Genomic DNA, 54,042 nt, shown 5'->3' on the forward strand with positions numbered 1-54,042 from the left:
TTAACACGGTCTGACTAAAAGCAAGCTAATGAGATATTCATTACAGGAGATGCCAGATTATTTGTTCTAGTATAAAGATAAAAGACCAGACCCCAATGGGTGAAGAAAGTGCTTTTTAGTGTTTGTGACTAAATGGTGTTGTGTTTGTGCTTCAGGTCACTGGTTGCAACTAATGAGCATTTGCTGAGTGAATTGGAGAGGACTGGGAGACGGCTCTGAGTAGGAGAGGGAGGGGCAGCTACACGTCACAACTACAACAACTAGAGAGAACTGGAGGAGACTAGGAGACGGCTCTGAGGAGCTACACGTCACAACTACAACAACTAGAGAACTGGAGGAGACTAGGAGACGGCTCTGAGGAGGTACACGTCACAACTACAACAACTAGAGAACTGGAGGAGACTAGGAGACGGCTCTGAGGAGCTACACGTCACAACTACAACAACTAGAGAGAACTGGAGGAGACTAGGAGACGGCTCTGAGGAGCTACACGTCACAACTACAACAACTAGAGAACTGGAGGAGACTAGGAGACGACTCTGAGGAGCTACACATCACAACAACTAGAGAACTGGAGGAGACTAGGAGACGGCTCTGAGGAGCTACACGTCACAACTACAACAACTAGAGAACTGGAGGAGACTAGGAGACGACTCTGAGGAGCTACACATCACAACAACTAGAGAACTGGAGGAGACTAGGAGACGGCTCTGAGGAGCTACACGTCACAACTACAACAACTAGAGAACTGGAGGAGACTAGGAGACAGCTCTGAGGAGCTACACATCACAACAACTAGAGAACTGGAGGAGACTAGGAGACGGCTCTGAGGAGCTACACGTCACAACTACAACAACTAGAGAACTGGAGGAGACTAGGAGACAGCTCTGAGGAGCTACACATCACAACAACTAGAGAACTGGAGGAGACTAGGAGACGGCTCTGAGGAGCTACACGTCACAACTACAACAACTAGAGAACTGGAGGAGACTAGGAGACGGCTCTGAGGAGCTACACGTCACAACTACAACAACTAGCAGGCCCACAACTACAACACCAGGGCCACATTCCGCAGGTAAACGTTATGGAACATTGCAAATAGAAATGTCATGAATAGAGCCAATTCCTTACTCTACATGATGTCAGAGAGGAATGTTTGTTCTACATTTCTATCTGAACGTTCCAGAACGTTGTCCTGCTGAACGAGCACCAGCACCAGATTCTCTTATTTTAGCTCTATATACACTGCTGCCAACATTTACACTGTTCTTATGATGCTCCGGGATGAATGTTGAGCATGTAAACTGGTCTCTAACTCTGATCTCATTTTTTACTTCTGTGGTTTTACTGTGTCCACTATCCACACCTTTACACTGTTCCTTACTGACTGTATCCACACCTTTACACTGTTCCTTACTGACTGTATCCACACCTTTACACTGTTCCTTACTGACTGTATCCACACCTTTACACTGTTCCTTACTGACTGTATCCACACCTTTACACTGTTCCTGACTGACTGTATCCACACCTTTACACTGTTCCTTACTGACCGTATCCACACCTTTACACTGTTCCTTACTGACTGTATCCACACCTTTACACTGTTCCTTACTGACTGTATCCACACCTTTACACTGTTCCTGACTGACTGTATCCACACCTTTACACTGTTCCTGACTGACTGTATCCACACCTTTACACTGTTCCTGACTGACTGTATCCACACCTTTATACTGTTCCTTACTGACTGTATCCACACCTTTACACTGTTCCTTACTGACTGTATCCACACCTTCACACTGTTCCTGACTGACTGTATCAACACCTTTACACTGTTCCTTACTGACTGTATCCACACCTTTACACTGTTCCTGACTGACTGTATCCACACCTTTACACTGTTCCTTACTGACTGTATCCACACCTTTACACTGTTCCTTACTGACTGCATCCACACCTTTACACTGTTCCTTACTGACTGTATCCACACCTTTACACTGTTCCTTACTTACTGTATCCACACCGTTACACTGTTCCTTACTGACTGTATCCACACCTTTACACTGTTCCTTACTGACTGTATCCACACCTTTACACTGTTCCTTACTGACTGTATCCACACCTTTACACTGTTCCTGACTGACTGTATCCACACCTTTACACTGTTCCTTACTGACTGTATCCACACCTTTACACTGTTCCTGACTGACTGTATCCACACCTTTACACTGTTCCTTACTGACTGTATCCAGACCTTTACACTGTTCCTGACTGACTGTATCCACACCGTTACACTGTTCTTTACTGACTGTATCCACACCTTTACACTGTTCCTTACTGACTGTATCCACACCTTTACACTGTTCCTTACTGACTGTATCCACACCTTTACACTGTTCCTGACTGACTGTATCCACACCTTTACACTGTTCCTTACTGACTGTATCCACACCTTTACACTGTTCCTGACTGACTGTATCCACACCTTTACACTGTTCCTTACTGACTGTATCCACACCTTTACACTGTTCCTTACTGACTGTATCCACACCTTCACACTGTTCCTGACTGACTGTATCCACACCTTTATACTGTTCCTTACTGACTGTATCCACACCTTTACACTGTTCCTGACAGACTGTATCCACACCTTTACACTGTTCCTGACTGACTATCCACACCTTTACACTGTTCCTTACTGACTGTATCCACACCTTTACACTGTTCCTGACTGACTGTATCCACACCTTTACACTGTTCCTTACTGACTGTATCCACACCTTTACACTGTTCCTGACTGACTGTATCCACACCTTTACACTGTTCCTTACTGACTGTATCCACACCTTTACACTGTTCCTTACTGACTGTATCCACACCTTCACACTGTTCCTGACTGACTGTATCCACACCTTTATACTGTTCCTTACTGACTGTATCCACACCTTTACACTGTTCCTTACTGACTGTATCCACACCTTTACACTGCACATTGAATCTCAATATTTATGACTCTAGACATGTTTAAATGATAAAGTATTTATTGTGTTCACGCTGTTTCTGCCTCTGTGTTTATGGAAACTGAAGTGGGGAAATGGCTTCTTCACTAAACACAATGCTGCTTGAGGTCAGTTCTAGCAAGTAAAGCCTGTCTTGGTAGAACATATTGTGGGGATAATATATTATTTTAACATATTAATGAGGAGAGAACAGGCATGGTGTTCATCACAAATGGCACCCTATTCCCTATAAAATTGTATGGAAGGATTCCGTCCAGACGGGATGTAATAACATACAACTGATCCTCTCAATAAGTCATCAGATCAGTAGAGGAGACAACTGATCCTCTCAGTAAGTAATCAGATCAGTAGAGGAGACAACTGATCCTCTCAATAAGTAATCAGATCAGTAGAGGAGACAACTGATCCTCTCAATAAGTAATCAGATCAGTAGAGGAGACAGATCAGTAGAGGAGACAACTGATCCTCTCAATAAGTGATCAGATCAGTAGAGGAGACAACTGATCCTCTCAATAAGTAATCAGATCAGTAGAGGAGACAACTGATCCTCTCAGTAAGTAATCAGATCAGTAGAGGAGACAACTGATCCTCTCAATAAGTAATCAGATCAGTAGAGGAGACAACTGATCCTCTCAATAAGTAATCAGATCAGTAGAGGAGTCAGATCAGTAGAGGAGACAACTGATCCTCTCAATAAGTAATCAGATCAGTAGAGGAGACAACTGATCCTCTCAATAAGTAATCAGATCAGTAGAGGAGAAAACTGATCCTCTCAATAAGTAATCAGATCAGTAGAGGAGACAACTGATCCTCTCAATAAGTAATCAGATCAGTAGAGGAGACAACTGATCCTCTCAATAAGTAATCAGATCAGTAGAGGAGACAACTGATCCTCTCAATAAGTAATCAGATCAGTAGAGGAGACAACTGATCCTCTCAATAAGTAATCAGATCAGTAGAGGAGACAACTGATCCTCTCAATACGTAATCAGATCAGTAGAGGAGACAACTGATCCTCTCAATAAGTAATCAGATCAGTAGAGGAGACAACTGATCCTCTCAATAAGTAATCAGATCAGTAGAGGAGACAACTGATCCTCTCAATAAGTAATCAGATCAGTAGAGGAGACAACTGATCCTCTCAATAAGTAATCAGATCAGTAGAGGAGACAACTGATCCTCTCAATAAGTAATCAGATCAGTAGAGGAGACAACTGATCCTCTCAATACGTAATCAGATCAGTAGAGGAGACAACTGATCCTCTCAATAAGTAATCAGATCAGTAGAGGAGACAGCTGATCCTCAATAAGTCATCAGATCAGTAGAGGAGACAACTGATCCTCTCAATAAGTCATCAGATCAGTAGAGGAGACAACTGATCCTCTCAATAAGTCATCAGATCAGTAGAGGAGACAACTGATCCTCTCAATAAGTCATCAGATCAGTAGAGGAGACAGCTGATCCTCTCAGTAAGTAATCAGATCAGTAGAGGAGACAACTGATCCTCTCAGTAAGTAATCAGATCAGTAGAGGAGACAGCTGATCCTCTCAGTAAGTAATCAGATCAGTAGAGGAGACAACTGATCCTCTCAGTAAGTAATCAGATCAGTAGAGGAGACAATTGATCCTCAGTAAGTCATCAGATCAGTAGAGGAGACAACATCCTCTCAATAAGTCATCAGATCAGTAGAGGAGACAACTGATCCTCTCAATAAGTCATCAGATCAGTAGAGGAGACAGCTGATCCTCTCAGTAAGTCATCAGATCAGTAGAGGAGACAGCTGATCCTCTCAGTAAGTCATCAGATCAGTAGAGGAGACAACTGATCCTCTCAATAAGTCATCAGATCAGTAGAGGAGACAACTGATCCTCTCAGTAAGTCATCAGATCAGTAGAGGAGACAACATCCTCTCAGTAAGTAATCAGATCAGTAGAGGAGACAACTGATCCTCTCAATAAGTAATCAGATCAGTAGAGGAGACAACTGATCCTCTCAATAAGTAATCAGATCAGTAGAGGAGACAGATCAGTAGAGGAGACAACTGATCCTCTCAATAAGTGATCAGATCAGTAGAGGAGACAACTGATCCTCTCAGTAAGTAATCAGATCAGTAGAGGAGACAACTGATCCTCTCAATAAGTAATCAGATCAGTAGAGGAGACAACTGATCCTCTCAATAAGTAATCAGATCAGTAGAGGAGACAACTGATCCTCAATAAGTCATCAGATCAGTAGAGGAGACAGCTGATCCTCTCAATAAGTAATCAGATCAGTAGAGGAGACAACTGATCCTCTCAATAAGTAATCAGATCAGTAGAGGAGACAACTGATCCTCTCAATAAGTCATCAGATCAGTAGAGGAGACAGCTGATCAACTCAGTAAGTCATCAGATCAGTAGAGGAGACAACATCCTCTCAGTAAGTAATCAGATCAGTAGAGGAGACAACTGATCCTCTCAGTAAGTCATCAGATCAGTAGAGGAGACAACATCCTCTCAATAAGTAATCAGATCAGTAGAGGAGACAACTGATCCTCTCAGTAAGTCATCAGATCAGTAGAGGAGACAACATCCTCTCAATAAGTCATCAGATCAGTAGAGGAGATTAGAAACACACCAATAATTCTTCAGGATGGGGAGTTTTTATTTTCAACAATGCTACAAATCATGAACACACAGGTCTCGAGAACAAGAACCAAAACACAAAGCATGCACCAGGTCACAATAATCGTACATTAACAAGTTATTTTTTTGAAAAATAAGAAGGATTTGCTTCTCCACACGAAAAGGTGCACAGTATTTGGCATTAAGCACACAAGACAAATCGTACTAAAGTGATTACGATTCAACTAGTTAACAGGTGTTGATCTCAAGCAACGCATGAGTCTTATTGGTCAGCAGAGGCTAAGGTAGGGTGGCCAGTATGAAAGCAACAGTTTGTCATTATGCTGGAAAAATATATGTCCTACAAAAGTCTACTTCTTTGTTCATCCCCTTCACCTCATACAGTATGTCCATCAAATATCACAGTACTATATTACCCTGCCTTTTGTATTCTGTTGAATGTGTGCCGTAGAAAGTGTCAGGATAACAGTGTTTACACTAAAAAGGTTTCTCTAAAACTTCTTCAAAGACAAGAGTTCAAGGGTCACAAACAATACTGATGAAGTCACTAGTCATATGTACCTACCTACCTGTAGTATCTATGGCATAGGAGTCTTTTTCATTTAGAATGTAAAACCTTCTAGTTTGATGTGCATCCATTTGATACAATTCAAATTGCTGACATTTGATTTTGTAGCCTGGTGGAACCAGCCTGATTGCTGGTTCATCATTTCTCTTTCATGGTTCTATTTCATAGTGAACGCAATGATCAGGCTGGTTCATCATTCTCTTTCATAGTGAACGCAGCGATCAGACTGGTTCATCATTCTCTTTCATAGTGAACGCAGCGATCAGGCTGGTTCATCATTTCTCTTTCATGGTTCTATTTCATAGTGAACGCAGAGATCAGGCTGGTTCATCATTTCTCTTTCATGGTTCTATTTCATAGTGAACGCAGAGATCAGGCTGGTTCATCATTCTATTTCATAGTGAACGCAACAATCAGGCTGGTTCATCATTCTATTTCATAGTGAACGCAGCGATCAGGCTGGTTCATCATTCTCTTTCATAGTGAACGCAACGATCAGGCTGGTTCATCATTCTCTTTCATAGTGAACGCAGCGATCAGGCTGGTTCATCATTCTCTTTCATAGTGAACGCAGCGATCAGACTGGTTCATCATTTCTCTTTCATCATTCTCTTTCATAGTGAACGCAACGATCAGGCTGGTTCATCATTCTCTTTCATAGTGAACGCAGCGATCAGACTGGTTCATCATTCTCTTTCATAGTGAACGCAGCGATCAGGCTGGTTCATCATTTCTCTTTCATGGTTCCATTTCATAGTGAACGCAACGATCAGGCTGGTTCATCATTCTCTTTCATAGTGAACGTAACGATCAGGCTGGTTCCACCAAGCTATAGATTTTTTTCTGCATGTACGGTCAATGATATCACCTGATAATGTCACCCAACTCCTTGGCCACAAATGTCCCCTTTGATATTCTTAGTCTAAACATAGTCATTTATAGGATCTCTATGGTCTCTGTACACTCACAATGTAACCACAACTTGGTCCTCCTGTCAAAGTGAAGTTGTTTTAGTTTTAATTCCATTGGTATCACTACTCTGCCAGAACGTAGGAGCAGAGCAAGTCACTATAGCCGAGTCACTAAACACAGCAGTTGAAATGAGACCTCTGAAATATGTCGTCTGTTTCATGTCGTTAATGGTAAAGTAGTAGCATTCCATTACTTCATGCATAAGATACAGCAAGACAAGAGAAACAAACGCAGGTCAGCGTCTTAAATGAAGCCATGCGGCCGCATGTTTAGAAATACACACACTCTTACCACCAATATATTACAACTATAGACATCTGACGGCAGTATCATATCAGTTAAATATTGAAAAATACAAACCTGAACAACCCAGCTCACCTCTTAGTTTCAGAGGTCCAGCTAATACAACCGGACATAGTGTGGAACAAACTGTGGAGCCTTATCAACTTGGTGTGTGTGTGATTTAGATGAATGATTAGAGATAATAATTTCAGGGTCATTTACCTATTATCTTGTTTAATATGTTGGGTGTAAATAATTGATGAGGGTTTCAGGATGAACCAGACAAGACGTGGTCTTAGGATATTAAATAATTCTAGTGTTATTCTTCTCCTTGTGTTGTAAATACATAAAGGTACAGTATCGATATGACTTCACAGAACGTTTAGAAAAGCAAGATTCACAAGGAAGGGAAGTTAAAACTCATATAGATAACAAACTTGATATCTGCCAGTAGAATGAACAAAAATAAAATGTTATCATTCATATGATATTACGTAGCTAAAGACAGGAAGACTCAGAACTTCTACATATCCTGTTCAAAAGGTTTAGTTATTTTAAGAACAATTGAAGGCAAACGATGTTGTCGTCAATATGTGTAAACTATGATGCAGTATAAAGGAGAACAGACAGCCGGTAGATGAAGACTCATACAGCAGACTTAATTGACCAGAGGAAAGGCAGAAAGTTGATATTGAAGATGATTTGATCAATATAACAACCTACCAGTATATCTACTTCACCAGTTTGTGCCAATAGACATTCAACTAACTAAAAGGTATGAAATGAAGGATGTTTTTCTTCAACTAAAAAGAGGAAAAGAAGCTATGGCCCATCTAAAGCAAAGTGCAATCTTGTTAAATCATTTGGAAAACCCTTTCTTCCCTCTTGTTTTGTTTTTCTTGGCATGGTGTTATTCATAGTGCTTATAATACATATGTGAAGACGCCTATCATCATGAAGAGGTTTCAAAAAAATGCAGAGCAAAACAGTTGTTTCCCTTGTTGGTTGGTGGGTTCATGTGAACATTTGGCAGTAACTTGCGATCTGTCAGGAATGTACCAGCTGTAAAAATGGATGTAAACTGTTGTCCAGTTCTCACACATAACAAAAAAAGACAGGAACTCAAAACATCCCACTCGCGAAAAGAAAACAAGATGGGTGAGAACATATGAAATCCTATCTTTTTGTTGTGCTTTCATGGAGTTCTTTCTTTAGAAAATTATTATCCTATCTTCACACTGGTTTGGCTCCAGGGGGCCCTCCTCCAGGGGGCCCGGCTCCAGGGGGCCCTCCTCCAGAGTGCCCTCCTCCAGAGTGCCCGGCTCCAGGGGGCCCGGTGGGCTTGGTGACTTTCTTCTCATATGACCCGAGGTGTTTGTATCCTGCGACGTACCCGGATGTGTCCACCATGTCCACGCGACCTGCCTTCCCCTTCCCACGGCCACTCTCGTCAAAGCGCTCCTTGTGTGACCCAGTGAACTTGGTCGTGTCCGTCAGACGAGACACGGTCGGAGAAGCCACCGCTCTCTGTGGACAGAAAGAAAGTTACATAAAAAAATGACATGCATGATGACGACTTGAGTTTGTTCTGAGAATCCATCCCAAATAGCACCCTATGGGCCCTGGTCAAAAGTAGTGCACTACCCTATGGGCCCTGGTCAAAAGTAGTGCACTGTAAAGGGATTAGGGTGCCATTTGGGACACAACCCTGAGTCATACCCAGCAGTTGTTTCTATATACACATCACAGTGGTCACTAGCATCCTGTCCAGGGGGTGTACTGGTACATCAAGATGCCTCACGCTACAGGATCCCTATGGGCCGTTCTGGCTTGGACAAGGTTTACTTACATTGGTCTGAAAGTATTCAGACCCCTTGGCTTTTTCCACATTTTGTGACGTTACAGCCTTATTACAAAATTGATTAAATTGTGTTTTTCCCCTCATCAACCTACTCACAATACTCCATAATGACAAAGCAAAAACTGATTTTTGAAATATCACATTTACATAAGTGTTCAGACCCTTTACTCAGTACTTTGTTGAAGCACCTTTGGCAGCGATTACAGCCTCGAGTCTTCTTGGGTATGACGCTACAAGCTTGGCAGACCTGTATTTGGGGAGTTTCTCCCTTTGTTCTCTGCAGATCCTCTCAAGCTCTGTCAGGTTGGATGGGGAGCGTCGCTGCACAGCTATTTTTAGGTCTTTCCAGAGATGTTCGATCGGGTTCAAGTCCGGGCTCTGGCTGTGCCACTCAAGGCCATTCAGAGACCTGTCCTGAAGCCACTCCTGTGTTGTCTTGGCTGTGTGCTTAGGGTCGTGGCCCTGTTGGAAGGTGTACCTTCTCCCCAGTGTGAGGTCCTGAGTGCTCTGGATCAGGTTTTCATCAAGGATCTCTCTGTACTTTGCTCTGTTCATCTTTCCCTCCATCCTGACTAGTCTCCGGCTGAAAAACATCCCCACAGCATGATGCTGCCACCACCATGCTTCACCGTAGGGATGGTGCCAGGTTTCCTCCTGATGCGATGCTTGGCATTCAGGACAAAGAGTTCAATGTTGGTTTCATCAGACCAGAGAATCTTGTTTCTCTTGGCCAGAGTCCTTTAGGTGCCTTTTGGCAAACTCCAAGCAGGATGTCGTGCCTTTTACTGAGGAGTGGCTTCTGTCTGGCCATTCTACCATAAAAGCCTGATTGGTGGAGTGCTGCAGAGATGGTTGTCCTTCTGGAAGGTTCTCCCATCCCCACAAAGGAACTCTGGAACTCTGTCAGAGTGACCATCTGGTTCTTGTTCACCTCCCTGACCAAGGCCCTTCTTCCCAGATTGCTCAGTTTGGCTGGGCGTCTAGTTCTAGGAAGAGTCTTGATGGTTCCAAACTTCTTCCATTTAAGAATGATGGGGGCCACTGTGTTCTTGGGGACATTCAATGCTGCAGAATTTTTTTGGTACCCTTCTCCAGATCTATGCCTCTACACAATCCTGTCTCGGAAGCTCTATTGACAATTCCTTCGACCTCATGGCTTGAATTTTGCTCTGACATGTACTGTCAACTGTGGGACCTTATATAGACAGGTGTGTGCCTTTTCCAAATCATGTCCAAACAATTGAATTTACCACAGATGGACTCCAAGCAAGTTGTAGAAACATCTCAAGGATCATCAATGGAAACAGGATGCACTGGAGCTCAATTTCAAGTCTCATAGCATAGCAAATATATACACACACATTTGCAAACATTTCTAAAAACCTGTTTTTTGCTTTGTCATTATGGGGTATTGTGTGTAGATTGAGGATTTTATTTGAATCCATTTTAGAATAAGTGTAAGGTAACGAAATGTGGAAAAAGTCCATGGGTCTGAATACTTTCTGAATGCACTGGGTCTGTATACGTGTATTCATTCATATCTGTTGTAGCGTCAGTACTATTGGATGTCATTTCCTGCTGCTTTGGGACCTTACCGTGACTCCTTTAATGACCGGTTTCTTCCCCTCAATCATCCTGAAGACCTCCCCCTCCGCCTCCTCTCCCGTTTTCTCCTTGAATCTCTTGCTGGCCAGCTCTCCCACCGCTGCCTTGAACTCGTCAAACGTGATGGTGCGACAGGATTTCTTCCTGAAATGTAGAAACAACCAACCAGCCACTTAGAAATGTCAAAACTACCGATGTCACAGAGTGAAGAGTCTGTGGAACTCAGTGAGAGAATTCTACTGCTGTTGACGTTGACCTCTGTCTCCATGTTACATCATAAACATGGGGATGTGTGTCCCAAATCACACCCTTTTTCCTATTGAGTACCCTGGTCAAAGGTAGTGCACTATAAAAAGGAATAGGGTGCCATTCGAGACATGATTTGGCTTGTAATTTTAATGCCCCTCATCACAGTTTGAGAGCGTCAAAGGAGAATCGACCACACTGTATACAAAGCCATGAGATAACATCAACATATCAGCTATCTGATGGCCCTGCTGTGTGATAGCATCAACATATCAGCTATCTGATGGCCCTGCTGTGTGATAGCATCAACATATCAGCTATCTGATGGCCCTTCTGTGTGATAACATCAACATATCAGCTATCTGATGGCCCTTCTGTGTGATAACATCAACATATCAGCTATCTGATGGCCCTGCTGTGTGATAACATCAACATATCAGCTATCTGATGGCCCTGCTGTGTGATAGCATCAACATATCAGCTATCTGATGGCCCTGCTGTGTGATAGCATCAACATATCAGCTATCTGATGGCCCTGCTGTGTGATAGCATCAACATATCAGCTATCTGATGGCCCTGCTGTGTGATGGCATCAACATATCAGCTATCTGATGGCCCTTCTGTGTGATAGCATCAACATGTCAGCTATCTGATGGCCCTGCTGTGTGATGGCATCAACATATCAGCTATCTGATGGCCCTGCTGCGTGATAACATCAACATATCAGCTATCTGATGGCCCTGCTGCGTGATAGTATCAACATGTCAGCTATCTGATGGCCCTGCTGTGTGATAGCATCAACATATCAGCTATCTGATGGCCCTGCTGCGTGATAGCATCAACATGTCAGCTATCTGATGGCCCTGCTGTGTGATGGTGTGCTCTACAGACAGACACCGGGAGAAGCATCTTAGGCACTGCCTGGACAGAGACAGACACAGGGAGAAGCATCTTAGGCACTGCCTGGACAGAGACAGACACAGGGAGAAGCATCTTAGGCACTGCCTGGACAGAGACAGACACAGGGAGAAGCATCTTAGGCACTGCCTGGACAGAGACAGACACAGGGAGAAGCATCTTAGGCACTGCCTGGACAGAGACAGACGATGTGTTTATGTGTGAAAGTGAACTTCTCGGCTACAGAGTTTTTAGATTTTCTGGTGTTCCGTGTTCTGCTTTCTACTAGGGCTGTGTCCCAAATGGCACCCTCAAATAGCACCCTATTCCCTAAATGATTCATTACTTTCAACCAGGGTCCAATTGGTACGCAGCCTAGTAGTCATCAACATGATGTCAGGTGTTATTATAGCTCAGCCAATCACATCCACCCCTCCAAGGGGCCATGCGTACGGCTGTTTAAACTGACTATACACCATTCTGCTTCTCCGTTCAGACGTCGTCGTGCATGGTAACACAAATACAAACAACCATTGCTGTGGTGATAAATCTGCTAAACAAAAGGCTGTAAAGCCAAACAGTCTCCCCGGGTAACCTGTTGTCATAGCAACAAGCTACAGTAAACAGGCGTGTTTGGGGTTTATTATTAAATTGACTCCTTCAGTGACTGATTTTGTTTGGGCGATCCGTCAGTGTTGAACAGTTGAGAGCTCCATTCCTCCGTTGCCTGTTCCATGCTGTCTAATGTCAGATGGGACATAGGACTTCCAGCTGGCACGTTGTGTCTGAGGAGAGGAGGAGGAGGAGGGCTCTGTGTCCTCTGGAAACCAATTAAAATGACCCTGTCAGGAGCTTGCTAAGGAATCAGACATATCAAACAGCATCTACAAAGCGTAGGAGTGCCGATTTAGGATCAGTTTAGCCTTTTAGATAACTTCCTTTTTGATTTATTTCACCTTTATTTAACCAGGTAGGCCAGCTGAGAACAAGTTCTCATTTACAACTGAGACCTGGCCAAGATAAAGCAAAGCAGTGCGACACAAACAACAACACAGAGTTACACATGGAATAAACAACAACACAGAGTTACACATGGAATAAACAACAACACAGAGTTACACATGGAATAAACAACAACACAGAGTTACACATGGAATAAACAACAACACAGAGTTACACATGGAATAAACAACAACACAGAGTTACACATGGAATAAACAACAACACAGAGTTACACATGGAATAAACAACAACACAGAGTTACACATGGAATAAACAACAACACAGAGTTACACATGGAGTAAACAACAACACAGAGTTACACATGGAGTAAACAACAACACAGAGTTACACATGGAATAAACAACAACACAGAGTTACACATGGAGTAAACAACAACACAGAGTTACACATGGAATAAACAACAACACAGAGTTACACATGGAATAAACAACAACACAGAGTTACACATGGAATAAACAACAACACAGAGTTACACATGGAATAAACAATAAACACAGAGTTACACATGGAATAAACAAACATACAGTCAATAATACAGTAGAAAACGTCTATATACAGTGTGCGCAAATGAGGTAGGATAAGGGAGGTAAGGTAATAAATTGGCGAAGGTGGTGAAGTAATTACAACATAGCAATTAAACACTGGAATGGTAGATGTGCAGAAGGTGAATGTGCAAGTAGAGATACTGGGGTGCAAAGGAGCAAGATAAATAAATAAATAAATAAATAACAGTATGGGGATGAGGTAGTTGGATGGGCTATTTACAAATGGGCTATTTACAAATGGGCTATGTACAGGAGCAGTGATCTGTGAGCTGCTCTGACAAATAAGGACAGGGGGGGACCTGATCCTAGATCAGCACTCCTACACTATGAAGCCTGACACACAGCTCTGGATCTGTGGTGGGGGCTGGTTGGGACAAATCATTGAGTGGCTAGCCGATTGGTAAGCCTTTCGGTTCTAGACTGTGCGGATATAGTTGTTATACCGTGTTAAAGATGGGATGGGACTTAACTTTTTTACTTTCTTATGTTTTTACTGGAGAAAAAAAACATCTATCCAGCTGCCTGGCTCACCACAGTAGGGTTGGGGTTGGGGTAGGCAGTAGACACCATAGTACTGAACTACAGCAGGTCCAGCCTGGTCTCATAGACTAGACGTAACATAGTAAAGGTAAATCCGTGACACTCAAATTAGTATGATATGTTGTTTGGTATGGTTACATAAGACAGATGATTACTTAAGGCAAAAATCAAAGTAGGGTGGTTTGGTCGGGGTAGATGGGTGGGTGTATAACGCGAACATCTAGTAACCTAAAGGTTGCGAGTTCGAATCTCATCACAAATAACTTTAGCATTTTAGCAACTTTTCAACGACTTACTACTTTTGTTGCTACTTTGCAACTACTTAGCATGTTAGCTAACCCTTCCCCTAACCTTAACCCTTTAACCTAACTTTAACCCTAATCCCTAGCCGAGCTAATGTTAGCCAGCTAGCTAAAGTTAGCCACCTATGTAGAATTCGTAGCACATCCTACGTTTTGCAAATTCGATAACATATTGTACACTTTGCACATTCGTAACATATAATACGAATTGTAATTCATGGCCAAAAGTATGTGGACACCCCTTCAAATGAGTAGATTTGGATATTTCAGCCACACCCGTTGCAGACAAGTGTATAAAATCAAGCACACAGCCATGCAATCTCCATATACAAACATTGGCAGTAGAATGGCCCATACTGAAGAGCTCAGTGACATTCAACATGGCGCCGTCATCGGATGCCACCTTTCCAACAAATCAGTTCGTCAAATTTCTGCACTGCTAGAGCTGCAACGGTCAACTGTAAGTGCTGTTATTGTGAAGTGGAAACGTCTAGGAGCAGCAACGGCTCAGCTGCGAAGTGGTAGGCCACACAAGCTTGAAGAACAGGTCCGCTGAAGTGCTTAAAAAACTTTCCGGAAATTTATCATGGGAAGTCAAGCCCAGGAATTTAGCTTAAATTCATAAAAAAAGTTAGCTTATAACAGTGAATCTTTTTTTGTGGGATACACAAAGGGCAATTCTAGGTCTTGTGGCATATTTTGGTTAAACTATCCCCAATTCAATGGAATTGCAACCCTCTGCATGCACAGTGCATTCTGTACAGCTGATTCTCAAGATCTCGCACACTAATGAGATGCTAATGAGCCCACACTACTACACTGTCTGAGCCAAGGACTACATGCTTTCTGGTAAGTTTAGATTACAATACTGGGTGGGGTGAATATATTTTTTATGACAACAAATACATTTTTTGTTAACTAGTAAATAGTAACCTACAGCAAAGTGTGTTTAAATCATTTCTAACTTCTAACAATTTCTGCTAGTTAGTTTTTGCTACCATGTGGGTTTTAGCTTGCTTGAGCCTGCTAACTAAGGAGTGTTAATTCACCTGTTTCCATAAACATTTATCTTACAAAGGAGTTGTTTAATCTAACTGCTTAACTATTTATCTCTACATGGAATTGTATTTTTGTTTTCTTTTACAGGGAAATGTCACATCTGATGTGTGGAGACATTTCACTGCAGCTAATGTAGAAGGAAAAGCTGTGTACATTTGCAAATACTGTGCCAAATCATACGTGAAGAATGCAACAAAGATGCAGAATCATCTGGCCAAGTGCATAAAGTTCCCTCAGCGCTCACAACAAGCAACATCTGACAAAAGTCCCTCTACTTCTATTTGAGCAGAAAACGATGAATCAGACACCTTATCGATAGCAACAGCTCATGGTCCTCCTGGAATTAGAAGTTTTGTTGACTCAATGGAGGAACGTAGTCAGAGAAATGCTGATGAATATCTTGCTCGAGCTGTGTATGCAAACTGGTTCACCTCTGATGCTCACTGGCAATGTGTGTTAGAAGAGATTTCTGAATGTTCTTCGCCCAGCATACACCCCTCCAACCAGACATGCATTATCTACTAATTTGCTGGATGCAGAGTTCAACAGAGTTCAATTGATGGTCATGCAAATCATAGAGAAAGCAGACTATTGCAATCATCTCTGATGGGTGGTTGAATGTTCATGGGCATGGAATAATTAACTACATCATATCCACCCCTCAACCAGTATTCTACAAGAGCACAGACACAAGGGACGATAGACACACCAGTCTCTACATTTCAGATGTCATCAGTGACCTTGGACCACAGAAGGTATTTGCACTGGTGACAGACAATACTGCGAAATATGAAGGCTGCTTGGTCTAAAGTGGAGGAGTCATACCCTCACATCACACCCATTGGCTGTGCTGTTCATGCAATGAATCTGCTCCTCAAGGACATCATGGCACTGAAAACAATGGATACACTCTACAAGAGAGCCAAGGAAATGGTTAGGTATGTGAAGGGTCATCAAGTTATAGCAGCAATCTACTTCACCAAGCAAAGTGAGAAGAATAAGACCACCAGATTGAAGCTGCCCAGCAACACCCGTCGGGGTGGTGTTGTCATCATGTTTGACAGTCTCCTCGAGGGGAAGGAGTCTCTCCAAGAAATGGCCATATCACAGTCTTTCGATATGGACAGCCCCATCAAGAGGATCCTCCTGGATGATGTATTTTGGGAGAGAGGGGTAAGCAGCCTGAAACTCCTGAAACCTATAGCAGTAGCCATTGCACGGATTGAGGAAGACAATGCCATCCTGTCTGATGTTCAGACTCTGCTTGCAGATGTAAGAGAATAAATCCGTACTGCCCTGCCCACTTCACTGTTGCTCCAAGCAGAGGAAACTGCAGTTCTGAAATACATCAAAAAGTGTGAAGACTTCTGCCTGAAGCCCATACACACCGCATGTTGGACCCAAAGTACACTGGCAATAGCATCCTGTCTGGTACAGAGATCAACAAGGCCTATGGTGTCATCACTACCGTGTCTCGCCACCTTGGCCTGGATGAAAGCAAGGTTCTTGGTAGTCTGGCGAATTACACTTTCAAGCAAGGGCTTTGGGATAGAGATGCAATATGCAGAATATCTCATCAGCCACCTGGTGGAAGGGACTTTGTGGATCTGAGGCCCTTTCCCCTGTTGCCTCCATCATCCTCCAAATCCCACCAACATCAGCCGTCTCAGAGCGCAACTGGTCCTTGTTTGGGAACACACACACACACACACACACACCACAGCACGCAACAGGCTGACCAATACAAGGGTTGAAAAATTGGTGGCCATCCGGGCAAATGTGAGGCTTTTTGAGCCTGACAACTAGCCATCCTCAACAAGCTTGGAAAGTGACAGTGAAGATGAGGCTTCAGAGTCTGATGTTCAAGAGGTGGACATTGAGGAGGCCCAGGGAGAAGACATGGAAGCCTGAGCGGAAGACAACCAAAGCTTTAGTTTCTAGACTATCATTTTACAGATGTATGTTGAAAATGTTTTTGGGAGATGCGATGGATCATTGGGGATCATTCAATATTCCATTTCTTTTGTTGTTCAGTGAAATAATCCCATGTGAAGAGTCAACTCATTTAATTCAAGTTCAATTCGTAACTAAATTATATATATATATGTTTTCCATTAGAAGGATTAAATCATTTGCAATGATGTCTACTTATGATACAGTAAAAGGTTTCTGTCTGTCTCCATATGATATGGTAAATATATCCAATGCAAAGAAACGAGACGCTACCTCTCCTAATGCATAGTGCCAACTGTAACGTTTAGATGAGGAGGAATAAGGGTTCAGGCTCCTTAGTTCCAGTGAAGTGAAATCTTAATGTTACAGCATACAATGACATTCTAGATGATTCTGTGCTTCCAACTTAGTGGCAACAGTTCGGGGAAGGGCCTTTCCTGTTTCAGCATGTTAATGCCACCTAGCCCAAAGCGGTTTGTTGAGATGGTGTGGAAGAACTTGATTGGCCTACACAGAGCCCTGACCTCAACTCCATCCAACACCTTTGGGATGAATTGGAACGCTGACTGCAGGCCAGGACTAATCGCCCAACATCCGCGCCCGACCTCACTAATGCTTTTGTGGCTGAATGGAAGCAAGTCCCTGCAGCAATGTTCCAACTTCTAGTGGAAAGCCTTCCCAGAAGAGTGGAGGCTGTTATTGCAGCAAAGGGGGAACCAACTCCATATTAATGCCCATGATTTTGGAATGAGATAATTCGACAAGCAGGTGTCAACATTATTTTGGTCATGTACTGTAGTGTATCATATGAAATGGGTGATGGACATCCACAAATAATAAATACCATACGAAATGAAACATCATATTAAATGGAGTGTCTCGGCGTTACGTACAGAATAATACAAAATGCTCTGAGTCCAGGTTGTCTAGTCAGTGAGAGGGAAGGATCATCACTGGCATGAAATGGCACGACAACAGAGACTCGTTATATAGGCCATAGCATGGCAGAGAAACCCAGTGGTACAGTAGACAACTTCCTCCCTGAATAAATGTGGATTTAACGAAGCCATATAGTCATCAGACAGTGGCCATAAAGCCGTTGAATTCTTCATGTCCTTGCTAGCGCTGTGTGAGCTCTGACTCTCTGATTAAAAGAAAGGCTCCATCTACATCATGTCTGGCATGGTGGCACGCACGCCTCCCCAGCTCAGCTCTGCTCATGCCTCAGAAACAGCTCAGAACACATTCCCTCCCCCACAAAACTCTGCTCTCTCTCTCTAGCATATGCACATTCTACTGTAGGCCTACATCACTGCTCTACTGAACACACAACTGACAACAGCAGCCTTCAATTTTTTTTTCAGTTTTAAAGCTAATTTCCTGCAAATGTACACATTATGCCATGTAGCTGAGAGAAAATGTTGCAGTTTTAAAGTACATTTCGGCCATGGAGCTAGTTTCCTGAATATTTATGCATTTTGCAAATGGCTAATGCCGTGTTTTTTTGTTGCTGAAACATAATAACAAAATGAATACTGGAATTCATTGTTTTGTGAATATTCAGTTGTCAGTGTGGTAGTGAATGAACTGCTCTCTCCCCTCCCTCCAGCTACAGCACTGGTCTGTTCTGACGCTGTCTAGCAGAATCATCCCTACTCTCAGGGCTCAGTCAGGATGAAACAAATCACTTCATTAAAGCTTCATACTTGAGCAAACAGCAACCCCCCCCCAAAACAAATATGACTACAGTCTGTAAAACAGACTGCCCTGTCCTGTCATTTAGCTTCATGCTTTGTAGATACACCTTCCTTCACCTGCATTTAGAGCACAATGCTCATGATCAACACGATAGACATACACCCCCACGCCTTTCAAAGCGTACAGAACATATATCTTAACCATTCAATACCCAACACAGAACATACGAACACAGAACCCCACAACAAGCACGGTTCAGTCAGTGTGTGTTGGGTTGTTATTGAGGTCATTCTACTAGAAATGACCTGGACCCTGTGGCAGTAGAGGATGACGACTGCCTCAGGCATCTGGGGAAACAGCAGAGTGAACAATCCTGCCCCCAGACTGTTACCGAGGGCAACAACCCCACAACAACATGACTGTACCCGAGGGCAACAACCCCTCACAACATGAATGTTACCGAGGGCAACAGACCCCCACAACAACATGACTGTACCCGAGGGCAACAACCCCCCACAACATGACTGTTACCGAGGGCAACAACCCCCCACGACATGACTGTTACCGAGGGCAACAACCCCCCACAACATGACTGTTACCAAGGGCAACAACATGACTGTTACCGAGGGCAGCAACCCCCCACAACATGACTGTTACTGAGGGCAACAACACCACACAACATGACTGTTACTGAGGGCAACAACCCCCCACAACATGACTGTTACTGAGGGCAACAACACCACACAACATGACTGTTACTGAGGGCAACAACACCACACAACATGACTTACTGAGGGCAACAACACCACACAACATGACTGTTACTGAGGGCAACAACACCACACAACATGACTGTTACGGAGGGCAACAACCTCCCACAACATGACTGTTACTGAGGGCAACAACCCCACACAACATGACTGTTACTGAGGGCAACAACACCACACAACATGACTGTTACTGAGGGCAACAACACCACACAACATGACTGTTACTGAGGGCAACAACACCACACAACATGACTGTTACTGAGGGCAACAACACCACACGACTGTTACGGAGGGCAACAACCTCCCACAACATGACTGTTACTGAGGGCAACAACCCCACACAACATGACTGTTACTGAGGGCAACAACCCCACACAACATGACTGTTACTGAGGGCAACAACACCACACAACATGACTGTTACTGAGGGCAACAACACCACACAACATGACTGTTACTGAGGGGTTTTCCTATTCAACTGTTGGGAGTCTATATCGAATGAGACTTTCTTTCCTTTTATACAGTATATTCTTAGAAAACAGTATTTTATATAGTATTCCATCTCTTGGAATGGAATAGTGTCTATGTCCCATGAATATAATATAGAAAGGTAACATAGTATCCTGTGGATACAGAACCTACCTGTGAATGTCATATCTATATCTATTTCTATATCTGTCCCAATGCTGATAGTTTTATATCAACAGACACTGACATGCCATATTGTCAGGAAGCAGTAGTTAGTATGTGTAATTCAAATTCCAAGTCCATCGATCAGCAAATTGATCTTGATCTAGATACTGGCACCCTTGTTCCCAGTCCCAGGTCAAACCATCCATCCTACTATCTCTCTGTATCTGTCTGCTTTACATAACTATTATATAACAGGAGGATCCTACTATCTCTCTGTATCTGTCTACATTACATAACTATTATATAACAGGAGGATCCTACTAATGGATCTCTACCAGTCATCCCTTTATACTGAGACAACAGTTGATTCAATGAAATGCATTTCACCATTACAATGAGGATGAAAGAAACAGAAACGAAGATAACTCAACTCAACTCCACTCCACTCCTCTCCTCTCCTCTCTCCTCTTCTCCCCTTCTCCCCTTCTCCCCTCTCCTCTCTCCTCCCCTCTCCTCCCTCCCTACACTCTCCTCGCTCTCCTCTCCTCACTACACTCTACTCCCTACACTCTCCTCCCTTCCCGTCAAAAGTAGTGCACTATTTAGGGAATGGGGTGCCATTGGCGCTGCAAGATTTCTACTACGCCATTTGGGACACAACCTACTATAGAAAAGATTTCCTTACTTGACTTTAGTGAAGACGATATCCACGTCCGTGAGGGTGACAGTTTTTCCGTCGATGACGCCGCAGTCCTTGCACAGCTTGGACCAGTTCTTGCCATGCATGTCCTTTCCTGTGGCACGTGTGTCGCCGTGGATGGCGAAGCGCCGGAACGACTCCTCCAGTGCGGTTATCTCCACGGGCGTCCGCGACCCTGCCCCACCCTCGCTGGTCCCGTTGGACTCGGAGGAAAGCCTTTTGGAGGCCCGGTCCTTGGACTGCTGTTCGCTGGGCGGCCGCAGGGGAGTGGAGGAGATTGGAGAGTTGGAGTGCTTGGCCGTCTGAACTGTAAAATCTGCCATGCTGTCTCTGAGGAAGAGGAAAGAGACCGACACTATTAGCTGAAGAGCCAGGATGTGTGGTTTTCCTGTTTATGTGAAACAGATTTACATACTGTACATGAGTTAAGTATGTGGGACATAATACCAGCTCTGTGTCTCCTGTGTTAAACCACTGTGTTAGTACAGGCGGACTGGGACATAATACCAGCTCTGTGTCTCCTGTGTTAAACCACTGTGTTAGTACACTGTGTTAGTACAGGTGGACTGGGACATAATACCAGCTCTGTGTCTCCTGTGTTAAACCACTGTGTTAGTACAGGTGAACTGGGACATAATACCAGCTCTGTGTCTCCTGTGTTAAACCACTGTGTTAGTACACTGTGTTAGTACAGGTGGACTGGGACATAATACCAGCTCTGTGTCTCCTGTGTTAAACCACTGTGTTAGTACAGGTGGACTGGGACATAATACCAGCTCTGTCTCCTGTGTTAAACCACTGTGTTGTGTTAGTACAAGTGGAATGGGACATAATACCAGCTCTGTGTCTCCTGTGTTAAACCACTGTGTTAGTACAGGTGGACTGGGACATAATACCAGCTCTGTGTCTCCTGTGTTAAACCACTGTGTTAGTACAGGTGTACTGGGACATAATACCAGCTCTGTCTCCTGTGTTAAACCACTGTGTTAGTACAGGTGGACTGGGACATAATACCAGCTCGGTGTCTCCTGTGTTAAACCACTGTGTTAGTACAGGTGAACTGGGACATAATACCAGCTCTGTGTCTCCTGTGTTAAACCACTGTGTTAGTACACTGTGTTAGTACACTGTGTTAGTACAGGTGGACTGGGACATAATACCAGCTCTGTGTCTCCTGTGTTAAACCACTGTGTTAGTACAGGTGGACTGGGACATAATACCAGCTCTGTGTCTCCTGTGTTAAACCACTGTGTTAGTACAGGTGGACTGGGACATAATACCAGCTCTGTCTCCTGTGTTAAACCACTGTGTTAGTACAGGTGGACTGGGACATAATACCAGCTCTGTCTCCTGTGTTAAACCACTGTGTTGTGTTAGTACAAGTGGAATGGGACATAATAGCAGCTCTGCGTCTCCTGTGTTAAACCACTGTGTTAGTACAGGTGGACTGGGACATAATACCAGCTCTGTGTCTCCTGTGTTAAACCACTGTGTTAGTACAGGTGGACTGGGACATAATAGCAGCTCTGCGTCTCCTGTGTTAAACCACTGTGTTAGTACAGGTGGACTGGGACATAATACCAGCTCTGTGTCTCCTGTGTTAAACCACTGTGTTAGTACAGGTGGACTGGGACATAATAGCAGCTCTGCGTCTCCTGTGTTAAACCACTGTGTTAGTACAGGTGGACTGGGACATAATACCAGCTCTGTGTCTCCTGTGTTAAACCACTGTGTTAGTATTTTTTTTTTTTTTTTTTTTATTTCACCTTTATTTAACCAGGTAGGCTAGTTGAGAACAAGTTCTCATTTGCAACTGCGACCTGGCCAAGATAAGGCATAGCAGTGTGAACAGACAACACAGAGTTACACATGGAGTAAACAATTAACAAGTCAATAACACAGTAGAAAAAAGGGGAGTCTATATATACATTGTGTGCAAAAGGCATGAGAAGGTAGGCAAATAATTACAATTATGCAGATTAACACTGGAGTGATAAATGATCAGATGGTTATGTAAAGGTAGAGATATTGGTGTGCAAAAGAGCAGAAAAATAAATAAATAAAAACAGTATGGGGATGAGGTAGGTGCAAATGGGTGGGCTATTTACCAATAGACTATGTACAGCTGCAGCGATCGGTTAGCTGCTCAGATAGCAGATGTTTGAAGTTGGTGAGGGAGATAAAAGTCTCCAACTTCAGCGATTTTTGCAATTCGTTCCAATCACAGGCAGCAGAGAACTGGAACGAAAGGCGGCCAAATGAGGTGTTGGCTTTAGGGATGATCAGTGAGATACACCTGCTGGAGCGCGTGCTACGGATGGGTGTTGCCATCGTAACCAGTGAACTGAGATAAGGCGGAGCTTTACCTAGCATGGACTTGTAGATGAGCTGGAGCCAGTGGGTCTGGCGACGAATATGTAGCGAGGGCCAGCCGATTAGAGCATACAAGTCGCAGTGGTGGGTGGTATAAGGTGCTTTAGTGACAAAACGGATGGCACTGTGATAAACTGCATCCAGTTTGCTGAGTAGAGTGTTGGAAGCAATTTTGTAGATGACATCGCCGAAGTCGAGGATCGGTAGGATAGTCAGTTTTACTAGGGTAAGTTTGGCGGCGTGAGTGAAGGAGGCTTTGTTGCGGAATAGAAAGCCGACTCTTGATTTGATTTTCGATTGGAGATGTTTGATATGGGTCTGGAAGGAGAGTTTAGAGTCTAGCCAGACACCTAGGTACTTATAGATGTCCACATATTCAAGGTCGGAACCATCCAGGGTGGTGATGCTGGTCAGGCGTGCGGGTGCAGGCAGCGAACGGTTGAAAAGCATGCATTTGGTTTTACTAGCGTTTAAGAGCAGTTGGAGGCCACGGAAGGAGTGCTGTATGGCATTGAAGCTCGTTTGGAGGTTAGATAGCACAGTGTCCAAGGACGGGCCGGAAGTATATAGAATGGTGTCGTCTGCGTAGAGGTGGATCAGGGAATCGCCCGCAGCATGAGAAACATCATTGATATATACAGAGAAAAGAGTCGGCCCGAGAATTGAACCCTGTGGCACCCCCATAGAGACTGCCAGAGGACCGGACAGCATGCCCTCCGATTTGACACACTGAACTCTGTCTGCAAAGTAATTGGTGAACCAGGCAAGGCAGTCATCCGAAAAACCGAGGCTACTGAGTCTGCCAATAAGAATACGGTGATTGACAGAGTCGAAAGCCTTGGCAAGGTCTATGAAGACGGCTGCACAGTACTGTCTTTTATCGATGGCGGTTATGATATCGTTTAGTACCTTGAGCGTGGCTGAGGTACACCCGTGACCAGCTCGGAAACCAGATTGCACAGCGGAGAAGGTACGGTGGGATTCAAGATGGTCAGTGATCTGTTTGTTGACTTGGCTTTCGAAGACCTTAGATAGGCAGGGCAGGATGGATATTGGTCTGTAACAGTTTGGGTCCAGGGTGTCGCCCCCTTTGAAGAGGGGGATGACTGCGGCAGCTTTCCAATCCTTGGGGATCTCAGACGATATGAAAGAGAGGTTGAACAGGCTGGTAATAGGGGTTGCGACAATGGCGGCGGATAGTTTCAGGAATAGAGGGTCCAGATTGTCAAGCCCAGCTGATTTGTACGGGTCCAGGTTTTGCAGCTCTTTCAGAACATCTGCTATCTGGATTTGGGTAAAGGAGAACCTGGAGAGGCTTGGGCGAGTAGCTGCGGGGGGGGGGGAGCTGTTGGACGAGGTTGGAGTAGCCAGGCGGAAGGCATGGCCAGCCGTTGAGAAATGCTTGTTGAAGTTTTCGATAATCATGGATTTATCGGTGGTGACCGTGTTACCTAGCCTCAGTGCAGTGGGCAGCTGGGAGGAGGTGCTCTTGTTCTCCATGGACTTCACAGTGTCCCAGAACTTTTTGGAGTTGGAGCTACAGGATGCAAACTTCTGCCTGAAGAAGTTGGCTTTAGCTTTCCTGACTGACTGTGTGTATTGGTTCCTGACTTCCCTGAACAGTTGCATATCGCGGGGACTGTTCGATGTTAGTGCAGTCCGCCACAGGATGTTTTTGTGCTGGTCGAGGGCAGTCAGGTCTGGAGTGAACCAGGGGCTATATCTGTTCTTAGTTCTGCATTTTTTGAACGGAGCATGCTTATCTAAAATGGTGAGGAAGTTACTTTTAAAGAAAGACCAGGCATCCTCAACTGACGGGATGAGGTCAATGTCCTTCCAGGATACCCGGGCCAGGTCGATTAGAAAGGCCTGCTCACAGAAGTGTTTTAGGGAGCGTTTGACAGTGATGAGGGGTGGTCGTTTGACTGCGGCTCCGTAGCGGATACAGGCAATGAGGCAGTGATCGCTGAGATCCTGGTTGAAGACAGCGGAGGTGTATTTGGAGGGCCAGTTGGTCAGGATGACGTCAATGAGGGTGCCCTTGTTTACAGAGTTAGGGTTGTACCTGGTGGGTTCCTTGATGATTTGAGTGAGATTGAGGGCATCTAGCTTAGATTGTAGGACTGCCGGGGTGTTAAGCATATCCCAGTTTAGGTCACCTAACAGAACAAACTCTGAAGCTAGATGGGGGGCGATCAATTCACAAATGGTGTCCAGGGCACAGCTGGGAGCTGAGGGGGGTCGGTAGCAGGCGGCAACAGTGAGAGACTTATTTCTGGAGAGAGTAATTTTCAAAATTAGTAGTTCGAACTGTTTGGGTATGGACCTGGAAAGTATGACATTACTTTGCAGGCTCTCTCTGCAGTAGACTGCAACTCCTCCTCCTTTGGCAGTTCTATCTTGACGGAAGATGTTATAGTTGGGTATGGAAATCTCCGAATTTTTGGTGGCCTTCCTGAGCCAGGATTCAGACACGGCAAGGACATCAGGGTTAGCAGAGTGTGCTAGAGCAGTGAGTAAGACAAACTTAGGGAGGAGGCTTCTGATGTTGACATGCATGAAACCAAGGCTTTTTCGATCAGGTGGACTGGGACATAATACCAGCTCTGTGTCTCCTGTGTTAAACCACTGTGTTAGTACAGGTGGACTGGGACATAATACCAGCTCTGTCTCCTGTGTTAAACCACTGTGTTAGTACAGGTGGACTGGGACATAATACCAGCTCTGTCTCCTGTGTTAAACCACTGTGTTGTGTTAGTACAAGTGGAATGGGACATAATAGCAGCTCTGCGTCTCCTGTGTTAAACCACTGTGTTAGTACAGGTGGACTGGGACATAATACCAGCTCTGTGTCTCCTGTGTTAAACCACTGTGTTAGTACAGGTGGACTGGGACATAATAGCAGCTCTGCGTCTCCTGTGTTAAACCACTGTGTTAGTACAGGTGGACTGGGACATAATACCAGCTCTGTGTCTCCTGTGTTAAACCACTGTGTTAGTACAGGTGGACTGGGACATAATAGCAGCTCTGCGTCTCCTGTGTTAAACCACTGTGTTAGTACAGGTGGACTGGGACATAATACCAGCTCTGTGTCTCCTGTGTTAAACCACTGTGTTAGTACAGGTGGACTGGGACATAATACCAGCTCTGTCTCCTGTGTTAAACCACTGTGTTAGTACAGGTGGACTGGGACATAATACCAGCTCTGTCTCCTGTGTTAAACCACTGTGTTGTGTTAGTACAAGTGGAATGGGACATAATAGCAGCTCTGCGTCTCCTGTGTTAAACCACTGTGTTAGTACAGGTGGACTGGGACATAATACCAGCTCTGTGTCTCCTGTGTTAAACCACTGTGTTAGTACAGGTGGACTGGGACATAATAGCAGCTCTGCGTCTCCTGTGTTAAACCACTGTGTTAGTACAGGTGGACTGGGACATAATACCAGCTCTGTGTCTCCTGTGTTAAACCACTGTGTTAGTACAGGTGGACTGGGACATAATAGCAGCTCTGCGTCTCCTGTGTTAAACCACTGTGTTAGTACAGGTGGACTGGGACATAATACCAGCTCTGTGTCTCCTGTGTTAAACCACTGTGTTAGTACAGGTGGACTGGGACATAATACCAGCTCTGTGTCTCCTGTGTTAAACCACTGTGTTAGTACAGGTGGACTGGGACATAATACCAGCTCTGTCTCCTGTGTTAAACCACTGTGTTAGTACAGGTGGACTGGGACATAATACCAGCTCTGTCTCCTGTGTTAAACCACTGTGTTGTGTTAGTACAAGTGGAATGGGACATAATAGCAGCTCTGCGTCTCCTGTGTTAAACCACTGTGTTAGTACAGGTGGACTGGGACATAATACCAGCTCTGTGTCTCCTGTGTTAAACCACTGTGTTAGTACAGGTGGACTGGGACATAATAGCAGCTCTGCGTCTCCTGTGTTAAACCACTGTGTTAGTACAGGTGGACTGGGACATAATACCAGCTCTGTGTCTCCTGTGTTAAACCACTGTGTTAGTACAGGTGGACTGGGACATAATAGCAGCTCTGCGTCTCCTGTGTTAAACCACTGTGTTAGTACAGGTGGACTGGGACATAATACCAGCTCTGTGTCTCCTGTGTTAAACCACTGTGTTAGTACAGGTGGACTGGGACATAATACCAGCTCTGTGTCTCCTGTGTTAAACCACTGTGTTAGTACAGGTGGACTGGGACATAATACCAGCTCTGTCTCCTGTGTTAAACCACTGTGTTAGTACAGGTGGACTGGGACATAATATCAGCTCTGTCTCCTGTGTTAAACCACTGTGTTAGTACAAGTGGAATGGGACATAACAGGTCTGGAGCAGAAAAGGGGAATTCTCATCTCTACTGCATCATGCTGTGATCCTGACTGTAGGTCAAGGAGATGACTGTAGGTCAAAGAGATGACTGTAGGCGAAGCAGATGACTGTAGGCGAAGGAGATGACTGTAGGCGAAGGAGATGACTGTAGGCGAAGCAGATGACTGTAGGCGAAGGAGATGACTGTAGGTCAAGGGGATGACTGTAGGCGAAGGAGATGACTGTAGGTGAAGGAGATGACTGTAGGTCAAGGAGATGACTGTAGGCGAAGGAGATGACTGTAGGTCAAGGGGATGACTGTAGGTCAAGGGGATGACTGTAGGTCAAGGGGATGACTGTAGGTCAAGGGGATGACTGTAGGCGAAGGAGATGACTGTAGGTCAAGGGGATGACTGTAGGTCAAGGGGATGACTGTAGGTCAAGGAGATGACTGTAGGTCAAGGAGATGACTGTAGGTCAAGGAGATGACTGTAGGTGAAGGAGATGACTGTAGGTGAAGGAGATGACTGTAGGTCAAGGAGATGACTGTAGGCGAAGGAGATGACTGTAGGTCAAGGAGATGACTGTAGGTCAAGGGGATGACTGTAGGTCAAGGGGATGACTGTAGGTCAAGGGGATGACTGTAGGCGAAGGAGATGACTGTAGGTGAAGGAGATGACTGTAGGTCAAGGGGATGACTGTAGGTCAAGGGGATGACTGTAGGTCAAGGGGATGACTGTAGGTCAAGGAGATGACTGTAGGTCAAGGAGATGACTGTAGGTGAAGGAGATGACTGTATGTGAAGGAGATGACTGTAGGTCAAGGAGACGACTGTACGCGAAGCAGATGACTGTAGGTGAAGGAGATGACAATGGGTGAAGGAGATGACTGTAGGTGAAGGAGATGACTGTAGGAGAAGGAGATGACTGTAGGCAAAGGAGGTGACTGTAGGCGAAGGAGGTGACTGTAGGGTCAGATCTAATCTTGTTCATCAGACCCTAACGGGTCATGAACTATGTTAGAAAATAGGGTCCCATTTTGGACAAGGGCTTAGCCTGGGGACAATGTTAGGACAGCTGTACAGACAGCCGTAGGGGTTTGACTTGAGTCCTCTTGTTCCCCTGTGAAAACACACTGTCTCTAACACAAGGCTTGTTTCATTGGCTCTGGTTCTCTCTCACTCACTGCTAACTCAGTGTGCTAGCTGGAGGCTGGAGGCAGAGCTTTAGCTCAGCTAGTTGTCAGTGGTGTGAGCCCAGGCTGACTGTGAATGGGCAGATGTCGTAAGTGTTCTGGCATGGAGGTGATGGTTATTAATAGATCTCTGGTATTCAAGAGCAGAGCCATGGTTGTGCCAGGAGAGCAGACGGACAGTCAGGCCGACACACACACGCACGCACACACACACACACACACACAGCCAGTATTTCTACTGTTTCAAACCGCTGTGTTTCACTGTGATCCTGAGGTCATAGAACAGTTTAGAGAAGCAGACTGATTGAAGAAATGTTGGGCATTGATGTTGATACAACAGCATATTCAGAGACATTCGTTACTACTTACCTTAGTTCAGCCAGCTTTGGGTCAGCCAGCTTTATTGGGTCAGCCATGGCGCTGCAGTAGTTGGTTTCCCCCTCTACACTGCTTGGAGTAGGTGACTCTCTTAGTTTCTTTCTACTGTGAAAAAGATTCAATGGACATTGTAAGTGAGTAATGTCTTTCTCTCTCTCTGTGTGTGTGTGTGTGTGTGTGTGTGTGTGTGTGTGTGTGTGTGTGTGTGAACAAGAACGAAAGTGGACAAAGTGATAGTCCATTGTTCATCAAAGTCGGAAAACTAAGTGCAAAGTCCGGGACTGTGAGTGCTCCTACTTTCACATTGTGAGGCCTTCAGACTCATTAATCACCCTTCTTCTACTGTCCTCATATTTATGACCCATCCAGTGATAACAACCACGTCCCAAGCGGCACCCTATTCCCTGTATAGGGTACTACTTACCCATAAGGCTCTGGTCAAAAGTAGTGCACTATTTAGAGAATAGGGTGCCATTTGGGATGAAGACATATTTCATGATGTACTTGGCACCAAATCCAAAGCACTAAACTAGTAATAGCATGTCAATACGAATAACACCTTTTAACCTAAATACTTACAGTTTAGATTAAAAATAAATACATATTGTATTGTTCAGTATTATAGTTAAAACCCTAACAGACAACAAAGTCATGTCCTGCCACAGCTGTCTTACCTCCTGTTTCTCATTTCTTCAACCCAACTGATAAAACCTGACTGCCTTCCCTTTTAAAGGCTGGCTATAGCCGAGCCCCTCTCCTGTTAAGGACCTGTTTTACAACAGTCTTTCTCTGGCTACGTCCCAAAAGTAATGCACTATATAGAACAGGTTGCCGTTTGGGACACAACCTCCCTCTTCCAGATGCTTTCAGTCAGTCTGAGGAGCAGGAGCAGAAGAGGGCTGCTCTTCAAACACATCATAGTCATCACCATTTGTGTCTACACACAGCAAGACAAGCAGCATTCAGATAAACAAGGCATAAAACACTCCTGGATCACAGATCACATCTACATTAATAAAGACACACACAGGTATTTTATTCCATGTTTACAAGTCTCATTTAAATACCTCGTGTAGATTTTAAAAGCGTAACCAATGACAGGTATCAGATGTGTTTTAGGAAGATACTGATGACTTACTGATAACGTTGTTCTACCGAAGTAAATAAGGACTGTGCTCACCAAGTCGTTCCCATGGTGAACTACAGTAACCACTCAGCAGCCTCGCAGAACCCGTGTTGCCACGGCAAAGAGCCCCCCCTCCCCTCCGACACACGCAGCGTGTCAGTTCTGACTGCTCCCAGAGAGCAGTTCTGATATCTCTCTAGAGGTCCGGAATACGGACAGACAACTTTTATATTCCAGAACATTTCAGTCTTAAACTTCTTCTCCAACTGATTTCAACTGTCACTCTGATTCTCTAAAATATACAGGAGTGAAGACTGGATAGTTGCTGTCATTCAATGCACCCCCAGCTCCCTTCAGCACTACATGGGTGGTACGGCCCCGTGGGTGGCAGAACAGGGGTTTTGTTGACAAGACACAGCTACAAATCAACCACACAAAATGAACTGTAAGTACAGAAAAGCCCAGATGGACCCTGAGTAAAGGCATTATGTTTCACAGGTCCATTCTTACAGGGTAAACAAGCCCTTATTAATGTCTATCAATCATGTCATTGAGATGGAGGGACACTGGGGAGCCATTGTGACAGCACTGTGACAGCTCTGTCTGGTTCTGAGTCCCATGGCCATCTCTTCACACACACACACACACATGGTGGGTGACGTCGCTGGGTGCTACCGTTGGTGTTAGGGGGGTTGAGGTGGTGGCATGGGTCATCCAGGACTCTGGCCAATACAGTATCCCAAATTCCACCCTATTCCCTATATAGTGCATGACTTAGTGTTGACTAGGGCCAATACAGCTCTGGTCTAAAGTAGTGCACTATATAGGGCCCTGGTGAAAAGTAGTACACTATATATGGAATAGGGTGACTTTTGGGACTTGTTAAGTTAACTGTTATAGCTCTAACTTGGTAAGTATTTAAACAGTTACCCTTGAAACCTAAACAGATCTAGTGACCGACCATTCAACTACTGAACTCCCAACTTCAGCAATAAACAAACAACTGTGTGATAGAGAACACATAGAGTTTAACAGCTTCTCTCTTCCGCAAATGAATAAAAACAGTGATATGACCAAGCATTTCGCTACACCCGCAATAACATCTGCTAAATATGTGTATATGACCAATCAAATGTGATTTGATATCACAACATTCCAGCTACCGGTGGTACAGGACCTTGGATGATCTATGTGAAACTTTCACACAATCTTGTTTCAGCTTGCATCCTGCCAAACAAGACTTTCCCAGCAAATTCACTCCAATTTCTCTGGAACCATCTACATGTACTGACAGACAGACTTGGCTTCCCTCTGTGCACATACTGGTGTTTGGGGAAGCCTTTAGGCTGTTTATTTACCGTGACACCCTCATCTCTATGATAGAGTGCTCTGTGACACCCTCATCTCTACGATAGAGTGCTCTGTGACACCCTCATCCCTACGATAGAGTGTTCTGTGACACCCTCATCTCTACGATAGAGTGCTCTGTGACACCCTCATCCCTACGATAGAGTGCTCTGTGACACCCTCATCCCTACGATAGAGTGCTCTGTGACACCCTGTGTGCCCTGATGACTACAGCAGAATCCATCTGGAACAAAGGAGTCTTTTCACTCTCTAGTCTTATAGACAGTGAAGTCTCAAGTGTTCAACTGCCAGTCTCTATACAGCCAGACTCCTCAAAAACCCATCACGTTCAAGACTAAGGATAATGGAGAGACTAGCGAGAGAGGATGCATCCCAACTGACACCCTATATAGTGCACTACTTATTGGATTCTGGTCTAAAGTAGTGCACTATGTAGGGAATAGGGTGCCATTAGGGAAACACACCCAAGAGTTAATTCAGTCGACAAAACCCTCATGTTAACAATTAAGACTGGATGGTGTGGAAAATATAAGCAGAGAAACTATGTTAGTACTTTTACATGGGGAGTGTTTCCAAGCATTGTGTCTATTGAAGGTGCAATATGCACAAACCGCTCTGCCATTTCCTGGTTGCTACAATTCTAATAGCTCACCTAATTTCAGTTTATGTGGCAAAACAAGCTAGTGTAGAGAATCATTGTAACATCTAAACCGCTGTGAAATGTATTTTCAATAAGCAAAAATATTGTATTTTCAGCTGTTTGAAACTGGTGTACAAAACCGAAAGTAAAAGACGCAAAAACTAGAAGTTAAGAAGGTGAAGCTCACATAGAACAAATCTACCGCGTATTAGACTTGCTTTCAATAAGCATGACAGATCTATAGCACACATTTCTATGTGAATTTGGTCAGGTCACCCAAAAAGGAACATATTGCAGCTTTAGGTCTCATTTAGTCCATGAATACAGAATAAATTATTACCTTACATTTTAGTAAACATGTTATGATTGGATGATCATGTGATTGATGATGAGTGGATTACAGTGATGAATATATTACATCAATTATAGCTGTCAGAAATGACAGTTGGTGTGGCTTGGATCTCATATGCATATGAAAGGTTAATTACCATGGCATTAACCAGGCACTGGGCATAGTAACCCCCAACAGTGTGGAGTATAGTCCGTGCTGACACATTGGCCAGATAGACAGAGAGAAGACCGTACTACAGACTGTCTTAGGCCTGTTTCCTGTCCCACTACAAAGGACAAAAGCCATTTGGTTAAGTCCAGATCTCAAGAGATAAACCTGTGACTGGATGACAGCCTGCTTACATATACTCTCCTTCTGGCCATGCATTGCTGCTCACAGATGACTGCTTTACTATAGAAATGGTCCCATTTTGAACTCTGGTATTTATAGCAACACAACACGCCATGGTAAGAACATTCTATCTGTTCTTCAGAGAGGGGGAATAGTCAGCACAAGACAATAAGCAGACAGCCAATCGTAAAAATGATGAGAATACCACACACTTAACAACTTGAGGTGTGTGTGTGTGTGTGTGTGTGTGTGTGTGTGTGTGTGTGTGTGAGTGAGTGAGTGAGTGAGTGAGTGAGTGAGTGAATGAATGAGTACATGTTTGCTTGTGAGCGAGCACTCGTGTGTTCGTTCATTCAAGCATTCGTATGAGTGCCTGTATGTGTGTTTGTGTCACTGGGCATGCCGTGGTGAACCCATCTGCTCTCCATCTAGATCAGTCCCAGCCAACTGCTCTTGAATGTGGCCTTGTCAGCCAATCAGAACAGAATGTGTGGTACAATGCCACCATGAGCCCTAGTCTACCCAGTTCTATACCATCATGACCCCTAGTCTACCCAGTTCTATACCCAGTTCTATACCACCATGACCCCTAGTCTACCCAGTTCTATACCATCATGACCCCTAGTCTACCCAGTTCTATACCCAGTTCTATACTATCATGACCCCTAGTCTACCCAGTTCTATACCATCATGACCCCTAGTCTACCCAGTTCTATACCACCATGACCCCTAGTCTACCCAGTTCTATACCATCATGACCCCTAGTCTACCCAGTTCTATACCACTATGACCCCTAGTCTACCCAGTTCTATACCACTATGACCCCTAGTCTACCCAGTTCTATACCACTATGACCCCTAGTCTACCCAGTTCTATACCATCATGACCCCTAGTCTACCCAGTTCTATACCACTATGACCCCTAGTCTACCCAGTTCTATACCCAGTTCTATACCACCAGTGATCCGGGTCAACAGCATCAATGTAACAGTATAACTTTAGACCGTCCCCTCGCTCATACCCGGGCGCGAACCAGGGACCCTCTGCACACATCAACAACAGTCACCCACGAAGCATCGTTACCCATCGCTTCACAAAAGCCGCGGCCCTTGCAGAGCAAGGGGAACTACTATTTCAAGGACTCGGAGCAAGTGACGTCACCGATTGAAACGCTATTTAGCGCGAACACCGCTAACTAGCTAGCCATTTCACATCCGTTACAGTAGCCTGGTCCCAGATCATTATGGGGTAGCCTGGTCCCAGCTCTAACTAGCACTGCCAATCCCATACATAAAGCAATATCGATCTGGGTCCCAGTCCGCCATTGTACCACTAACCACTGAACCGAGTCCACCAGTCAGACCAACTCTTCCCTGTGTATACAGCTCTACCAAACCTCTCTACCACATCCAAGTAGTCTGTCTACCATGGTGACACTCTTAGTCACCCAGTCTTGCCCAGGGCTCTACACTAACCTTTTTTACAAGGAGCATGTGTGCAACCTAAATGTATGCTCACACAAATATGATGTAATAAAACTAGAATCCTTCATTTTCCTAAATTAAAATTCCAGGTCACACATCAAAATATTTAGGCGCATAAACCCCCTCCCCTCCATCCATCCAGCTATCCCAGAGTGCATTACACCATCACCCTACTGCCCCATGGGTCTGAAGTCACTCACTGTTGTTGGTCTGTGTCTCTTGCTGCAGTTTGTTAGGGCCGGGGAAATGCCAGGGACCTCACAATATGATTTTATCACCATACTTAGGTGCCGACTGCATTCTCATGATTACATAACATATTGGGATTCTATACTGCGATTTGATGTTCCAAACATATTGCTCACCATACAGTGAGGGAAAAAAGTATTTGATCCCCTGCTGATTTTGTTCATTTGCCCACTGACAAAGAAATGATCAGTCTATAATTTTAATGGTAGGTTTATTTAAAAAGAGAGACAGAATAACAACAAAAAAATCCAGAAAAACATGTCAAAAATGTTATAAATTGATTTGCATTTTAATGAGGGAAATAAGTATTTGACCCCTTTGCAAAACATGACTTAGTACTTGGTGGCAAAACCCTTGTTGGCAATCACAGAGGTCAGACGTTTCTTGTAGTTGGCCACCAGGTTTGCACACATCTCAGGAGGGATTTTGTCCCACTTCTCTTTAGAGTTCTTTTGTGTTTCTTCCATTTGCGAATAATCGCACCAACTGTTGTCACCTTCTCACCAAGCTGCTTGGCGATGGTCTTGTAGTCCATTCCAGCCTTGTGTAGGTCTACAATCTTGTCCCTGACATCCTTGGAGAGCTCTTTGGTCTTGACCATGGTGGAGAGTTTGGAAACTGATTGATTGATTGTTTCTGTGGACAGGTGTCTGTCATACAGGTAACAAACTGAGATTAGGAGCCCTCCCTTTAAGAGTGTGCTCCTAATCTCAGCTCGTTACTTGTATAAAAGACACCTGGGAGACAGAAATCTTTCTGATTGAAAGGGGGTCAAATACTTATTTCCCTCATGACAATGCAAATCAATTTATGACATGCGTTTTTCTGGATTTTTATTGTTGTTATTCTGTCTCTCACTGTTCAAATAAACCTACCATTAAAATTATAGACTGATCATGTCTTTGTCAGTGGGCAAACCTACAAAATCAGCAGGGGATCAAATACTTTCCCCCTCACTGCATGTCTGCTGCAGAGAGACAAGAGAGAGCCATGAGAAAAGTAGTTTTGATCAGTTAGGGAAATTAAAGTGCTGAAAACATGTTCACTATTTAAGAAGAAGATGGAGAACAAGCTATAAGAGTAAAAATACTGGAGTTTTGGCTCAGGTACAGCTGACTAGCGCTAGCTAACACAACCTACAGTTCTAAACTAAAGTAAATATGTTTTACAAATCGATACTTGGAGTCAAATATCGATATAATATCGTCTAAGAATAATATTGCGAAGTGTAACTATTGATTTCTTCCCCCATCACTAGAGTTTGTGTGTCTCTGTAACGGATGTGAAACGGCTAGCTTAGTTAGCGGTGGTGCGCGCTAAATAGCGTTTCAATCGGTGACGTCACTTGCTCTGAGACCTTGAAGTAGTTGTTCCCCTTGCTCTGCAAGGGCCACGGCTTTTGTGGAGTGATGGGTAACGATGCTTCGTGGGTGACTGTTGTTGATGTGTGCAGAGGGTCCCTGGTTCGTGCCCGGGTATGGGCGAGGGGACGGTCTAAAGTTATACTGTTACATCTCCATCCCTCCCTCCCTCCATCCCCCCCTCTGGTGTCAGACACAAATGTATTGTGCTTCAGAAACAATATGTCACACTATATCTCTGCTCAGTTCTTATTGTGGTCATAACAACAAGCCATATTAAGATACAAGGCAGAGTAATGAAAGAGAGGATCCTTATTCAACCCCATTGGCTGAATGATCCCAATGAGAGCAGCAGTGGTCCTGTCTGTCACGGAGAGAGGTCTGGGGCTGTGGCTCAAATGCTACCTTATTCCCTATGCAGTACACGACATGGGCTCTGGTCAAGAGTAGTGCACTATATAGGGAATAGGGTGCCATTTGGGATGTGTTCATCCGACAGCGCTGAGTGGAAGGTGTTGAACTTCAACAGGAATGCAGAACAAAGTGGGTTCCCTTTGACATTCTACTGTACACACCAGTCAATTGTGGAAACTGGAACCACGTGTTTTCATTGATATCACTCGGCTGGGAGAGGAAAAGTTTAACATTTCAAAAACTAAAACATTTCAAAATGTAGCGTGCTGATTAGAAACAGACAGCGTCCTCTAATTACTCATCATCAGTGACACCAACAATTACCTGAATGATTTAAGAGGACTACAAGAGCTGAATTTCTCTGGCTTTTTAAAAACATTTTTGTGGGGAAAAAGAGTGGGGAGTTTTTTTCCACGTTGGATAGTGGTGAAAGGTTGGAGAGAACCGGCTTAAAGAGCAGTCGTCCGGATTCAAACCCATGTTGACAGCGGTACATCGTACATGTGCTCCTGAGGAGGAGGCTTAAAGAGCAGTCTTCCGGGTTCAAACCCATGTTGACAGCGGTACATCGTACATGTGCTCCTGAGGAGGAGGCTTAAAGAGCAGTCTTCCGGGTTCAAACCCATGTTGACAGCGGTACATCGTACATGTGCTCCTGAGGAGGAGGCTTAAAGAGCAGTCGTCCGGGTTCAAACCCATGTTGACAGCGGTACATCGTACATGTGCACCTGAGGAGGAGGCTTAAAGAGCAGTCGTCCGGGTTCAAACCCATGTTGACAGCGGTACATCGTACATGTGCTCCTGAGGAGGCGGCTTAAAGAGCAGTCGTCCGGGTTCAAACCCATGTTGACAGCGGTACATCGTACATGTGCATCTGAGGAGGCGGCTTAAAGCTTTGACTACTAGACCACCTCTTTGGCTTTTTTCACTGACCATGCAGACAACACACTTTCATAAGGTGGCTTTTTACCAAAAACATAACCGTTCATAACACCACACTGTCCTGAATATGAACGAATGGAAAAACAAAACAGACTAATTTACATCGTGACGGTAATCGTTTATGACTGGATCCAGTGGCTCTCCGGACCAGAGTGCACTGCAACCTAGAGCCAAGAGAGAAATCTGGGGCATAGTCAGTGGATGACTGCATTCTCTCCTCGTGCGTACCTAATACAACATATGGCGATAAACAAGGCTAACGCACATGTAAATCAGAAGTGCTATGAACAAAATACTGGGCCATTTATTTGTAGAATCTGACCTACGTTTGCAATTAGGTCAACGTTTTAATTACAGTAGTGCTTTACTTATATAATGCTTGAGTCCGACAAAAGCAAAGACTGATTGGCAAATGCTCTCATTTAACTCTCTTGACTGTGAAACACTAGATACTGTATGTAAGAACAACACGTGTAGTGCTGCCTGCCAAGCATCTGTCATTTCCATTAACATACATGACCATACCATCAGCTACACTACCATACCATCATCATGTTACAAGATATAGGTAGAATCTTTGACGCAATAAAATCGACGTACGCCTAAAGAGTACAGAAACAGAATAAGGAAGAGAACTGGGTAAATGGGCGTCATGCATCCTTGCGGTAGTTTGTATGTATGATAATATTATAATTCCAAAAAAGCTTCCTTCAACTATTTCCCTTCTAGGCTGTCCAGGCGACATGATGTAATAGTCATGCATTAGAAGGCAGCGCAAGGTTCGATACAAACGATCTGTCCTACAGTTTCAAGAGGATCTCCTATGTCATCACGGACCTTGAGGTAGTAGGGAGAAGGTAACAACAACACATGTAAAACGTCGGGAGAACAAACGACATAGACTATACTATGGTTTTGTTTAAGTTGACAGTACGGAAGTTGTGTAATGCAGTATGAGCGTGTTTCATGCGCGAGACTGGTTACATAAACTTGCAAATGTGCAGAAATGCATGCTCTAGTAGTGGTCTCTGGAATAGTCCACAGTGGCACGTGACCATTGTTATTGTGACCATGCACAGGCTGCAGTCGCCGCTCTTCTATTGCCACTTGCCAGTGCACAACGCAATACCTGGCAATACATTGAATATGCGTATACACCATTGACAGCGTCTACAATTCAGTAAACGATACACCGTTATGCAAGGCATAATTCCAGAACCAAACGGCGTAAAAGACCAGTGCTTTCAAATGAGGGAAAAACGAAAGCATATTTGACAATCAAGCGACTTCCTGCATATAAAATGCACAACATCATTTAGTGCAATGAAATATTGAAATACATTTACATTTGTAGCTATCAAGTTGCATATTTATAAAAAGGCATTGAACCTGACTGTGTCAGTGTCAAAATAAACGAACACCAAAACAAATAACCTGTCAACATCAATAGCTGTTCTTTTGCCAAAAATATTTTACCACCTCTGTAAAATAACCCATTTACCTGATATCTCAATCCTTCTCCAATCCACTGTTCTTTGTTGTCAATTCCACAAAATCATAACTGCATGTCGAGGAATGTTGGAGGTTGAAAAAGCGTTGCCAACACTATATTCTCCCGCTATATAGAATCTCAAATGCCTGTCTTGCTGTTCGCCTCCCAGAAAGAAATGCGGGGAGAAATCCAGGCCACTGATTGGCTGCAGCACTCCTACCACTCGTGTAAACATCAATCTATTCTCATGAAGGTGATGCAGGAAAGAAATGCGGGGAGAAATCCAGGCCACTGATTGGCTGCAGCACTCCTACCACTCGTGTAAACATCAATCTATTCTCATGAAGGTGATGCAGGAAAGAAATGCGGGGAGAAATCCAGGCCACTGATTGGCTGCAGCACTCCTACCACTCGTGTAAACATCAATCTATTCTCATGAAGGTGATGCAGGAAAGAAATGCGGGGAGAAATCCAGGCCACTGATTGGCTGCAGCACTCCTACCACTCGTGTAAACATCAATCTATTCTCATGAAGGTGATGCAGGAAAGAAATGCGGGGAGAAATCCAGGCCACTGATTGGCTGCAGCACTCCTACCACTCGTGTAAACATCAATCTATTCTCATGAAGGTGATGCAGGAAAGAAATGCGGGGAGAAATCCAGGCCACTGATTGGCTGCAGCACTCCTACCACTCGTGTAAACATCAATCTATTCTCATGAAGGTGATGCAGGAAAGAAATGCGGGGAGAAATCCAGGCCACTGATTGGCTGCAGCACTCCTACCACTCGTGTAAACATCAATCTATTCTCATGAAGGTGATGCAGGAAAGAAATGCGGGGAGAAATCCAGGCCACTGATTGGCTGCAGCACTCCTACCACTCGTGTAAACATCAATCTATTCTCATGAAGGTGATGCAGGAAAGAAATGCGGGGAGAAATCCAGGCCACTGATTGGCTGCAGCACTCCTACCACTCGTGTAAACATCAATCTATTCTCATGAAGGTGATGCAGGAAAGAAATGCGGGGAGAAATCCAGGCCACTGATTGGCTGCAGCACTCCTACCACTCGTGTAAACATCAATCTATTCTCATGAAGGTGATGCAGGAAAGAAATGCGGGGAGAAATCCAGGCCACTGATTGGCTGCAGCACTCCTACCACTCGTGTAAACATCAATCTATTCTCATGAAGGTGACGCAGGGCGTTGTTTTGTTTTATCCATAATAGGATAAGTGAATTCCTTCCGTTCCGTGGGAATCTCTGTTCCGTCATGCTCTTTTGCAGTATGGCGTATTCGGGGGGGCTTCTAAACCATCTATCAAATGTTAGATCAGCCAGTGAGGTGATTGTACTTTCACCTGTAGTAGCTGCTGCTAATCAATCCATTGTACTCCCATCCAATAATGTAATACTTCAGAATATACATTCTGAGTGAAATGTATTCCACAATAAAGAGACAGTACAGGCAGAGTGAGAAAGCAGTAGCACAACACTAAGGTCCAAGGTCAAAGGTCATGACATGTATATAAAAAGATTAGAAAATAAAAACATATTTTCTCCAGGAAATACACCCTGGCTCTAGTCCGGGTACAGGATGTCTTGTGTGGGCTGGTCAACACATGGCCTGTGGGATTCTCTCTCTAGGGAAAGAAGATTTTCCTCAAAGATACAATTTGCATCCCAAATGGCACCCTATTCCTTTAGTGCACTTCTGTTAACCAGGGCTTATAGGGTGTCATTTGGGATGCATCCTCTCTCTAGGGAAATAAGATATTCCCTAAAAGATAGAGATTAGGACAGAACCCTCTCCTTCCTTCAACGTCAACAGTTCTGCTTGGAATACACATGAGACTTGAAAATCAAAGTCTCAACGTCTCTGTAATTGTATCACTCTGCCCCCCATCTAACCTCTGTGGGTCAGTTGATTTCTAGGTATGGTTAATTCTCTGATCTTGTCCACTCACGGCATAGACCTCTTTAGACTTCCGGCGCCGACAGAGATGGCCGCCTCGCTTCGCGTTCCTAGGAAACTATGCAGTTTTTTGTTTTTTTACGTGTTATTTCTTACATTAGTACCCCAGGTCATCTTAGGTTTCATTACATACAGTCGAGAAGAACTACTGAATATAAGATCAGCATCAACTCACCATCAGTACGACCAAGAATATGTTTTTCGCGACGCGGATCCTGTGTTCTGCCTTACAAACAGGACAACGGAGTGGATCCTATGCAGCGACCCAAAAAAACGACTCCGAAAGAGAGGGAAACGAGGCGGTCTTCTGGTCAGACTCCGGAGACGGGCACAGCGCACACCACTCCCTAGCATTCTTCTTGCCAATGTCCAGTCTCTTGACAACAAGGTTGATGAAATCCGAGCAAGGGTAGCATTCCAGAGGGACATCAGAGACTGTAACGTTCTTTGCTTCACGGAAACGTGGCTTACTGGAGAGACGCAATCCGAAGCGGTGCAGCCAACAGGTTTCTCCACGCATCGCGCAGACAGGAAAAAACATCTTTCTGGTAAAAAGAGGGGCGGGGGCGTATGCCTTATGACTAACGTGACATGGTGCGATGAAAGAAACATACAGGAACTCAAATCCTTCTGTTCACCTGATTTAGAATTCCTCACAATCAAATGTAGACCGCATTATCTACCAAGAGAATTCTCTTCGATTATAATCACAGCCGTATATATCCCCCCCCAAGCAGACACATCGATGGCTCTGAACGAACTTTATTTAACTCTCTGCAAACTGGAAACAATTTATCCGGAGGCTGCATTCATTGTAGCTGGGGATTTTAACAAGGCTAATCTGAAAACAAGACTCCCCAAATTTTATCAGCATATCGATTGCGCAACCAGGGGAGGAAAGACCTTGGACCATTGTTACTCTAACTTCCGCGACGCATATAAGGCCCTGCCCCGCCCCCCTTTCGGAAAAGCTGACCACGACTCCATTTTGTTGATCCCTGCCTACAGACAGAAACTAAAACAAGAGGCTCCCACGCTGAGGTCTGTCCAACGCTGGTCCGACCAAGCTGACTCCACACTCCAAGACTGCTTCCATCACGTGGACTGGGAGATGTTTCGTATTGCGTCAGATAACAACATTGACGAATACGCTGATTCGGTGTGCGAGTTCATTAGAACGTGCGTTGAAGATGTCGTTCCCATAGCAACGATTAAAACATTCCCTAACCAGAAACCGTGGATTGATGGCAGCATTCGTGTGAAACTGAAAGCGCGAACCACTGCTTTTAATCAGGGCAAGGTGTCTGGTAACATGACCGAATACAAACAGTGCAGCTATTCCCTCCGCAAGGCTATCAAACAAGCTAAGCGCCAGTACAGAGACAAAGTAGAATCTCAATTCAACGGCTCAGACACAAGAGGCATGTGGCAGGGTCTACAGTCAATCACGGACTACAGGAAGAAACCCAGCCCAGTCACGGACCAGGATGTCTTGCTCCCAGGCAGACTAAATAACTTTTTTGCCCGCTTTGAGGACAATACAGTGCCACTGACACGGCCTGCAACGAAAACATGCGGTCTCTCCTTCACTGCAGCCGAGGTGAGTAAGACATTTAAACCGTGTTAACCCTCGCAAGGCTGCAGGCCCAGATGGCATCCCCAGCCGCGCCCTCAGAGCATGCGCAGACCAGCTGGCCGGTGTGTTTACGGACATATTCAATCAATCCCTATACCAGTCTGCTGTTCCCACATGCTTCAAGAGGGCCACCATTGTTCCTGTTCCCAAGAAAGCTAAGGTAACTGAGCTAAATGACTACCGCCCCGTAGCACTCACATCCGTCATCATGAAGTGCTTTGAGAGACTAGTCAAGGACCATATCACCTCCACCCTACCTGACACCCTAGACCCACTCCAATTTGCTTACCGCCCAAATAGGTCCACAGACGATGCAATCTCAACCACACTGCACACTGCCCTAACCCATCTGGACAAGAGGAATACCTATGTGAGAATGCTGTTCATCGACTACAGCTCGGCATTCAACACCATAGTACCCTCCAAGCTCGTCATCAAGCTCGAGACCCTGGGTCTCGACCCCGCCCTGTGCAACTGGGTACTGGACTTCCTGACGGGCCGCCCCCAGGTGGTGAGGGTAGGCAACAACATCTCCTCCCCGCTGATCCTCAACACTGGGGCCCCACAAGGTTGCGTTCTGAGCCCTCTCCTGTACTCCCTGTTCACCCACGACTGCGTGGCCACGCACGCCTCCAACTCAATCATCAAGTTTGCGGACGACACAACAGTGGTAGGCTTGATTACCAACAACGATGAGACGGCCTACAGGGAGGAGGTGAGGGCCCTCGGAGTGTGGTGTCAGGAAAACAACCTCACACTCAACGTCAACAAAACTAAGGAGATGATTGTGGACTTCAGGAAACAGCAGAGGGAACACCCCCCTATCCACATCGATGGAACAGTAGTGGAGAGGGTAGCAAGTTTTAAGTTCCTCGGCATACACATCACAGACAAACTGAATTGGTCCACTCACACAGACAGCATCGTGAAGAAGGCGCAGCAGCGCCTCTTCAACCTCAGGAGGCTGAAGAAATTCGGCTTGTCACCAAAAGCACTCACAAACTTCTACAGATGCACAATCGAGAGCATCCTGGCGGGCTGTATCACCGCCTGGTATGGCAACTGCACCGCCCTCAACCGTAAGGCTCTCCAGAGGGTAGTGAGGTCTGCACAACGCATCACCGGGGGCAAACTACCTGCCCTCCAGGACACCTACACCACCCGATGTCACAGGAAGGCCATAAAGATCATCAAGGACATCAACCACCCGAGCCACTGCCTGTTCACCCCGCTATCATCCAGAAGGCGAGGTCAGTACAGGTGCATCAAAGCTGGGACCGAGAGACTGAAAAACAGCTTCTATCTCAAGGCCATCAGACTGTTAAACAGCCACCACTAACACTGAGTGGCTGCTGCCAACACACTGACACTGACTCAACTCCAGCCACTTTAATAATGGGAATTGATGGGAAATTATGTAAATATATCACTAGCCACTTTAAACAATGCTACCTTATATAAATGTTACTTACCCTACATTATTCATCTCATACGCATACGTATATACTGTACTCTATATCATCGACGGTATCCTTATGTAATACATGTATCACTAGCCACTTTATACTATACTATGCCACTTTGTTTACATACTCATCTCATTTGTACATACTGTACCCGATACCATCTACTGTATCTTGCCTATGCTGCTCTGTACCATCACTCATTCATATATCCTTATGTACATATTCTTTATCCCCTTACACTGTGTACAAGACAGTAGTTTTGGAATTGTTAGTTAGATTACTTGTTATTACTGCATTGTCGGAACTAGAAGCACAAGCATTTCGCTACACTCGCATTAACATCTGCTAACCATGTGTATGTGACAAATAAAATTTGATTTGATTTGATTTGATTTAAAGGGTTATACAACTAGTGGTAATGATTTAACATGTAGAACTGGAGATGATATAACGCAGTGTCCACTGGGGCCAGGCAGGCTGGTGGTGAAACAGCACCAGAGGAGGCTGGTGAGAGGAGGACACCTCATAATAATGTCTGGAATGGAGTGAACGGAATGGTATCAAACAAAATACATTCATTCCTTTTCATCCATTACTATGATCCGTGTCCTCCCCATTTAAAGTGCTACCAGCCACCACTGTACAGCACTCATGGATTATCCAAGACACTCAATTTACAGCTCCAGGAAATGTTTCTTAGGAATGACAAATGCTCTGTCACTTCCTTGCCTGGATAATACATAGGGTATAAATGAATGAGATTTATTGTAGTTCAATTGTAGTTCAAGGAGTCTCAGTAGCGCCACTGTGTGGTTAACTAGGGAATGGAACATTTCAGTCAAGAGTTTGTACGGTATGTTTACACATTTAATTTTTTTAAATTCAGGCAAGAACATTATGATCTGATATGGCTAAATTAACTCATAAAACACAGGTAAAACAATTATTTAAATCCCCAGATAAAATACATACAATTGCTGCAATATAAATGTCCTTCCCGTCACTCAGTGTAAACATCCGATTAAAATAGTCAATTATGAATGTTCATTTCCAGTTTCAAGTGGTGATCGTCATAGGCAACAGCAGAACGCATCACGGTGGCTTCAGTCCAGCATGAACATTCTATTTGTTCCCCAGTGTTGTGCTGGGTCAATACTGCTGCCGGTGGACGATTCCATGGCTTCTGACCAGACAACAGCAACAGTCATTGTTTGTTCATTTCCCAAAGATTTGACATGTTGTATCGACCACAGTTAGTCACCATCCAGTAGGTGATCTACTGTACTGCACACGGCCGACAGTCACTATGGCGTGTCAATGCCTTTAGTTCCTCAGGTAATGTGTGTGGCCACCTGTAGAGCATCAGAGACCAGCTACTGATGAGCTCTGTCAGTGCAAGGGACCCCCCTCACACGGGCCTGCTCTGGGGCCCTCTCCACCTCCACCCAACCTCCAGCCCAAGGGGTCATCCATCACCACTTCACCTTCCAGACAGAACATTTAAAACATGTCAGTGAGGAAAACCAGCAGATTGGAATTAGTTATACTGATAATCACCTAGGGCTGTGTCCCAAATTGCACCATATTCCCTATGCAGTGCACTACTTTTGACCAGGACCCATATTCACTGGGGGCTGGTCAAAGGTAGTGAACTAAATAGGGAACAGAGTGTCATTTGGGACACAGCTCTTGCTAAATAGGAAAGACCCGTTTAAAAAAGTTCATGCTGAATTGAAAATGTCTGCTCAAACTACCCGGGTATAATCTGGGTGGGTAAACTATAATCTGGGTGGGTATACTCACCTGGTATAATCTGGGTGGGTATACTCACCTGGTATAATCTGGGTGGGTATACTCACCTGGTATAATCTGGGTGGGTTTACTCACCTGGTATAATCTGGGTGGGTATACTCACCTGGTATAATCTGGGTGGGTTTACTCACCTGGTATAATCTGGGTGGGTTTACTCACCTGGTATAATCTGGGTGGGTTTACTCACCTGGTATAATCTGGGTGGGTTTACTCACCTGGTATAATCTGAGTGGGTTTACTCACCTGGTATAATCTGGGTGGGTTTACTCACCTGGTATAATCTGGGTGGGTTTACTCACCTGGTATAATCTGGGTGGGTTTACTCACCTAGTATAATCTGGGTGGGTTTACTCACCTGGTATAATCTGGGTGGGTATACTCACCTGGTGTAATCTGGGTGGGTTTACTCACCTGGTATAATCTGGGTGGGTTTACTCACCTGGTATAATCTGGGTGGGTTTACTCACCTGGTATAATCTGGGTGGGTAAACTCACCTGGTATAATCTGAGTGGGTAAACTCACCTGGTATAATCTGGGTGGGTTTACTTACCTGGTATAATCTGGGTGGGTTTACTCACCTGGTATAATCTGGGTGGGTTTACTCACCTGGTATAATCTGGGTGGGTTTACTCACCTGGTATAATCTGGGTGGGTATACTCACCTGGTATAATCTGGGTGGGTATACTCACCTGGTATAATCTGGGTGGGTTTACTCACCTGGTATAATCTGGGTGGGTTTACTCACCTGGTATAATCTGGGTGGGTAAACTCACCTGGTATAATCTGGGTGGGTAGCTCTGTGCCATAGTAAAAGCCATTTTCCTTTTCTGATGATTTAGTAAAGTTGTCCAACTAGAACAAGAACATATTGACTTATTATATAATTATTATAATATTTTCTTGCAAAATGGTCCTAACTGATAGTTCTTAAACAAAAGACCTCCATACAGACAATTCCCCAAATATTACTTTAGAATACGATGACAAAAGTAGTTTAGTGATAACCTTTAATTTGGTTAGGGTAACTGACCTCAGTACAGAAAGATCCAGAAGGTCGACTTGCAATAGTTCCTGTTTCCTGATTCTTGCAGCTACCACAGGAAAAAACAAGGAGATGCCATGCAGAATGTGTGATTCTACAAATCTATCTTTGAGATAACTACAATAATGTGTGATTCTACAAGTCTATCTTTGAGATAACTTTTACACTTTGGAAGATTACAATTCCACAGCTGCATAGCAGAACTTCCAGTACCTGTGTCTTGCAACACTGTACATGATAACCAAATGCATGGGTGTCATGATTTCCTAGTGGGATTACCTACCTGACACTGTCTGACAACAACGCATCACAATCGATGGAGGGCTCCATTTGCGGATGATTCTATAAAAAAATCAAATCAACATATCGATCCTGAGAATACATGATTGTGTAGTCTCACTTGTACCAAACTCATGGCTGTGGGATTGAACAAAACAGTTTGCATGCAACTATTGGAATTAGGGTTTCAAAATTCCAGTAACTTTCCCAAAATGCCAAGTTTTTCCAGAAATCCTGGTTGGTTAATCACCACGGCCAGATAGGAGTAGTGAAACAAAGGATCTGACCTGTCCTGCGTTGCCGTTGCTGTCAGATGACTGGGGAAAACCCATCTCTATGTCCTGCTGGCTGGCCTGTTTACGGCGTCTTGTTATAATGTAGTCATACGTGCTCATTTTGTTGACCACTGCAGAGACCAGAGGAAGAGAAGACAGTAATGAAGGAAGGAAGACATGCAGTATGTAGCGTCTGGTTGTGATGACCTTGTGTAGTGTTAGAACACTGCAAGAGAAACGTCCTCAGAGAGAAACATTAAGTGTTGTCATGCCAACTCACACACAGATACACTATTCCATCGGTTCCATTGTACTAAATCAAGATAACATCTAGTATATGGAAGGTATTAAAAAGTATTTTCACATATGTACAATATTCTAACCAGGTCTGGGCCCGTATTCACAAAGTCTCAGAACAGTTCAGATCAGTTTCGCCTTTCAAATCGTAATGAAAACGCTTCTATGGACAGGGGGGAACCTGATCCTAGATCAGCACTTTTACTCTGAGACACTTGATACATACAGCCCTTGGACCAGTTTGTAACTCACAGAGATAGATGTGGAAGCCCAGTAGGTGAACCAGCAGCAGTAGAGAGCCAGTAGCCAACATGACCGTGAGGAAGGCGACAACCAGGAGACTCCCTGACCCTGTCTCCATGGGTGCCAGGGGCAGGAAGACCAGCCACGTCCCGTTACTCATCACACCTACAGACAGGAAGACCAGCAACGTCCCGTTACTCAACACACCTACAGACAGGAAGACCAGCAACGTCCCGTTACTCATCACACCTACAGACAGGAAGACCAGCAACGTCCCGTTACTCAACACACCTACAGACAGGAAGACCAGCAACGTCCCGTTACTCATCACACCTACAGACAGGAAGACCAGCAACGTCCCGTTACTCTTCACACCTACAGACAGGAAGACCAGCAACGTCCCGTTACTCAACACACCTACAGACAGGAAGACCAGCCACGTCCCATTACTCATCACACCTACAGACAGGAAGACCAGCAACGTCCCGTTACTCATCACACCTACAGACAGGAAGACCAGCCACGTCCCATTACTCAACACACCTACAGACAGGAAGACCAGCCACGTCCCGTTACTCATCACACCTACAGACAGGAAGACCAGCAACGTCCCGTTACTCAACACACCTACAGACAGGAAGACCAGCAACGTCCCGTTACTCATCACACCTACAGACAGGAAGACCAGCAACGTCCCGTTACTCAACACACCTACAGACAGGAAGACCAGCAACGTCCCATTACTCATCACACCTACAGACAGGAAGACCAGCAACGTCCCGTTACTCTTCACACCTACAGACAGGAAGACCAGCAACGTCCCGTTACTCAACACACCTACAGACAGGAAGACCAGCCACGTCCCATTACTCATCACACCTACAGACAGGAAGACCAGCAACGTCCCGTTACTCATCACACCTACAGACAGGAAGACCAGCCACGTCCCATTACTCAACACACCTACAGACAGGAAGACCAGCCCCATCCCGTTACTCATCACACCTACAGACAGGAAGACCAGCAACGTCCCGTTACTCATCACACCTACAGACAGGAAGACCAGCCACATCCCATTACTCATCACACCTACAGACAGGAAGACCAGCAACGTCCCGTTACTCATCACACCTACAGACAGGAAGACCAGCCACATCCCGTTACTCATCACACCTACAGACAGGAAGACCAGCCACGTCCCGTTACTCAACACACCTACAGACAGGAAGACCAGCCCCGTCCCGTTACTCATCACACCTACAGACAGGAAGACCAGCCACGTCCCATTACTCATCACACCTACAGACAGGAAGACCAGCCACGTCCCGTTACTCAACACACCTACAGACCAGCCACGTCCCGTTACTCATCACACCTACAGTACTCAACACACCTACAGACAGGAAGACCAGCCACGTCCCGTTACTCATCACACCTACAGTACTCAACACACCTACAGACAGGAAGACCAGCCACGTCCCGTTACTCAACACACCTACAGACAGGAAGACCAGCAACATCCCGTTACTCAACACACCTACAGACAGGAAGACCAGCAACGTCCCGTTACTCATCACACCTACAGACAGGAAGACCAGCAACGTCCCGTTACTCATCACACCTACAGACAGGAAGACCAGCCACGTCCTGTTACTCATCACACCTACAGACAGGAAGACCCGCAACGTCCCGTTACTCAACACACCTACAGACAGGAAGACCAGCCCCGTCCCGTTACTCATCACACCTACAGACAGGAAGACCAGCAACGTCCCGTTACTCATCACACCTACAGACAGGAAGACCAGCAACGTCCCGTTACTCATCACACCTACAGACAGGAAGACCAGCAACGTCCCGTTGCTCATCACACCTACAGACAGGAAGACCAGCCACGTCTCGTTACTCATCACACATACAGACAGGAAGACCAGCAACGTCCCGTTACTCATCACACCTACAGACAGGAAGACCAGCCACGTCCAGTTACTCATCACACCTACAGACAGGAAGACCAGCAACGTCCTGTTACTCATCACACCTACAGACAGGAAGACCAGCCACATCCCATTACTCATCACACCTACAGACAGGAAGACCAGCAACGTCCCGTTACTCATCACACCTACAGTACTCAACACACCTACAGACAGGATGACCAACCACGTCCCGTTACTCATCACACCTACAGACAGGAAGACCAGCAACGTCCCGTTACTCAACACACCTACAGACAGGAAGACCAGCCATGTCCCGTTACTCATCACACAACTGTGGTGTGGAGATGAACTCCCTGTTAAACTGTGGTGCGATGCGGAGATAAACTCACTGGTAAACTGTGGTGTGGAGATGAACTCACTGGTAAACTGTGGTGCGGTGCGGAGATAAACTCACTGGTAAACTGTGGTGCGATGATGAGATAAACTCACTGGTAAACTGTGGTGCGATGATGAGATAAACTCACTGGTAAACTGTTGTGCGGTGCGGAGATAAACTCACTGGTAAACTGTTGTGCGGTGCGGAGATAAACTCACTGGTAAACTGTTGTGCGATGATGAGATAAACTCACTGGTAAACTGTGGTGCGGAGATAAACTCACTGGTAAACTGTTGTGCGGTGCGGAAATAAACTCACTGGTAAACTGTTGTGCGGTGCGGAGATAAACTCACTGGTAAACTGTTGTGCGATGATGAGATAAACTCACTGGTAAACTGTGGTGCGGAGATAAACTCACTGGTAAACTGTGGTGCGGTGCAGAGATAAACTCACTGGTAAACTGTGGTGTGGAGATAAACTCACTGGTAAACTGTGGTGTGGAGATAAACTCACTGGTAAACTGTTGTGCGGTGCAGAGATAAACTCACTGGTAAACTGTTGTGCGGTGCGGAGATAAACTCACTGGTAAACTGTTGTGCGATGATGAGATAAACTCACTGGTAAACTGTTGTGCGATGCGGAGATAAACTCACTGGTAAACTGTTGTGCGGTGCGGAGATAAACTCACTGGTAAACTGTGGTGCGATGATGAGATAAACTCACTGGTAAACTGTGGTGCGATGATGAGATAAACTCACTGGTAAACTGTGGTGCAGTACGGAGATAAACTCACTGGTAAACTGTGGTGCGGTGCGGAGATAAACTCACTGGTAAACTGTGGTGTGGAGATAAACTCACTGGTAAACTGTGGTGCGATGCGGAGATAAACTCACTGGTAAACTGTGGTGCGGTGCGGAGATAAACTCACTGGTAAACTGTGGTGTGGAGATAAACTCACTGGTAAACTGTGGTGCGATGCGGAGATAAACTCACTGGTAAACTGTGGTGCGGAGATAAACTCACTGGTAAACTGTGGTGCGGAGATAAACTCACTGGTAAACTGTTGTGCGGTGCAGAGATAAACTCACTGGTAAACTGTGGTGCGGAGATAAACTCACTGGTAAACTGTGGTGCGGTGCGGAGATAAACTCACTGGTAAACTGTGGTGCGGTGCGGAGATAAACTCACTTGTAAACTGTTGTGCGATGATGAGATAAACTCACTGGTAAACTGTTGTGCGATGCGGAGATAAACTCACTGGTAAACTGTGGTGCGATGATGAGATAAACTCACTGGTAAACTGTGGTGCGGTGCAGAGATAAACTCACTGGTAAACTGTTGTGCGATGATGAGATAAACTCACTGGTAAACTGTTGTGCGATGCGGAGATAAACTCACTGGTAAACTGTGGTGCGATGATGAGATAAACTCACTGGTAAACTGTGGTGCGGTGTGGAGATAAACTCACTGGTAAACTGTGGTGCGGTGCGGAGATAAACTCACTGGTAAACTGTTGTGCGATGCGGAGATAAACTCACTGGTAAACTGTGGTGCGATGCGGAGATAAACTCACTGGTAAACTGTGGTGCGATGATGAGATAAACTCACTGGTAAACTGTGGTGCGGTGCGGAGATAAACTCACTGGTAAACTGTGGTGCGGTGCGGAGACTGGCAGGGTCCATATAATGCTGGATGAAGATGAACAGGACGACCATGAGAAGCACAAGGACGCCCAGTGTAGCAGACAACACCGTCACAAAGAAGTACCTGAGGAGGAGAAACATAGAGAAATGTGGCTTTGATCTCAATCAAATGTATTGGATTTAACCTTGTCCTTTTTATATGAGCCACAAAGTGCTTTCCAGTTACCCGGCCCAGACCCCAAAGAGCAAGCAAAGCAGAAGCTAAAGCAAAGTGGCTGAAATAAACTACATTTAAAAAGAACGATACTCAAAACAATATTTCCTCAAACTCTTAGTAGTCAACGTTGACTGAAATGGGCCATCCTCCCATCCTCCCATCCTCCCATCCTCCCATGCTTCCTCTTACCAGTAGTTCTGCCCCCCCACACAGTTGTTCAGCCATTTACAGTGGTGGTCAAAGTCTTCAATACACTTGTTGCACACACCACAGTGTTTCACTTTCGGGTCCCTAGAGAAAGACACAGACACCACATCAACCTTGTTGATTTCTTCAATGAGAAAAAAAACAGTATAATATTTTATAGTATAATGCAACAGGCCAGAAATATATACTTTTAAAGGGGTAATCCTGAATTCAAACCAGAACCAAATGTCCGGCCGCCACTTTTAAAAGTGAATGAAAACATTTGACCAATTCCAGATTGCCCTTTTTAACGAGACTTGTGTGAGATACATACACATTGATTTTACACAGGTAGCAGTGTAGGTTGTGGATAACATGTGGTTGTTTCTTCTTGTCGAAGACAGGCAGTGGGTTGGAGTAGCTCTTCTTGGCACGGACGCCTGCCTCTGCTGGGTCTATAGACACGGCAGCTAGATGGCTGACCAGGTGCACAATGAAGGCTATGCCAGTCAGCTGCATAGTGGAAAGGTCAAGGGACTAACAAGGGAAATATTGATACGATTGATCAAATAGCCACAGCATGAACCATAGTAGAATCCAAACCAGCTTGAATATCTGATTCAGTATCGACGTATGACATAGTGTCCACTCTCAGTCCAGATGTCATTTTCACAGACCTCACAGTGACTTCAAATGACTATACGGTATACTAGTGAATAATATAACATTCAACTCATTCATGATCTTCTCACAGAAGATTCCATTGTGTGTGGAGGAGCCACACATAAGAAACGGGGCCTTTAGGAGAGCCATCGAGGTACACAAAAGCTTCTCTATGTGAGGAGGAGTAGTAGTGCCAAGTCTGAATAAATCTACCCTTTCTGTTTCTCCCATCAACCTGCTCGTCTTTAAACAAGAGGTGCAGCTGACATCATACTGCAGTCAAATCAAGACAAAAGAGCTGTGATGACAGTGGCTTACATCCCAAATGGCACCCTATTCCCTACATAGTGCACTACTTTAGGTCAAAAGTTGTGTACTATGTAGGGAATAGGGTGCCATTTTGGGACGCAAGGCAACACCAAAGCCTTCTGTGCAATTTATAGGTCTTGCTCTTCACTCAAAGCAGAAATATTTCAGGAACTGAAACCAAGCAAGACATCTCGCAGAAAACATCTGACCTGAACCCCTCAGTCAAATATTTACACTTATTTGAGTTGAGAATGACTTTTGGTACTATTCTATTGGTTCTACTTGTACCTGGAAAACTAAATCAAATGGTTCTACTTGTACCTGGAAAACTAATTTTATTGGTTCTACTTGT

The 54,042-nt window shown here is 44.8% G+C and overlaps 2 protein-coding genes across 2 annotated transcripts; both read right to left on the reverse strand.

Annotated features, from left to right (window-relative positions):
• Positions 1-5,650: 5,650 nt before the first annotated feature.
• On the reverse strand, positions 5,651-39,473 carry LOC139398563 (tubulin polymerization-promoting protein-like). Its single transcript, XM_071144496.1, has 5 exons — positions 39,339-39,473; positions 29,564-29,677; positions 21,289-21,633; positions 10,928-11,081; positions 5,651-8,998 (listed from the first exon to the last, which is right to left on the reverse strand). The coding sequence occupies exons 2-5, from the start codon at positions 29,608-29,610 to the stop codon at positions 8,705-8,707; spliced, it is 840 nt and encodes a 279-aa protein (XP_071000597.1). The 5' UTR covers positions 29,611-29,677; positions 39,339-39,473; the 3' UTR covers positions 5,651-8,704.
• A 6,025-nt stretch (positions 39,474-45,498) lies between these two features.
• LOC139398562 (palmitoyltransferase ZDHHC11-like) lies at positions 45,499-53,218 on the reverse strand (the record flags this gene model as incomplete). Its single annotated transcript, XM_071144495.1, is given in 11 exon segments — positions 45,499-45,889; positions 46,993-47,071; positions 47,250-47,310; positions 47,545-47,603; positions 47,828-47,946; positions 48,365-48,520; positions 48,773-48,940; positions 49,529-49,696; positions 52,315-52,439; positions 52,722-52,823; positions 53,053-53,218. Coding segments are annotated over 11 exon segments (1,298 nt in total), but the record flags the coding sequence as incomplete, so codon positions are not given.
• Between the last annotated feature and the right edge of the window lie 824 nt (positions 53,219-54,042).

This window comes from Oncorhynchus clarkii, unplaced genomic scaffold (assembly GCF_045791955.1).
Source record: "Oncorhynchus clarkii lewisi isolate Uvic-CL-2024 unplaced genomic scaffold, UVic_Ocla_1.0 unplaced_contig_10522_pilon_pilon, whole genome shotgun sequence".
NCBI classification, from domain to species: Eukaryota; Metazoa; Chordata; class Actinopteri; order Salmoniformes; family Salmonidae; genus Oncorhynchus; species Oncorhynchus clarkii.

What these genes read in the sequence shown, in the direction of transcription:
- LOC139398563 (XM_071144496.1), bottom strand. Translation starts at nt 29,610, where the DNA reads ATGGCTGACCCAATAAAGCTGGCTGACCCAAAGCTGGCTGAACTAAG. An exon ending in CCAAAGCTGGCTGAACTAAG is followed by an intron (nt 21,634 to 29,563) that starts GTAAGTAGTAAC and finishes CCTCTTCCTCAG; the next exon opens with AGACAGCATGGCAGATTTTA. An exon ending in ATCGTCTTCACTAAAGTCAA is followed by an intron (nt 11,082 to 21,288) that starts GTAAGGAAATCT and finishes TCTACATTTCAG; the next exon opens with GAAGAAATCCTGTCGCACCA.